This window comes from Mytilus trossulus, chromosome 12, assembly GCF_036588685.1.
Source record: "Mytilus trossulus isolate FHL-02 chromosome 12, PNRI_Mtr1.1.1.hap1, whole genome shotgun sequence".
NCBI classification, from domain to species: domain Eukaryota; kingdom Metazoa; phylum Mollusca; class Bivalvia; order Mytilida; family Mytilidae; genus Mytilus; species Mytilus trossulus.
The window spans coordinates 37,228,672-37,300,760 of NC_086384.1; the positions used below are offsets into that span (position 1 = coordinate 37,228,672).

Genomic DNA, 72,089 nt, shown 5'->3' on the forward strand with positions numbered 1-72,089 from the left:
TGAACTGTCATCAAGTTGTCAATTTCCTACAATGACAAAAGAAATTACATTGTGTTTATTCCGTCTCTATACATGTTGTCTGTTCAAAGTCCCCACCTAAAAAGAAATAAAAAGACTATCTTTTCGTTATTATAAACCCGTGTCACGTGATGTGGCGCGCGCGCTGTACCTAAAATAAAAGAAAAACTTTCCAAACTAAACATGAAACTTCTCCGGTAACAATAATATAGACCCCATACAGAAACGAACAAACAAACAAACAAACAAACAAACACCCCCCCCCCCCCCCCAAATTCAATTAATTTTAAAGGGGAAAGACCCCCTACAATTGCTTTTTTAAAGCAATTGATTTATATTGTAAAAAACCTTTTTAACCATTCTGTTCCGTTAATAAAAAAGAAAAAAAATCTCCCCGAGACCCCCTTTTGCCCCCCCCTTTTTTTTTTAACCCTCCACTTACAACTGAATGTAGGTTGTGTGCTATCTATCCTATCAACGTAAAACGAACGACAACTCCAGTTTTATCCATATTATTAGGTCTTTCCACTTTTCTGTGGAAAGCCTATTGTATTTGTTCTGATTATTATTATTATTATTATTATTATTATTTTTTTTTTTTTCTTCCGCCAAATTTTGTTCTTGCGATAAATGTTTGTTTCGCAATATGTCGCTTAGATTTTTTTCATATTGTATCGTATAGTTTATGCGCTTTTAAATTTCACCCTGCTAAGCCGAACCATTTTCTTTGTAAGAGTTATCTCCCTATTCACTGTTTATCATGTGTGTGCATCTCCTTCGTAACAAAATAAGAAAGCGACAAAATTCTTTTTACAAATTGTTCGTTACATCCTCAGGAATTTTTGGCGTATTTGGATCGAAGCGATTCGAATAAATTTTATAGGAGTTATCTATCTTTACGGAATAAATTTGTCGGTATGTTTTTTTAACTCATAAACCGTTAACCGTATAACCCTGGAATGTTTTTATTTGAGTCCCCTGATTCCTAACTTAGAAAATTAGGTCAAGGTCAAAGGTCAAGGTCACATTTTAGATTTTCACATGTCTTTGATTTCCCTATAACTCTTGAACGGTTATAGATACAAAAAAATTAAGCAGTGAAAAATGCTTGGTACTTCAAGGGGCAACTTTTTTACATTATGACTATATTGATTTTACCATCATGTAAGGGACATAACTCCCATCGATGGTTTTTAAAAAGCCATTTTTAGGCAAAACTCTTTAACAAAAGGTCCTTGACCCTTAGGGTCTTTTGCAATGACCTTGTGGAGCAATGACCTTGACGAAAGTCACAAGGTCAAAGGTCAAGGTCATCAAATTATGTGGTTTTGGCACTATTTAAGCAGTTTTATGTGTGTTTGAATTTCAACCAACCAACCAACCAACCAACCAACCAACCAACCAACCAACCAATCAATCAATCAATCAATCAATCAATCAATCAATCAATCAATCAATGTTTCCGTTTCATGTGTTTGATACGGGATTCAAGGTCTCTTTTTTTTTCGCTTGTTTGAATTGAGTCTATCAACGTTTATAACCAACATATTTAACCAATATGTTTAACCAACGTGTTTAACCAACATGTTCAACCAACGTGTTTAACAAACCAACCAACAAATCAATGCATGTTTCCGTTTCATGTGTTAAATACGGGATCCAAGATGTGTTTTTTTTCCCGCTTGTTTAAATTGAGCCTATCCGACGTGTTTAACCAGCCAACGTGTTTAACCAATATGTTTAACCAACATGTTTAACCAACCAACCAATCAATGCATGTTTCCGTTTCATGTGTTAAATACGGGATCCAAGATGTGTTTTTTTTTCGCTTGTTTAAATTGAGCCTATCCAACGTGTTTCACCACTATGTTTAACCAACGTGTTTAACCAACATGTTTAACCAACGTGTTTAACCAACCAACCAATCAATGCATGTTTCCGTTTCATGTGTTAAATACGGGATCCAAGATGGTTTTTTTTCCCTTGTTTAAATTGAGCCTATCCAACGTGTTTAACCAGCCAACGTGTTTCACCAATATGTTTAACCAACGTGTTTAACCAACATGTTTAACCAACGTGTTTAATCAACGTGTTTAACCAACCAACCAACCAATCAATCAATCAATACATGTTTCCGTTTCATGCGTTAAATACGGGATCCAATTTTGAGCCTATCCAATGTGTTTAACCAACGTGTTTAAGCAACATGTTTAAGCAACGTGTTTAACCAACCAACCAATCAATCGATCAATCAATCAATCAATCAATCAATCAATCAATCATGATCATGATCAATAAATCATGTTTCATGAAAAATCGAAATTCAATATTGTTCTTGCGTCACTTCTGAAAAAAAATCCACATGTTCTCTGAAACTACAAGTACAATCGACCTCAAAATTTGCAGTCAGCAGGGCATACATGTACTGAAAGTTTATAAAAAAACTTGGTGCAGATATCTCTCAAAGCTTTTCCTAGACAAAAGAAATGGCAATGCCCTAAAAATCGCTTGCTAGGTCCGTAAATCTCAGTAAAAACCTACAATAAAATGTCCGCTCCGAGATTGAAATACTAATCTGTGTTACAAACAGGTGCTGAAAAATGTACAATATCAGAAAATAATCAATAAATGTGTTTTAAAGTAACACCGGATCAATTAAATCCAAAACATGCACTGCCCGTGAACTGTCATCAAGTTGTCAATTTCCTACAATGACAAAAGAAATTACATTGTGTTTATTCCGTCTCTATACATGTTGTCTGTTCAAAGTCCCCACCTAAAAAGAAATAAAAAGACTATCTTTTCGTTATTATAAACCCGTGTCACGTGATGTGGCGCGCGCGCTGTACCTAAAATAAAAGAAAAACTTTCCAAACTAAACATGAAACTTCTCCGGTAACAATAATATAGACCCCATACAGAAACGAACAAACAAACAAACAAACAAACAAACACCCCCCCCCCCCCCCAAATTCAATTAATTTTAAAGGGGGAAAGACCCCCTACAATTGCTTTTTTAAAGCAATTGATTTATATTGTAAAAAACCTTTTTAACCATTCTGTTCCGTTAATAAAAAAGAAAAAAAATCTCCCCGAGACCCCCTTTTGCCCCCCCCCTTTTTTTTTTAACCCTCCACTTACAACTGAATGTAGGTTGTGTGCTATCTATCCTATCAACGTAAAACGAACGACAACTCCAGTTTTATCCATATTATTAGGTCTTTCCACTTTTCTGTGGAAAGCCTATTGTATTTGTTCTGATTATTATTATTATTATTATTATTATTATTTTTTTTTTTTTCTTCCGCCAAATTTTGTTCTTGCGATAAATGTTTGTTTCGCAATATGTCGCTTAGATTTTTTTCATATTGTATCGTATAGTTTATGCGCTTTTAAATTTCACCCTGCTAAGCCGAACCATTTTCTTTGTAAGAGTTATCTCCCTATTCACTGTTTATCATGTGTGTGCATCTCCTTCGTAACAAAATAAGAAAGCGACAAAATTCTTTTTACAAATTGTTCGTTACATCCTCAGGAATTTTTGGCGTATTTGGATCGAAGCGATTCGAATAAATTTTATAGGAGTTATCTATCTTTACGGAATAAATTTGTCGGTATGTTTTTTTAACTCATAAACCGTTAACCGTATAACCCTGGAATGTTTTTATTTGAGTCCCCTGATTCCTAACTTAGAAAATTAGGTCAAGGTCAAAGGTCAAGGTCACATTTTAGATTTTCACATGTCTTTGATTTCCCTATAACTCTTGAACGGTTATAGATACAAAAAAATTAAGCAGTGAAAAATGCTTGGTACTTCAAGGGGCAACTTTTTTACATTATGACTATATTGATTTTACCATCATGTAAGGGACATAACTCCCATCGATGGTTTTTAAAAAGCCATTTTTAGGCAAAACTCTTTAACAAAAGGTCCTTGACCCTTAGGGTCTTTTGCAATGACCTTGTGGAGCAATGACCTTGACGAAAGTCACAAGGTCAAAGGTCAAGGTCATCAAATTATGTGGTTTTGGCACTATTTAAGCAGTTTTATGTGTGTTTGAATTTCAACCAACCAACCAACCAACCAACCAACCAACCAACCAACCAACCAATCAATCAATCAATCAATCAATCAATCAATCAATCAATCAATCAATGTTTCCGTTTCATGTGTTTGATACGGGATTCAAGGTCTCTTTTTTTTTCGCTTGTTTGAATTGAGTCTATCAAACGTTTATAACCAACATATTTAACCAATATGTTTAACCAACGTGTTTAACCAACATGTTCAACCAACGTGTTTAACAAACCAACCAACAAATCAATGCATGTTTCCGTTTCATGTGTTAAATACGGGATCCAAGATGTGTTTTTTTTCCCGCTTGTTTAAATTGAGCCTATCCGACGTGTTTAACCAGCCAACGTGTTTAACCAATATGTTTAACCAACATGTTTAACCAACCAACCAATCAATGCATGTTTCCGTTTCATGTGTTAAATACGGGATCCAAGATGTGTTTTTTTTTCGCTTGTTTAAATTGAGCCTATCCAACGTGTTTCACCACTATGTTTAACCAACGTGTTTAACCAACATGTTTAACCAACGTGTTTAACCAACCAACCAATCAATGCATGTTTCCGTTTCATGTGTTAAATACGGGATCCAAGATGGTTTTTTTTCCCTTGTTTAAATTGAGCCTATCCAACGTGTTTAACCAGCCAACGTGTTTCACCAATATGTTTAACCAACGTGTTTAACCAACATGTTTAACCAACGTGTTTAATCAACGTGTTTAACCAACCAACCAACCAATCAATCAATCAATACATGTTTCCGTTTCATGCGTTAAATACGGGATCCAATTTTGAGCCTATCCAATGTGTTTAACCAACGTGTTTAAGCAACATGTTTAAGCAACGTGTTTAACCAACCAACCAATCAATCGATCAATCAATCAATCAATCAATCAATCAATCAATCATGATCATGATCAATAAATCATGTTTCATGAAAAATCGAAATTCAATATTGTTCTTGCGTCACTTCTGAAAAAAAATCCACATGTTCTCTGAAACTACAAGTACAATCGACCTCAAAATTTGCAGTCAGCAGGGCATACATGTACTGAAAGTTTATAAAAAAACTTGGTGCAGATATCTCTCAAAGCTTTTCCTAGACAAAAGAAATGGCAATGCCCTAAAAATCGCTTGCTAGGTCCGTAAATCTCAGTAAAAACCTACAATAAAATGTCCGCTCCGAGATTGAAATACTAATCTGTGTTACAAACAGGTGCTGAAAAATGTACAATATCAGAAAATAATCAATAAATGTGTTTTAAAGTAACACCGGATCAATTAAATCCAAAACATGCACTGCCCGTGAACTGTCATCAAGTTGTCAATTTCCTACAATGACAAAAGAAATTACATTGTGTTTATTCCGTCTCTATACATGTTGTCTGTTCAAAGTCCCCACCTAAAAAGAAATAAAAAGACTATCTTTTCGTTATTATAAACCCGTGTCACGTGATGTGGCGCGCGCGCTGTACCTAAAATAAAAGAAAAACTTTCCAAACTAAACATGAAACTTCTCCGGTAACAATAATATAGACCCCATACAGAAACGAACAAACAAACAAACAAACAAACAAACACCCCCCCCCCCCCAAATTCAATTAATTTTAAAGGGGGAAAGACCCCCTACAATTGCTTTTTTAAAGCAATTGATTTATATTGTAAAAAACCTTTTTAACCATTCTGTTCCGTTAATAAAAAAGAAAAAAAATCTCCCCGAGACCCCCTTTTGCCCCCCCCTTTTTTTTTTAACCCTCCACTTACAACTGAATGTAGGTTGTGTGCTATCTATCCTATCAACGTAAAACGAACGACAACTCCAGTTTTATCCATATTATTAGGTCTTTCCACTTTTCTGTGGAAAGCCTATTGTATTTGTTCTGATTATTATTATTATTATTATTATTATTATTTTTTTTTTTTTCTTCCGCCAAATTTTGTTCTTGCGATAAATGTTTGTTTCGCAATATGTCGCTTAGATTTTTTTCATATTGTATCGTATAGTTTATGCGCTTTTAAATTTCACCCTGCTAAGCCGAACCATTTTCTTTGTAAGAGTTATCTCCCTATTCACTGTTTATCATGTGTGTGCATCTCCTTCGTAACAAAATAAGAAAGCGACAAAATTCTTTTTACAAATTGTTCGTTACATCCTCAGGAATTTTTGGCGTATTTGGATCGAAGCGATTCGAATAAATTTTATAGGAGTTATCTATCTTTACGGAATAAATTTGTCGGTATGTTTTTTTAACTCATAAACCGTTAACCGTATAACCCTGGAATGTTTTTATTTGAGTCCCCTGATTCCTAACTTAGAAAATTAGGTCAAGGTCAAAGGTCAAGGTCACATTTTAGATTTTCACATGTCTTTGATTTCCCTATAACTCTTGAACGGTTATAGATACAAAAAAATTAAGCAGTGAAAAATGCTTGGTACTTCAAGGGGCAACTTTTTTACATTATGACTATATTGATTTTACCATCATGTAAGGGACATAACTCCCATCGATGGTTTTTAAAAAGCCATTTTTAGGCAAAACTCTTTAACAAAAGGTCCTTGACCCTTAGGGTCTTTTGCAATGACCTTGTGGAGCAATGACCTTGACGAAAGTCACAAGGTCAAAGGTCAAGGTCATCAAATTATGTGGTTTTGGCACTATTTAAGCAGTTTTATGTGTGTTTGAATTTCAACCAACCAACCAACCAACCAACCAACCAACCAACCAACCAACCAATCAATCAATCAATCAATCAATCAATCAATCAATCAATCAATCAATGTTTCCGTTTCATGTGTTTGATACGGGATTCAAGGTCTCTTTTTTTTTCGCTTGTTTGAATTGAGTCTATCAAACGTTTATAACCAACATATTTAACCAATATGTTTAACCAACGTGTTTAACCAACATGTTCAACCAACGTGTTTAACAAACCAACCAACAAATCAATGCATGTTTCCGTTTCATGTGTTAAATACGGGATCCAAGATGTGTTTTTTTTCCCGCTTGTTTAAATTGAGCCTATCCGACGTGTTTAACCAGCCAACGTGTTTAACCAATATGTTTAACCAACATGTTTAACCAACCAACCAATCAATGCATGTTTCCGTTTCATGTGTTAAATACGGGATCCAAGATGTGTTTTTTTTTCGCTTGTTTAAATTGAGCCTATCCAACGTGTTTCACCACTATGTTTAACCAACGTGTTTAACCAACATGTTTAACCAACGTGTTTAACCAACCAACCAATCAATGCATGTTTCCGTTTCATGTGTTAAATACGGGATCCAAGATGGTTTTTTTTCCCTTGTTTAAATTGAGCCTATCCAACGTGTTTAACCAGCCAACGTGTTTCACCAATATGTTTAACCAACGTGTTTAACCAACATGTTTAACCAACGTGTTTAATCAACGTGTTTAACCAACCAACCAACCAATCAATCAATCAATACATGTTTCCGTTTCATGCGTTAAATACGGGATCCAATTTTGAGCCTATCCAATGTGTTTAACCAACGTGTTTAAGCAACATGTTTAAGCAACGTGTTTAACCAACCAACCAATCAATCGATCAATCAATCAATCAATCAATCAATCAATCAATCATGATCATGATCAATAAATCATGTTTCATGAAAAATCGAAATTCAATATTGTTCTTGCGTCACTTCTGAAAAAAAATCCACATGTTCTCTGAAACTACAAGTACAATCGACCTCAAAATTTGCAGTCAGCAGGGCATACATGTACTGAAAGTTTATAAAAAAACTTGGTGCAGATATCTCTCAAAGCTTTTCCTAGACAAAAGAAATGGCAATGCCCTAAAAATCGCTTGCTAGGTCCGTAAATCTCAGTAAAAACCTACAATAAAATGTCCGCTCCGAGATTGAAATACTAATCTGTGTTACAAACAGGTGCTGAAAAATGTACAATATCAGAAAATAATCAATAAATGTGTTTTAAAGTAACACCGGATCAATTAAATCCAAAACATGCACTGCCCGTGAACTGTCATCAAGTTGTCAATTTCCTACAATGACAAAAGAAATTACATTGTGTTTATTCCGTCTCTATACATGTTGTCTGTTCAAAGTCCCCACCTAAAAAGAAATAAAAAGACTATCTTTTCGTTATTATAAACCCGTGTCACGTGATGTGGCGCGCGCGCTGTACCTAAAATAAAAGAAAAACTTTCCAAACTAAACATGAAACTTCTCCGGTAACAATAATATAGACCCCATACAGAAACGAACAAACAAACAAACAAACAAACAAACACCCCCCCCCCCCAAATTCAATTAATTTTAAAGGGGGAAAGACCCCCTACAATTGCTTTTTTAAAGCAATTGATTTATATTGTAAAAAACCTTTTTAACCATTCTGTTCCGTTAATAAAAAAGAAAAAAAATCTCCCCGAGACCCCCTTTTGCCCCCCCCTTTTTTTTTTAACCCTCCACTTACAACTGAATGTAGGTTGTGTGCTATCTATCCTATCAACGTAAAACGAACGACAACTCCAGTTTTATCCATATTATTAGGTCTTTCCACTTTTCTGTGGAAAGCCTATTGTATTTGTTCTGATTATTATTATTATTATTATTATTATTATTTTTTTTTTTTTCTTCCGCCAAATTTTGTTCTTGCGATAAATGTTTGTTTCGCAATATGTCGCTTAGATTTTTTTCATATTGTATCGTATAGTTTATGCGCTTTTAAATTTCACCCTGCTAAGCCGAACCATTTTCTTTGTAAGAGTTATCTCCCTATTCACTGTTTATCATGTGTGTGCATCTCCTTCGTAACAAAATAAGAAAGCGACAAAATTCTTTTTACAAATTGTTCGTTACATCCTCAGGAATTTTTGGCGTATTTGGATCGAAGCGATTCGAATAAATTTTATAGGAGTTATCTATCTTTACGGAATAAATTTGTCGGTATGTTTTTTTAACTCATAAACCGTTAACCGTATAACCCTGGAATGTTTTTATTTGAGTCCCCTGATTCCTAACTTAGAAAATTAGGTCAAGGTCAAAGGTCAAGGTCACATTTTAGATTTTCACATGTCTTTGATTTCCCTATAACTCTTGAACGGTTATAGATACAAAAAAATTAAGCAGTGAAAAATGCTTGGTACTTCAAGGGGCAACTTTTTTACATTATGACTATATTGATTTTACCATCATGTAAGGGACATAACTCCCATCGATGGTTTTTAAAAAGCCATTTTTAGGCAAAACTCTTTAACAAAAGGTCCTTGACCCTTAGGGTCTTTTGCAATGACCTTGTGGAGCAATGACCTTGACGAAAGTCACAAGGTCAAAGGTCAAGGTCATCAAATTATGTGGTTTTGGCACTATTTAAGCAGTTTTATGTGTGTTTGAATTTCAACCAACCAACCAACCAACCAACCAACCAACCAACCAACCAACCAATCAATCAATCAATCAATCAATCAATCAATCAATCAATCAATCAATGTTTCCGTTTCATGTGTTTGATACGGGATTCAAGGTCTCTTTTTTTTTCGCTTGTTTGAATTGAGTCTATCAAACGTTTATAACCAACATATTTAACCAATATGTTTAACCAACGTGTTTAACCAACATGTTCAACCAACGTGTTTAACAAACCAACCAACAAATCAATGCATGTTTCCGTTTCATGTGTTAAATACGGGATCCAAGATGTGTTTTTTTTCCCGCTTGTTTAAATTGAGCCTATCCGACGTGTTTAACCAGCCAACGTGTTTAACCAATATGTTTAACCAACATGTTTAACCAACCAACCAATCAATGCATGTTTCCGTTTCATGTGTTAAATACGGGATCCAAGATGTGTTTTTTTTTCGCTTGTTTAAATTGAGCCTATCCAACGTGTTTCACCACTATGTTTAACCAACGTGTTTAACCAACATGTTTAACCAACGTGTTTAACCAACCAACCAATCAATGCATGTTTCCGTTTCATGTGTTAAATACGGGATCCAAGATGGTTTTTTTTCCCTTGTTTAAATTGAGCCTATCCAACGTGTTTAACCAGCCAACGTGTTTCACCAATATGTTTAACCAACGTGTTTAACCAACATGTTTAACCAACGTGTTTAATCAACGTGTTTAACCAACCAACCAACCAATCAATCAATCAATACATGTTTCCGTTTCATGCGTTAAATACGGGATCCAATTTTGAGCCTATCCAATGTGTTTAACCAACGTGTTTAAGCAACATGTTTAAGCAACGTGTTTAACCAACCAACCAATCAATCGATCAATCAATCAATCAATCAATCAATCAATCAATCATGATCATGATCAATAAATCATGTTTCATGAAAAATCGAAATTCAATATTGTTCTTGCGTCACTTCTGAAAAAAAATCCACATGTTCTCTGAAACTACAAGTACAATCGACCTCAAAATTTGCAGTCAGCAGGGCATACATGTACTGAAAGTTTATAAAAAAACTTGGTGCAGATATCTCTCAAAGCTTTTCCTAGACAAAAGAAATGGCAATGCCCTAAAAATCGCTTGCTAGGTCCGTAAATCTCAGTAAAAACCTACAATAAAATGTCCGCTCCGAGATTGAAATACTAATCTGTGTTACAAACAGGTGCTGAAAAATGTACAATATCAGAAAATAATCAATAAATGTGTTTTAAAGTAACACCGGATCAATTAAATCCAAAACATGCACTGCCCGTGAACTGTCATCAAGTTGTCAATTTCCTACAATGACAAAAGAAATTACATTGTGTTTATTCCGTCTCTATACATGTTGTCTGTTCAAAGTCCCCACCTAAAAAGAAATAAAAAGACTATCTTTTCGTTATTATAAACCCGTGTCACGTGATGTGGCGCGCGCGCTGTACCTAAAATAAAAGAAAAACTTTCCAAACTAAACATGAAACTTCTCCGGTAACAATAATATAGACCCCATACAGAAACGAACAAACAAACAAACAAACAAACAAACACCCCCCCCCCCCCCAAATTCAATTAATTTTAAAGGGGGAAAGACCCCCTACAATTGCTTTTTTAAAGCAATTGATTTATATTGTAAAAAACCTTTTTAACCATTCTGTTCCGTTAATAAAAAAAAAAAAAAATCTCCCCGAGACCCCCTTTTGCCCCCCCCCCCTTTTTTTTTTAACCCTCCACTTACAACTGAATGTAGGTTGTGTGCTATCTATCCTATCAACGTAAAACGAACGACAACTCCAGTTTTATCCATATTATTAGGTCTTTCCACTTTTCTGTGGAAAGCCTATTGTATTTGTTCTGATTATTATTAGGTCTTTCCACTTTTCTGTGGAAAGACCTATTGTTTTTCTTCTGATTATTTTTTTTTTTTTTTTTTTTCTTCCGCCTAATTTTGTTCTTGCGATAAACATTTGTTTCGCAATATGTCGCTTAGATATTTTGTATATGATATCGAACAGTTTATGCGCTTTTGAAATTTACCCTGCGTAAACAAATACTTTTCTTTGTAGGAGTTATCTCCCCAAACACTGTTTTCCTTGTTAGCGCATCTCCTTCGCAACCGTAAAAGATTATGACAAATTTATTTTACAAAATTGCTCGTTATATCCTTCGCATGATTTGTCCTATTTTGACCGAAGCGATATGACCGCTCCATATGAGAGTTATTTCCCCTTATGCATCTGATATAAGTGATATGAATTTCTATCTTATAAACCATAAGTGATAGAGACCTCGGATTTTTTGATTTGAGGTCCTTGGTCCCAAAAAATGAAAATTAGGTCAAGGTCAAAGGTCAAGGTCATATTCTAATATTTGAATTTGGCTTATTTTCACTTATATCCAAAGACTGTATAAGATATCAACAAATTATTTTTACTAAATTGTTAGTTGCGACATGTCGTAAGATGTAAATTTTGATTGCAAGCGTATGTTGAATGTAAAAGGGAGTTTTCTCCCCTCACGTATCAAAAAATACGTGTTTGGTGATTTAACTCATTAACTTAATATAATTAAGACCTATGGTCTTTTGATTTGAGGTCCTTGGTTTATGACCTTGAAATTGATCTCAAGGTCATAGCTTAATTTGACGTTCTAGATTTTGACCTTTGCTTTTATACTATATGTATACATGATAAAGATATACAACTTTAAGAAAAAGGTATCAAACCATTTAATCTTGAAAAAAACAACCGGAAGTGACCTTTTGTAAACCGGAAGTAGCTATTTTTTGTACTTTATTAATATAAAAGTATATAGAACCAGATATTTTTGGAATCGGTGTCAAGTAAATATTCAAATATAATCGGAAGTAACATTTTTCAAACCGGAAGTAACAAATTATCTCCCTTATTTAAAAAAAATGTATGGAAACAATATATTTTTGGAATCAGCTTACTAGGAGCTATCATTTGACAATTAAAATGACATTTTAAACTTAGTTTCACACCTTTTCATATCAAAATACATTGTTTTGATGGAAAGACCTTCAATTGTTCTCTGAACAATTGGTTTTTAATTATTTTTATATTTTTTTTCCGCCAAATTTTGTTGTTGCGATAAATGTTTGTTTCACAATATGTCGCTTAGATATTTCTCATAATGTATCGTATAGTTTATGCGCTTTTAAATTTCACCCTGCTAAGCCGAAGCTTTATCTTTGTAAGAGTTATCTCCCTATTCACTGTTTATCATCTGTGTGCATCTCCTCCGTAACAAAAAAAGATATCGACAAATTTCTCTTTCTAACTTGTTCGTTACATCCTCAGGAATATTTGGCTAATTTGGATCGAAGCGATTCGATGAAATTTTATAGGAGTTATCTACCTTTACAAAATAAATTTGTCGGTATGTCTTTTTAACTCATAAACAATTAACCGTATAACCCTGGAATGTTTTTATTTGAGTCCCCTATGTCCTAACTTAGAAAATGAGGTCAAGGTCAAAGGTCAAGGTCAAGTTCTAAATTTTGAATTTACCTTGTTTTGAGATTTTCTCCGACACTTTCAAAGATATACTTTGAAGAACAAGTGCAAAATGTTTGCTTTATTGTAATAAAGATATGCTACATTCGGTGTTATACAATTTAATGGCATTTTATAGGAGTTAGTGCCCCTGAAATGTCTTAATATGACATTATTTGATTATAACTTCAACTAAGTACATTATAAAGGCATTTGACCTTGTACAAAAGGTTTGGTGACAAATGACCTTGAAAAATGACTACCGGAAGTGACCTTGAGTAAACCGGAAGTAGCTTTTTTTGCAATTTTTTTATATAAAAAATACAAAGAATCCATATAGTTTGTCATGTAGATACATTAACTGATTAATGAAGACTAAAAATGACTTCCAACAAACCGGAAGTGGCCAATTATCTCCCATTCTACATACAAAAGTATATATAAACTATATATTTTTGGAATCAGTGTGAAAGAAGCTAGCATATGAGACCGGAATTGACATTCATTTCACTGGAAGTAGCATTTTATCTCCCTTACATCACTCAAAAATATAATTAAACCTTTATTTGAATCATCAGTATGAAGAAACTATCTTCTTATCAAAATTTCTTTGATGTGGAAAGACTTTCAATTGTTCTCTGAACAATTGGTTTTTAATTGTTGTTATATCTGGTTGATAATGCCCCTTTAAGATCAGATCAATTATTATCTTTGTATTCCCTTTATTTCAGATACAAAACGAAACAAAAATAATTTAATTGTTTTATTCGCATAGCAATTTAGGAAATCTGTTTTACATTACGTAAAAGTAAATTATTCTGAATAAATGATAGGAAGTGTATTTATACTAACAGCTTGCAAATAAACGATAGAAATAACGAATTCAAAACGTTTATTGTTCTTAAACTATTTTATTGCAATTGTTATGCAATAGGATTAAACAGAAGTTGTTATACAATGTATTATATTATTAAAAGTTTTTTCGTTATATAACAAATTCATTTATATCATGATTGCATTACATAACCAATAAGGCATTGTTATTAGTACAAAAGAAGGGAAAACTCACAAAAAATGTGCAACTAAGAGAAAAAAAGAAAAATGAAGTTGCATTGCTGTAAAAATAGCCAACAACATATTTTTGCAGAAGTATGAAGAATAAACTATATGAATAGAAATAAATAAAGAAGAGAGAGAAATGATCTTAAAGCAATCCAGCCCATCTGCATATCAACAGGGCAATCAGTAATGATATGGTAGAGAAGACTAAACAAAATATATTTACTCAAAATAAATAAAAGAAAGAAAAACAAATCCATAATACAATACACAGACAACTATAGATTGAGCAACATCCGATGGCCGAGATTAGCCCAGACGCTCCGGAATGTTAATCAATTCCAGCATTGTTGATGAAAAACTCATGAAAGTATTTAATTCTGTTTTTAACATCGATGATAATTCAAAACTTACTCTTCGGGACAAACCTCGCAGCAGCCATTTCTATATTGATGTCAGGTGTTTCAGGAAATCGCAATGTGTAACACCTTCCTCCTACTCTGTCTGAGTATTCGTATATAGTTATTTTCTGATTTAGATTTCTTAATCTCCATCTGGAATACGTCCCAGCTATACCGGCACCTATTATTGCTACGTCATCACAACGCTTTGCTTAAAATACACAGGTAGAGAAATGATTTTAACCAGCAATATGTACTACATGTAAAGCAATTTTAAAGCAAGCATTGTGTAATCACATCATATTAGCGCATATCAATTCATCATTTTACAATATATAACTAAGAGAGACCACAATAAACATAAATTGTGCATGCAGAAGGCTTGCTTTCACTAAAATTTAACAAAATTTATTAGTTTAATGTCTTTACCTGAAATTAACGTGTTGTTCAAATTCAATCAATCTGAAATTATTCCTTGAACGTGTTATAGATCGTCATTTTTACCAGAGCCCATTTAACGAAAAAGTTAGCAACTATAAGTTACTTTAAACTCTTATTTGAAGAGCAAATATAATACAACATAGAAAGCTATACGAGAACCCGATATGACCTATGTAAAACAATACAAACGAGATATTCAACGTCAAGATTACGTTTTTCCACATAATCAGGACTTGAACAATTAAATGATATAGGTAGGTTCCAAAAGGTTGATACGAACCCTTCAATTAGCCCCTACTTTTAAAAACATCGGGCTTAGAGAATATGATAAAAATGATGAAAATTAAATCCTTTAAATATGACAGTATGAAAATTAAAATATTGGTTTTAAAATATACTCCATTTTAGATGTAATCTAATAGAAGCAAAATCAAAATTGAAAGTCCATTATTAAATGACAAAATCAAAAGCTTAAACACGTCAAACGAATGGACAACAACTGTCAAATTCCTGAATTGGTTTTACATTCAAAGCTATTTTTTTTAATATATATACCTGCTCGGTAACAATCGACTCGTTGACTTCGTCAGCAAGGGTTCGCATTACATACGAACTAAGAAATAAAATATTCGTTTAAAAATAATCTATTTTCAATTGTGAAATTTTATAATAACTATTATTATAGTATCTAAAAATTTGATTTAACTTACTCGAACGACGATAAGCCTCGGTCCTGATCACAGACAATAAAGCCATGACAGAAGCAATTTTCCGCACAAACATATTGGTGTACAGATTAATGATAACTGCCACTTCAGAAAACAGTCATCATTGATTTGTAAACTTTTTTTGTTTTAATTCCCGCATAATTTAGTTTCATCGAGATTTTAATAACCAATAAGTATGTGTTGATTTATAAAATTCGAGAAAGATCCAGAGTTGATATACATAAAATTACTTAAGTTAGATCGATTAGTTCCGTACGAACGGATTTTTCTACAAGTTCTACGATTAATTAGTAAGTACGATTGGATGTCTTACATTAAGTAGTTTTATGCATATTAACGCACACATCAATGCAGTATAGCAAGTTAAAGTAAAACTTTACAATTTGAATGATAAATGTGGCAAGCCTAGATGATGAAGTTATGGTGATATATACTTTAAACTTGAAACCCTTCAACTTCATGGCAGCGATACAGCTTCTTTCCGGTTTTCATTGTTGTTGTTTTTTTGTTGTTGTTCTGTATATTAGATTTTTCCACTTTTCTTGCGATGTACTTCTCTGAAGATTTAGTACACGATAACGTACAGTTTAAACGCTTTCGCAACTGCTTTTGTTTAAAGAAAGACTTTTAAAGGTAAGAGTCATAATTTGTCTTGCCAGCGCATTTTTTGTAACAAATAAAGTAATAGTTTTTAAATGAGCGAGTGTTATATCTTTTTCGACTCGTCTATCCGCCAGGCAGTGTGTCTCTCCGTCGATCATTTTCATTTGATTACTTATATTATATGGTTACATATAATGATAGAAAGAGATCTATGTTTGTCACCTAGTCGAATTTTAAGGTCGTCGTTGCTAAAAACTGATTTTTTTATTATAAAACATGATAACAACATGTACAATACAGGGGCGCAGGATACCAGAATGACATTCAAACACGTATATGTACATGTAGATTGAATACAAACCAAGACCAATGCTAATAATGAAACGGAAAAACAATAGAACACAAAGACTCAATATAGAAAAATAAAAACACAAACTCCATTAAAAACTGGGGGTAATCTTGGGTGCTCCGGAAAACAGCGGAATCTGCTCTACATGTGGCACCCGTCGTGTTGGTCATGTGAGTACAAATATGGAAATATTGCTAATTTGGTAGGTCACATTATTGAAAATGGATTGGGATTGTAGTTACGACATAAGGATATCATCTGTGAAACGGATATTCTATAGCGGTCAACCAACTCGTGATGGCATCCGTAAAACTTACGAGTTCAGCTTAACCATTTGAAAATCTTGGTTTACATGTTAACATTCATGGATTTACTTTCTGATGATACACAAATTATGGCGTTGAACATTCACATTTTATTATTATTTTTATCACAAACAAAATGTCGATTTGTTTAGTATTCCCTGCATGATGTGGTAGGGTATTGTCTCGTTTCATTGCACTGTTCTTTAGGTCAGTGATGATTTTCACAGGTAACATTGAACTACATTCTGCCTCGTGGTAACGTAGATTGAAAGTTCTACAATAATATACATAACACTCACAAATGTCAGTTAAAAATAACTTTGATTCCATCTTAGAGCGTAAAACCACATGAGCACGTCTGCTATCATTTTTTGACACAAGAGACGAACTCATGACGTTAGGTTAACTCATCATAGATACCAGAATTAAATTGAGTACTTATGTCAGATGCGCGTTTCGTCTTCAAAAGTATTAGCATTGACGCTTGAATCCAAAAGAGTTTATAAGGCCAAATAAACACGAAGTTTTGGACAGCAGTGCACAGGTTAGCAGTGGTTGTTGCTGGACACACAAAGTCTGTTCAGAGACAGCATCACGTCCCACACTTTGAAAGTGTATGACAAAAGTCAAAATACAAGTTTGAAACTAAGAAACGCTGCATGTTCCAATATTCAGGAGTAAACTCTGGTACGATACACATAAGTCACTACACCGATTACTTGACATAATTACATAATCGCTTAATATGGTCTCCATGTGGAATATTTTCTCTTCTTGTACGGAGTACCTTTAGTGCCATGAAAAAATCATCAGATCTGACTTTGAAACCGATGACTTTTAATGATGATGTCATCGATTCATGTGTTTGTATAATACTCGTTTGGTTATTAACGGGCCGGACCATATGAGTATTTGGACCATATTGGTATATATTTTTTTTCAAATTAAATTCATATAAACGTTTAATTGCTACAAACACTTTATATAAATAACAGTGATGGTTTAAAACATGACAATTTTTTTAATTTTATAATGGCCATTCTGATGTCTACGGTGTTAGAACCTCTAGATCTCAAATATCGAAAAATTACTGCAATACATCATATTCACAACACAACTTAAATAAAGTAAAAGTATGTTACTTTCCATTGACTTCTTTTGTAACAGTTTATTAAGAATTTTTGGAATTCATTATTTTAAGTCGACATATTGCCATTCACTCGTAATAACAAATCGGTAATGACCATCTGTAATGACCATCGGTATAAAATGTGTTTACTATAAATTTTACAATTAACTTAAATCAACTATGTGAAACTTCTTATTTTTTTTTTTAGTTCATCTTCTTATTATAATATTGTCGGTCTATAATAATAAAATTATCTATATATGATAGCGTCTTTTTAATGAACGGTCATACCATATATGTAGAAGTAGTATTAAAAGTAAACCGTTACAGAGTGTTAATTACCCCGACCATACGCGTATGGTCGGACCATATGAGTATATACCCATATGGTCATGAACATACGTGTAAAGTCCGAATACTCATATGGTCCGGAACATCTATACATATCTCAGCATGAAAAGTCAAGTGTGCGATAAATTCGTTAATGATACGGTTCGCTACTGACCATAATGGTTTTCAGTCAAATAAATTGGAAGTTTGAATAGTCTTTAAATACGACACAAAAGGTGCTCCGTTGTACTGAAGCTATTGTATCAGAAGCCAAGGCTACATAATAAACAACTTTCGAGTTCGATGCATTTCCGTCAAAAACTTCGGTTTTAGTGAACATCACTCGTGCGTTTAGGTGCGTCGTGACTTCCGTTTCAATGTTGAGCGAGTGGTTGAAAAACTATAAAGCTATATTGTACGAATCATTTGGCAAATTAAATTCTCATAATTGACAATCTGCACCGCTGTCATTAGGGAATTGTGGTAAGTACTTACTGAACAACCTTTATTTCTAGTTTACCCTGCACAATGACGATCACTAAGACGCTTGAAGAACGTTTATAGTGCAGGGATACAGACGAGACCCTCTATCTGGTAAATGACGTAACAAAGGCGCGTATTATTGAAGAGTTAATTTCCGGTGACGGATGAACTCGAAACTGGTCTATTGCTACATATAGATACTTTTGTCAAGTACATTACAACCTGCATCACCGTTAAGTACTACTAGACTGTAATTCGCTCAGGCTCAGATTGTGTAATAGTATTACGGAATAGACTGGTATCTTATTGTATTATTGTATAAAATGTAATCACATCAACATTCATACACATAATCATTATAAAGGAGGCGTTTTGAATCTAGTTATTAAAATCTAGACGAGAAGCTTACCATAAAATTTCAAATAAGCATACGACCCGGAAGTCAATTTTACATCTTTGGATTCATGTGATGCATATTGTTTTGCAGCACATGTTAAATACTTTTTAGATTTATTTCAGACCATCACGTAAGAAAATGTAATATTATATAATATAAAAGGACTTAGTGTAGCAGATTTATACGGAGGTCAATAGGGAACCTAAGAAAATAAATAGAATATCGTTATCTCAATATATAACTCGGTAATTATATCGTTATATCGTTGTATCGATATATTTATTTCATTATGTCGAAATAATTGAACCGTTATCTATATTAATATCCTTATATCGAGTTGATATATTCTTCAAAATTTTACCTACACTCGATCATTGTACCTAGCTCAACTACTTTTAAAAAAATGTAAGGTGAGCAGTTTTATATTATTGCTTTTATATTATTGTTGTGTCATGTCGGGGTCTTTCAAATCCGACTCAACGGTATGAATTTTGACTCATTCAGAAACCATACCATACGGTAAGTTGCATATATTCATGTAATTTTTTACTCCGGTGGATAGTCTTATTTTTGCAATCATACCAAATTCCCGTATTTTAACATATTTTTTCAAAGTTACTGGTTGATCAATCACGAAATAAGATAACGGTTATCGTTCTTAGTCAACTTATTTTCATAACAAAGACAGTAACATATTTGTGCAAAATAGATCTCAAGGCAAAAAACTTATAACGTAAATTCTAAAAATGATAAGACTCACGTGTCGAGAGTACCAGTCTGATTGAAATTAAACCTCTCGGCGTTCCCGTTTGCTAATATATGTCGCTTGCGCGCAGCGACATATCAGAAAACGGGAGTGATGAGAGGTTTAAATTTAATCAGACTTCGTGAGTACGCAAATCGGAACGGGTTTGATTTTTTTTTGCTTTTTAAAGGCGGAGTTCGGCTATTCAGAATCTAATGCATTCTGGGTAATATTTTAAAAGTGTACACTAAAACGTCCTGATTGGTTAAAAATGTAATATACATTGGATATTTAACTAATGATATGACGTCATTTTCGTTTTGGGGTGCGAACAATGAAATTTCTCATAATTCTTTGGATTCTGAAACGACCAATTGCTCTCAACAGAGTGATATAATGCTTTACTAGATTTGATGTTACATTGTCCGTGGGCGAGATCATCAGAGCTTTTGTACAACTGTGATATGCGATTTTTGATCTTCTGATATTTCATTGGACACGTTTTAAAACAGAGGCGAAGCCGAGGTCGGCAATACATTTTAGAGTAGTAATATACTCTATTATCATGCCAGCTGCATATTTTGTGTGTTATTTACTTTCACCATTGAATGTTCATTGGTTTTCTTTCAGTGCTCATTTTACTTCGTAAAATATATTAATATTGGATGTTCTTGATGTCAATTTTTAATATATTTATTGACAAGCTGGTTTTAGATAAACAGACTATTAAATGCATGTTTTTTGGCAATTGCGGAAAAGTGAGTGTGTGTTTGTTAATTGTTGTATATCAGATATACTTCAGAATAAGAATGAAAAATTCATTTATTTTCCCAATATTTTTTTTTCTTTTATTACAAGTTTATTCAGAACTAATGCGTTATTAATGTTATACATACACTTTTGTAACATACAATTGCATAACTATTACTACTCAATATTTGATTACAATGTTACTCATAATTTTACTAGCATTTGCAAGGACCTCCAACATTTTCTGATAATTTGGTTCTTCAAATACCGTTTCACCTCTTTCTTTTTATCATAGTCGTTGCAACAAAACAAACATGTATTAGGCCAGGTGGTGAAATTCGGACTATATAAAATATAAACATACATATGCACAAGAAATAACAATAACATTGTTTACTATCAAAAGTGTAAATGCACAAATACTTTGAACTTTATAAGAAGCGAGCTTCGTTCAAACATAAATGCAATTACAAAAAGACTCTCTAAATTAAGAAAACATGGTAAGTAAAATGTTCAATATTTGTAAAACCAAATTTAACACCACCAACATCCCCAAATCTTTCTAATCTAGTTATTCTACATTAAGCACTTAATGATATGTAAACAGTTTTAGAATGTATAAAATGAATAATGAGTAATGAGTACTTAAAATTTCATTTTGAATATAATCTATTATATTATTATTTGTCGTATCCACAACATCGTATGGCGTCGTTTTCTACACAATCTCCATTTCTTATTTTGTTTAGAGGACAAAAGTCATATCCTTTATAACAGCTACATGATGTCTCTTTAAACGCAACGGGAACATAGACTGGCGCCTGTGTAGTTGGAACATCAAAAAACCACCACATTCCTGTTGTTTTATGAATAGGGATTGGCGTTGTTCGAACCGGAAGTGGTTGAGGAGGTCTTGTTGTTTTATAACCTTCATACTCAAATTCTTCTTCCGGAGGCTTAACTGTTGTAGTAGTTGTAGTTTTTGGAGGTGGTGGTGGTCTTGTTGTAGTTTTAGGTGTTATAGGTGTTACTGCTAGTGTTGGTTGTTGTTGAAACAGTGAAGCCAACAGAGCAAAAGGGAAGAAACTTTGTACAGGCGGCTGTGTTGGCTGTGGGGGAATGTATTGTTGTACAGGTGGTTGCACATATATAGGCTGGTGAATTATTGGTGGTTGTGTTGGTGGTGGTTGCACATATATAGGCTGGTGAATTATTGGTGGTTGTGTTGGTGGTGGTTGTACATCTATAGGCTGTTGAATTATTGGTGGTTGTGTTGGTGGTGGTGGAGGTATATATATAGGCTGTTGAGGTCTCGGTGGTGGTGGTTGGGGTGCATAAATGGGCTGTTGAGGTCTTGGTGGTGGTGGTTGTGGTATATATATGGGCTGTTGATGTCTTGGTTGTGGTGGTGGTGGTTGTTGTACATATCTTGGTTGTTGTGGTGGAGGAATATATCTAGGTTGTTGTGGTGGTGGCCTATGAATTACTTGTTGTTGCTGAAGCGGTGATGGTGCTCTCCTTGGTGGAGGTGGTGCTGGTACTCGTCTTCTAGGAGGAGGTGGTCCATATGCAGGAGGTGGACGACGTGGAGGTGGTGGTGGTGGTTGTCCTCTTCGTATAGGTGGTGGGAGTCGTTGTTGTGGACGTGATGGAGGCGGGGGAGGTCTGCCTCGTCTTGGAGGATATGGATGAGCTAGAAAAAAAATGATTTAAATGGCAGCTCTTTTTTCGTTCGTTAAAAGTATACAATAATTTTGTAGACTGTTGGGTTTGGTTTTTTTTTTTGGTTTTGTGTGTTGTAAGATCATAGTTGCCATTACATTAATCAACACCGCTTTTTTCATTCAAATTTAAATAAATGACTTGTGACGAATCCGTTACGCTGATCATTGACTATGTATAGTAAAAGAACAAGGTTACATAATTTGTTTTGTTTGGTTTTAACAGGATTCACAGTTTTTTCGAAGTACATTTCTTTAAATCAATGAATTCAAATAAAAAAAATCGCACCAGCTCTATCTCTAAAAGATGTACAATTCTGCGCAAAAGAGCGTCTGTCATTCATTTAACAGTCTTCGAATTTGGATATTTTCTCTAAAATTGGCGTTTTCTGTGTACGAAAAAAGACTGTTTCAAAGACAATTTTAGGAAGTACAAAACCATACATTTATACGTCATATGTTCGACTTTGTGTTGTTTCAGAGGAGCTGCGGCTCAAAGAAAATTCCTTAGTTTAATAGTATAGATGTAAAAATATAATAATTTAATTTGAAAAATGCACGGAAAAAAAATAAAAGCTACATTGTATACACTGTCCACAGTTAGGACTGCAAAAAAGCCAAAAAAACGATAGTTTTTTTTTTGGTTTTTTTTATTTAGTTTTTGAACAATCTCCCCTTTTTTCGTGTCCGATTAACTGTCCTGTCTTCCAAAAACATATAAGAATAAACATTGATTATTATATGTCCATGAAGGTTTTAGTTTATGAATTATACACTCTTCTTCATGGTAAGTTATTTCTTCCCTGTCGTAAGTGTAATGTCACTCAGACATTGTCGATCAGCAAGTACAAACATCTTCGAGTGTAAAAAGACGGGATTTTTTATAGGCAGATTTATGACAAAAACGGGCTGGCAAAATGAAAGAGACATTCAAAGAAATTAATGAGACCGCTGCCTTTTCTACATGCATATGGAAAAGCTAATGAATTAATCCGAAATTGTTTATGTTTTATAAATTATACATATTTTATATGACTTCTTGGACATCTGCAACTTCTTCGATTTAAATTAATTATCTATACTCTCTTAAAAAAATAATAGTATTCAGTTTGGGTATTAATTTGTGAAATTCATTCTCATGCCCCATCTACAATAGTAGAGGGGCATTATGTTTTCTTGTCTGGGCGTCAGTTCGTTTGTCGTACCGTTCGTCTTTGTTTCCGTCCGTTCGTCCCGCTTCAGGTTAAAGTTTTTGCTGAAGGTAGTTTTTGATGAAGTTGAAGTCCAAGCAACTTGAAACTCAGTACACATGTATCCTATGATATGATCTTTTCAATTCTAATGCAAATTATTGTTTGACCCCAATTTCACGGTTCACTGAACATAAAAAAATGATAGTGCAAATTTCAGGTTAAAGTTTTTGGTCAAAGTAGTTTTTGATGAAGTTGAAGTTCTAAACTTGAAACTTAGTATACATCTTCCCTGTGATACGATCTTTCTAATTTAAATGCCAAATTATAGTTTTTACTCCAATTTCACCGTCCACTAAACACATAAAATAATAGTGCGAGTGGGGCATCCGTATAATATGGGCACATTCTTGTTTAATTATGAGCATATATATCGAGACATAGAAAGAGACACAATATGATGTGGATGTAAACCAAGGGATAAATATTAATCAAAGGTACCAGGCTTATAATTTAATACGCCAGACGCGCATTTCCTCTACACCAGTAACGCTCAGATCAATCAGATCAAAATAGTTATAAAACCAATCAAGAACAAAGTTTAAGAGCATATTGGTCTCAAAATTCCAAGAAGTTGTACCAAATACGACTAAGCTAAACTACTTTTGGTTAAGAAAATCTTTAGTATTTCAGAAAATTTATAAAAATTACCATGTAATTGATATTCATGAAGTGCTGACTACTTGGCTAGTGATACCCTCGGGGATATTCTCAGGGTATAAATCAACTCATCATAGATACCAGGACTTAATTTTGTAAATACGCCAGACGCGCGTTTCGTCTACAAAAGACTCATCAGTGACGCTCGAATCCAAAAAAAAATAAAAAGGCCAAATAAAGTACGAAGTTGAAGAGCATTGAGGACCAAAATTCCTAAAAGTTTTGCCAAATCCAGCTAAGGTAATCTATGCCTGAGGTAGAAAAGCCTTAGTAGTTCAAACTTTCAAAATTTTCTAAACATATAATTTATAAAAACATAACCATATCAATGATAATTCATGTCAGCACAAAAAGTACTAATAAAGTCAACTATAAAATGTCCCGACAAGACAAAATGTGATTCAATATAAACGAGAAAAGTCAATGCCACTTGTGTTGCCGATTTGTTATCATATATTGCATCTTCAACTTTAATTTATCTCATTATTGTATGCCATATAAATACCACGGAATAAGAATTGCTTAAAATTAGTTTGTTCTTGAAAATGTCTTTATTTATTATTATGTAAAATGCACTATTTCTTATACTTCATAAAAATAATACAATTGTAACCAAATTAAACATTCACGACTAAGTATAGCATATTATAGTATAGCAATATAATATTTCCCACAGAACGTAACCAAAAGTTAGCGTGCAATAAATTCTATTATTGTATAGCAATATAATATTTCCCGCAGAACGTAACTAAAACTTAGCGTGCAATAAATTCTAATATTGCACTAGTGCAATAAGTCTTCAATATTCATGACGTCATCAACGACAAAATCTTTTTTAAAACCATTTTTTACTTTCAAATATTATATTGCTATACAATAAAAGGGTTATTGCATGAATATTGGGGAATATTGTCCCTCGTAGAACATATATTGCACTCGCAAGCTCGTGCAATATAAAATTCTACTCGGGACAATATTCCCCAATATTCATGCAATAACCCTATATTATTGTATAGCAATATAATATTTCCCACAGAAAGTAACCAAAAGTTAGCGTGCAATAAATTCTATTATTGCACTAGTGCAATAAATCTTCAAAATTCATGACGTCATCAACGACAAAACGTCAGTTTATACCAATTTTAACTTTCAAATATTATATTGCTATACAATAAAAGGGTTATTGCATGAATATTGGGGAATATTGTCCCGAGTAGAATTTTATATTGCACGAGCTTGTAAGTGCAATATATGTTCTACGAGGGACAATATTCCCCAATATTCATGCAATAACCCTATATTATTACGCAACAAATCATATACTAATCTCCATTTGTTAATTTTGTTAACAATACGCAAATTTACTGTCACACAATCCTCAAAGATAAGGCTACAAGTACAATTAACAGCTAAGTTAGATTGCATCGACTTTATTCAGTTCAGAAACTTCCTTCAAATATCGTTCAAAATCAACACCTCCTGACAAATATTTATTTTATCCAAATGGATTAACTAATTTTTGGCGACGAATCATTAGAACTTCTGCTGAATAATGGAACAAACGAAACAAATAACAAACAAGACATAGAAAGCAACGTATATTCTTAAGCAATCCTCATGTACGCAATCAATTAATCGAAAAAATGGTGGAAAGGATAAGGAAAAAAGATTCAATCATAAAATATAAAACAAAAATTTATTAATCAATTCGAAATCGAACAATTTCTCAATTTAAAAAAGGGCAAAGATATCAAATGAACATTCAAACTCATAAGTCAAAAATAAACGGAATACAACACTCTAACTATAAATGAAAAGACCAACAGACAAATTACAGTACGTGACAACAACATAGAAAACTAAAGAATGAGCAATATGAACCCCACCACTGGGGATGATCATAGGTGCTCCGGAATGGTAAACAGATTCTGCTCACCATGAGGCACCCGTCGTGTGGCTAATATATGTACAAACCCTATGATAAGTCTTATTTGAATCAAGACAAATTTTGGTACAAGTGGATACATGTTTAAGATTAAAAAAAAAGGCTCTTGTTTCATTTACGTTTCCCTACATCTTTTATTTGTTTTCATGAAAACCTTTTTTTTAAAGCAACGTTTTTTTGATTCCATGAAAGCACATTAATCAGCTTACATATCTATCATAGGGTAACATAATTTAAACTGCTTTTAATTTAAGAAGATAAAAAAAAAAGAATATGAATAATATTCAGTCCTAAGTAGACAAAAACAAACATAAAAAAAGTAATTTAATTTTTTTCCCTTATTAATACTCATTCTCTGTAACCACTTAAACTTTTTCGGCACACATAGTCACCGATCTTTTTGAAAATTGGCTGATATGTAGATCCCATTAGACTAGTCAGAAAAATAATGCCAACCGATATATATATTGGTTGGTTACCATGGTAACGGCAGAGAAAGTTGAGATTTTTTAGAAAAATGCAATATTTGGTGTAGTTTTGTGAAATTATGCAGCTACATCTACTACATTGAATCACAAAAGTAATTAATTTCAGTCTTGTTTTACTCAAAAATCAAAAAAAGTTATGGGTATTCTACCTAGAAATATGCGAAATTAATTTCTAAAAAGTGATCATTGATCAATATTCCTCATAATACGAATTATCTCCCTTTGATTGGTGACGCTAGTGATCAGACTAAAACTAAAACGCTAATGACTTTTTTATTTCTCAAAGGTTGTATGTCAAATTCGAATTATTATAAATTTAGACCATTCAATCAGGAACTTTGATACTAATTTAGTATAATAGTCCCAGATTCAAAGCATAAATATAAGAAACAAATATAGAAAACTGTTTTAAACCTGAACAAATGAAAAGACTTATAACTTTTTTAATTTATTAACGGATTTATTTTAAATTTGAAATATAATAAAATATGATCATTTAATATATAAATTATAATGAAAAAGAAGAGCAAAAAATATTAAAAAAATCAGAACAATTCAGAAAACGTGACCTTTTCTAACGTTGTCAATGACCTGACCGATGAAATTTATAAATATAGGAAAAATATTTGATTTGGGGTAAAAACTTGACCTGACCAACCTTGACTGTGTCTTGGTAGTTGTACTACCAAAAGTCCATTTGTATTGGACTGCTGGTACTACTTAAAAACTTATTTATATCTTAACGGATTTGCTTAAAATCTATAAGAACATTTTTTTTATAATTCCATTTTTAAAGAGTTTAGAGTAATTTGACGAGCACCGGATTATTAAAACTTTGTATGGTATTGAGTAGTATATTGTATTTAACTGTGCTGTAACTTATGTTGTATATAACCGGTTATAATTTGACACGTTTAATCACAAATATAAACTAACACACAAAAGGTGTGATTGAAGTAGGCCAAAAAATACATGTAAGTTGTAGTCCCCGAGGGTATCACCAGCCCAGTAGCCAGTACTTGCATGAAAATACGGATTTTTTGTGTTATTAAAATTTGCTGTTACAAAATATTAGAAATTATTATAAATTAAGGAATGTATCTCCCTCATACAAAGCTCTGATTCCTATCACGGATTTGGCTATACTTTTTAGACCTTTTGGATTATAGATCTTCATCTTTTATCTAAGCTTTGGATTTCAAATATTTTGGTCACAAGCATCACTGAAGAGACATGTATTGTCGAAATGCGCATCTGGTGCAAGAAAATTGGTACCATTAATTTTATTGCATATACTTGTAGTTTTTTTTTTAATATTTTCTTACAGTAAATAACGTTTTCCACGTACATATACTGAAGGCATGGCCGAGCCTTGTGCAGGAAATCTTGGTAGTTTTGTGGACTACTTGAGTTATACCCGAGCCCTTGCATGCATGATATTTTATCAGTTTAATAAAAAAAATCATAAAATATCAGTAAACATATTCGCGGACTTTACTTGAGGGTTGACAGAAACTTGTCTTAGTTTTAAATGTTCCCGAATGTCAATACATTTATCATTTGCAAATATGCTTGTCAAGCATTTTATATTTTCTTATTTTATAAAATTAATGGTTCAATCTAAGCGTTTCCATAAATTTGATGCAAAGCTTAATACATATAAATAGGTATAAAGTCCTTTTCCCTGGTCATGATAATGATCAGTATGTAGGACAGAAAGTCACAGACAAAAAGTCGCAGACAAATTGTCACAGACAAGAAGTCGCTGACAAAAAATATCATGTATTTTATGTCATTTACATTGACTCCTGTTTCAAAGAAAATCCTTTTTTTTTTTACAATAAGACAAAAAACCTTTTTTGAGAAATATCTTTCTGTAATAGGCTTTTAGTGAAAATCAAAGTATATATACAAGTATAAAATTCTTTTCAAGTCACTCTGTGTAAAGAGTTATCAAATAGTCAATATTGTTTAATTTGCTGTTAAAAATCAATGAAGATAATTGTTTATTCTCAAATTTCAATAGTTCAATGCCTATTTCTAATGTTATTATAGTGCTACCATAGGCGGATCCAGGGAGCCACGAGGGCCTGCCCCTCCTTTCATTGGAAACATTTAGTTGATTACATATGGAATCACTAAGCATGAATGTAGCAGGCCATCTCTTAAGGCAGTCAGTGGGACCCCGTATATGAAAATTGTATAGATTGTATATATTCCTCCTGTTGCTCATTGTAAGACCCGCATGCAGTCACTCACTAACAGATTTTCCGCAGTTTCTTGTTGGAAAATGGAACTTTTTGGAAACGAAAAATTCTCTCCTACCAGAACGTCAAACAAGAAATGTGTCAGATGTACATGTGCCCATAGCCGCCCTTGCATGTTACGCCTGTTGTTTGCTAAAAAACCTTTTATTAATTCTTTTATGGGTTGGTTCTATTATTTATTGTGTTGAATTGTATCAAATTATTGACTTTAATTATTTTTTGGTCAGTCGACTATGTTTGACACTGGACATAAAGCAAACCGCAACTAATTGATCTTTTCAATTTTACAAAATCTTACTCACCCCCACCCCCAACGATATTGAATATTTCATTTGCATTTATTTCTGTGTCTCACACAAACAATTTTGAGCTTGGCCTTTCTTGAACTGTCAATTTCTGATTATATCTTCTTAATATTATGTATAAAAAGAGCTAGTAGTTATAATTCCAATCTGTTAACACCAAGTGACACTATGATCTTTAATCTTCACTACAGCATTTGAATAACAGTTGATGGAAAGACTTGTAAAATCCATCATTCTTTGACACAGCATTAAATTGAAAATTTACAGAAGAGCTTTTTTGAATGAAAATTTAGTATTTTTAAGCATTTTATCATATGAATGGAAGTTCATTAAACGAATTTGTAAATATTAGCACTGATCAGTATTTTTGCAAATGGACAGCTTGTTTCAATGGCACTACATTCAATGGAAAATATTGCAGAATTGAACATATAATTTTTTGAATAATTTTCTTTTTTCTTTCTAGTTTTTGTATATTTTTCATGATCCTTTTATCCAGATTAGCAAAATTGTATTTGTTTCCTTCAAGTGTTAACACCATTATTGATATGCTATACTAGCAAAATTATGTATATATACACATGTGTGTATACAGTGAAACTTAATAAGTGTTTTAGTTTTCCTACTTTTGTGCAAATTTAAGAAACTAACTGAAACTTTTTCCAAATTGTTTTAAACTTGTGTATCATTATAAAATTGTTTCCATAGCAACACAGTTAAAACTATAATACCATTATATATGATTATGTTTAAAATTTAAATGATAACAATAATTTGTACACATTTTTCATATATTTATTTTTTCTGAATGCAGAAAAAGGTGTTAAAACATTTTTTTTCAAAAAATTAAAAAAAAAGAATTTCTGAAAAAAATGAAAACTAGGCATTTTGTATCCATGATAACAAAAAAATGAGACATACTTCCCCATGACTTTTTCGCATCATTGATAAGATAAGACTATGATTTTTATGAATTCATGGTTGATTTTTACTCAGGTGTCCGCAAAAATTATTATCAGCATTCAAAAATGACCCCAAAGGGGTATTTTTTACCTAATGCAAACCACATAAAAAGGGGGGTGTATGTGATTATAATTGAAAATGAATTTGAAAATATCAGTTATTAAATTACATTTAATAAAATGTATATATCTAATAAAATCATAAACAAAAATCTTTCTCTTAGTCATTTATTATGAAAAATTATGTTGAAAATAGCCTTTTTAAGCTTAAATTCATAGATATCCAGAATAGGTAAAACTGGGTATCGGTTGCTATGGCAACCGATGTGGTTAGCAACCAAAATTTAGCATTTTTTTGTTTGTTTCACCAAGACTAGTAAATGTGTGAAGTTTAAAGAAAATCAATGACCATGCGTGCCACACTCCCTATGTAAGAGTTTAAATAGTTACAGAGAACCAGTATTAATTGTATGGGCATGCGTCAAACGATATGGTAGGGTAAACGAACAGTCCTAGAAAATGGGATATAATTGATGGATAACGAATTTTTTAATCATAAAATTGCTAAAATTTGAATACTAGACTATTTAAGTTAATAAGAAATTGAAAGTATTTGGACAAAATTTGCAGTAGACTTTGAATTCCAAGTGAGATTAGCTCAGTCTAGATTCGTAATGAGTGAAAACAATATGGCTTCCCCTATGAAAGTAAACAATGACTCTCAAGGTGAAATCCAAAATGACACTTTAGTTACTTGCTCTCAACCAGCTTCCACAATCACTCCACAGCAATCTATTAGCAACAAGCGATCACTCCCAGATAGTCCCGATAACCTCCCAGCGACACTTAAACAGAAAACAAGACAACTAAGGAGGCGAGGTAACTCGATGGGTGACCTTACCGAGATAGACAATCCAAAAAAAGCTTCTTCAATACGCAAGTCTGTAGCTGACAGAGTCCTTGAAGCCCTCAGCAGCCCAGAGGTACTAAATACTATCATACCCATTTTGTCAAAACAAATTAGCGATACATTAGAGCCAATTATAGAAGCTGAAGTTAAAAAATGTGTTGCCGAAGAAATCCAACCACTATTACAGAAACTAGATTGTCAGTCTAGTATAGTTGAAACACAAAAGCAACAGTTAATTAAACAATTCATACAACTCTCGTCATTGCAACGCACCACCCAAGACCAAATCACATCAAACAATGAACGTGAAAAAGAAATCAACTTTCTCTTTGATAGGGTCGCTCTACTGGAAAACAGGCTTGAAATTCAGGAACAGTACTCTAGAAGGACAAGCCTGCGTTTCAATAATGTTGCTATTCCCGCAGACAGAATTCAAGGAGCAAAAATCGTCCATCCAGTCGATACTGATAGCATCATCCTAGATATATGTAACAACAAACTCGGACTCGACATTGGTATTCGAGACATTGGACGATCCCATGTCATCGGCAAGCTCAAACAAGGAAGGTCTCAAGTAATTGTCCGATTTATTTCATACAGAACTAGACAACTGGTATACTCCAACAAAAAAGCTCTGAAAGGTGATCCTAATGGTACATTTATTACAGAAAACCTAACACAATTCAGGACAAACCTCGTTAAACAGTTAGCAACGCTAAAGTACAACAACAAAATCAATGCCTGCTGGACCACAGACGGTCGGATCTTTGTCAAAGTGAATGCTAACAGTCAAAAGCGCATTATTAACAACCTCGATGATATTAGTGATCTCGAGTCAGATATCCAACAACTTGAAGAACGCACGAACACAACTAACTCTGATTGAATGTAGAATACTAGGTTTCACCATATTTCATATTGATATATATATATAATAAAGACTTAATATCTTTAATTCTACTACAATTGAATAACTTTTTGAGAGTGTGTCATATGTGCTGAACAGTTAATAACAAAATATTATGTTTACAGATTGTTTCTTTCCCAAATATGAAACTGTATGAAAACCCCGCATCCTACCAAAAGCAATCAAAGTCAGTGATCCTATTAAAAAAAATCTATGTTCATCCATTAAATGCATTAACACAATTTATAGAGAGTAAATTAAAGTCTCGGGTTTTTTGGTTTTTTTTAAAGGTTCATTCATTCTTATTCTTAAACTTGAAAAACACTGAAGTAAAGATTCATTTGAAAGAAAAACCAATTTAAAAAACAAAAAACAGTAGCTAGTACTGTTAGTTAAATAATACACATTCCAACTTAATATGTGTGTATATTCTCGATATATAGTTGTCGGAATCCGTAAAACTTGTTCCAATCTGTTGTTTTTTTTAATTTTTATTTGTTTTTGATTTGTTTTTCTTTGGTCAGAAAGGAACAAAAACTAAATCCAAAAGTGTCCCTAAAATCATAGCCTTTTTGTAACCTTATATTACACTTATTTTGACCTTCACCACTGTATTTATTATTTACAATTGCATGTTGTGTTTGTGTGTATGTATATATTATGTTTATTAGGTGCATCTAAAAATTGAACAATTTTGTTAATTTTATTGCAGGCACTAACTTGACAGAGACCTAATGAGAATCTTTTTTTAAAAATAAATAATTATAGCCCATTTCATTAAAAGTTTTTAAAAATACATCGATTGAACATTTCCGTTTGCCGTAAATTTTATGTTTATCTATGAGTACATACTCTAACCAGTCTACTGACCACAGGTGTCAACAATAGATAATTGTGGTTAAGCTCGAGTAATTTACCATTTCGAAACCGTTATACATTGCCTTGAGATTCACGAATTAATTGTAGTTCACCCACAAACAAAATCTAACCGAACTACATACAGATGACCGCTTTAAACTAACATAATACCCTATTAAAAAATATTAACTATTTGATAAGAATAAGAAAAAAGTTAAACATGTCGAGAAATGGGGAAATCGAATATTTCACTTATTAAGTTTTTCAAGCATTACAATTCATTGTTCAATAGTTAGATAAGCCTTTTGAAACAACTATAAATTGAACGGGATTTTTGCTTGTCTGCAAATTGTATGTTGACGTTCTAACCTATTGTGTATCATATCATAATTTGTAATCTAATGTTTATAGCCTGTCTATATAAGTTTTAACTCTATTAAGCTAACAGCATTTCTGGAAGTTTGTGATAATAGTCATAACACAAAAACATTTGTTTTGTCTAGCCAGGATACAAACAAACAAAAACAAAAATACCTAAAGCTACAAACCTACTTACAGCCATGTCTATTGATCGCTGGCTAATAGTTGTCAATCGGCAATCATACTTTAGTTGCTTTGGTAACTATCAAATACAGTCCCATATACCTTTTTCTTTCTTTATTTATTTACAATTTTTTTTTTTTATTTATAAATACATCACATATAACTTCTTCAGTATTACAATATCCCATTTTCATTCTCCTTTTTTTTTTATGACTTCCATATTTGCGAGGCTTATTTATTGGCCTTTAACATTTTTCAACTTTTCTTGCTCTTACTTTTTTGTATTTTTCTGTGATGATGAAGGTGATGATGATGATGATGATGATGATGTGTGTGTCAGTTTTGTAATGCTCTCCTACAGCAGTCCTCTCCTAATTCATGTAACAGTTTATTCATGTAATGGATAACTGCGTCCAGGATTACAGGGCTGCTATAGGTATATTTAATATCAGAAAAAAACAATGTGGACCTTCATCCAATTTACACATAGCTTCCTATCGAGACATATTTATAATCAACTTACGTTGCAGTCTCCTCATCTTCAATCTCTCTGTTTTACAAACAATTAATCCAAGATTAAACATTATTTTTCTGTTGTACGTACTTCATTTTCTCCTTATTATTGGAAATGTAGAAACAAATCCTGGTCCAAGTTTTCGTAATGAATCGAACGCACCGTCGATGAATGAAACACTGCCACAAGAAAATTTTATATCCATTTGTAGTCTCAACATAAGATCCGTGAGAAATAAAATAAAATTTCTAAATAATTTTTGTGATGAATTTGATATTATTACGCTATCGGAAACACACTTAGATCCCAACATTGCTGACGCCGATATAAAACTTGATTCCTTCTCTTCAAATATAGTCCGAAAAGATAGAAATAGCTTTGGTGGTGGTTTACTCATTTATGTCAAAGATGGTATCGGACTTAGTCGAATAAATGCACTCGAAACGAAAGAAGACGAATCCCTTTTTGTCAATATTCATGCTAAAGGTCAAAGCTTCCTATTGTGTCACACTTATCGATCGCCTAATTCAGATAATAACTACTGGACACGATTAAATCATGCAATTGGGATGGGTTTGGAGGTCAATGAGAGGATGGTAATAACGGGCGATTTGAACTCTGACTTACTTACTACGCATAATAACAAACTGATTGACACATTAAATTTGTTCAATTTAACCAATGTTATTGAATTACCTACTAGAGTAACGGACCATAGTAGCACTCTGCTGGATCCGATTATTATTAGTGACTCTATGTCATGTTCCTTTTCAAATGTTCTAAAAACTCCATCTACAATTAGTGATCATGACGCACCTGTTGCATTTCTCGAATGTCCAATGTCCGATTTTAAATCTTTTAAAAGAGAAGTATGGCTATACGATCGGGCTGATAAAGCCAAATTTGCTAAGAAATTAGACGAAATAGACTGGAATACTATGCTTCCCGAAAGTAAAACCACTAATGAGATGTGTGAATGTTTTACAATAGAATTTTTGAAAATAGCTAAAAAATGCATTCCTACTAAAATAGTAACAGTACGACATAATGACAAACACTGGTTCAATAATGACATAAGACGTGAAATTCGAATCCGAGACAGATTAAGGAAAAAAGCGATTAAATATAATTGTGAAAATAATATTATGAAGTACAAAAAACAACGAAATAAGGTAAATAATATGAAAAAAATCGCCAAAGAAAATTTTGAAACAAATTTGGACTGTCTAATATCAAAACAACCCTCAAACTCAAAAACGTATTGGAAATTAATGAAAACGTTAATTAAATCCAAAAAAGGTTCAGAAACCATACCCCCTCTCCAAAATATTATAAATGATAATGAACTGAATGATACTGTATATGAAGATGAGGAGAAATGTAATTTGTTGAACAAATATTTTAGTATGATTTCAAAACTAGATGAAGATCATGTTGATTTGCCCGAATTTGATACAAAAACTAATAGTAAGTTTTCAGATATTCAAGTAAATATAAAAGAAATAATAGATATTATTCAGATATTAGATCCAAACAAAGCATCTGGTCCTGATGTGATCAGTCATAAGATGCTAAAGCTGTGTCCAGAAAAGGTAGCAGTTCCACTCCATATTATATTTAATAAATCCTTAAGAGAGGGAATATACCCAACTAGCTGGAAGATAGCAAATCTGATACCCATTTTCAAAAAGGGAGATTCATCTTTGCCATCAAATTATAGACCGATATCCTTAATAAGTTGTGTAGGAAAAGTTATGGAAAGAGTTGTGTTTAAGCACTTATACAATCATTTAAAAGCTAATAAATTAATTTATGAGTATCAATCAGGATTCCTCCCTAAAAACTCAACTGTTCATCAACTCTTAGAAATATATAATTGCATATTAAACTCCTTGGAAAAAAAAGATATAAATTGTTTTGTATTCTGTGACTTCTCTAAAGCTTTCGACAAAGTTTGGCATAGGGGTCTTATACATAAAATGAAAGCTTATGGTGTTGACGGAAACGTATTGAATTGGTTTCAGGATTATCTACACGACAGAAAACAGAGAGTAGTATTAAATAACTCGTCTTCTTCCTTCTGTAATGTCTCAGCTGGTGTCCCCCAGGGATCAGTTCTGGGCCCTCTTCTCTTTGTCTTATATATTAATGATATTGCTGATAAGCTTACTTCACTGTGTCGGCTATTTGCTGACGACACATCATTCAACTATTCTGGTAACGATGGAGAACAGATTAGATCTGTTATTGATCGCGACTTGAAAGAGCTGGATGTTTGGTCTTCTAAATGGCTTATGTCATTTAACCCAGATAAAACCGAAATTATGATTTTTTCAAATATTGAGACTCCAGACCTCAGCTTTTCCTTAAATGGTAAAAATATACCTTTAAGTACATCTCATAAGCACTTGGGAGTTAATTTCAGTAGTGACGCAAAATGGAACAATCATATTGAAAGTATAATTACAAGTGTAAAGAAACACTTAAATGTATTACGTAAACTTAAATATCGATTATCTCGAAATAATTTAGAAAAACTATACTTAGTTTTTATAAGACCCATTTTCGAATATGCCACGGAAGTGTGGGATAATTGTGGAATAGGCTACTCAAATAAATTAGAAAATTTACAATTAGAGGCCGCAAGAATAGTAACAGGTCTACCAATATTTACAAAAACTGAAACTTTATATTCTGAGGTTGGCTGGGAATCTCTTTTTGAAAGAAGAAGGAGAAGAAAATTACAGATGTTTTATAACATGAACCAAAAGCATGCACCAGAATATCTTTGTAATCTTGTACCTCCTTGTGTACAAAGTACAACCAACTACCCGTTGCGAAATGGTCATGATATTATTGTTCCATTTTGTAGACTTTCCCTTACTACTGAATCGTTTATTCCCTCTACTATACGTGAATGGAATAAACTTGATCCAAAAATTCGCAGTGTCGACTCTATTTCTAAATTTAAGAAAGAATTAAAAAACGATAGTCTAGTATGTAAAATTGAAACGTTTTATTTGTACGGCCCAAGGAAATTAAATATTATCTTAACGCAATTGCGATGTTCCGCTTCACCATTGAACAATGACCTATTTAGAGCTAACATTACAAATGATCCTTCTTGTCATTGTGGGTCCGATATTGAGGATGTCTACCATTACTTCTTCGTTTGCCCAAAATACACATTATGTAGGAAAAACTTATTCGATAACCTTAACTGGCTATCTGAAAACTTTGTTTTAGATACAAAACTATTAACTTGCGGACACTTGGAACTTTCGAACGAACAAAATATTCAAATTTTCAAACAAGTTCAGAATTACATAAAAAGGTCAAACAGATTTCTTATGCCTTGATAGAGCGTTATTATTATTGCTGTCACAGGACGTCATCGTTGTCATCAATCCACAAGTCATCGTCACAGAAGTATGCGATTTTTCAAACTTTCTTTTTCCTTTTTTACTTTGTTTCCTCTTTGTTCACCTATGAAAGCTAGTATTATATTGTATAAACTGTTTGTTTTATATGCATGTCCATTATATTATACTGTTATTGTAACTTTATATTGTATTATGGAAAAGACTTCATAAGTATGATTTACTTGTGTCTAATCCATTTTGCTTTAATTCAGCAAATAAAATATGTTTAAACTAAATTAATTGTAGACCTACTTTTTTATTTGGCATTTTGAACTTGTTGCTCTGACTTAAACTCGAGAAGAACAAAGAAAGCATAACTAATAATATTACTATAGGGCGGAAAATAATCAGTGTCCGTAAAAACTAACAACCATAAAATAGTCTTTTTTATTCAGATTGATTAAAAGCCACACAAAGTATTTTGACATTAACAAGAAATTAATAAAAAAAAGAAAAATGGCACTTTCCTTAAATATCTAAGTAAGTGTCATAAAATATTTTTCTAATGATAAATGGTATTACTGATGTTATCTCTTGTAATATGTGTCGAAAGAAAAAACAATTACATGTACGAGGGCACTCAGTAACAATTTCCTATCAGTCGTCTGAGCTTCGAAGGTTAATACCATCAAAAGTTGACTAGGTTAAAATATGGAGCCATTCAGCTCTAGTTTTCATCCACTTGCAGTTAAACTCTTGCCAAAAGTGGGGGAACTGTTTTGGCTTTGTGGATCGAGAGTACAAATTCGCAATAGAGCATGCAGATAAAGGGGGCATTTTTCTCTACTTACGTGGAGAACCGTTGAAAGAAATCTTTAAGAGGCATTACATGTAGGTGGACTGTTCATTCCTGAATGTGAAGTAATGAACAACCAATTAATCGAAAAAATGATGTGCAAAACAAGGGGAAAAGATGCGATCATATAAAAATGAAAAACAAAACTTCATTAATCAATTCGAAATTGCGTAATTTTTTCAATTGGAAAATGGGGAAAAAACCAAAAAAACACTCAAAATCATAAGTCGAAAATAAACTGAAAAAGACATGACTATAAAAGTGAAGACAACCACATCAGAACACGAAAAACACCATAGACAACTAAAAAATAAACAATAGTTACCCTACCACTGGGGGTGTTCTAAGGTGCTCCGGATCTAGAAATGTAAACAGATCATGATCAACATGAGGCACCCATTGTGTTGCTCATATAAGTACAAACCTCGCAAGAAATGAATATATATACAGATAAATATAATTTATACAGTGGTCAATTGTTTTGAATTAGTTGAGGTAGTAAACGAAATAACTGTTTTTAATTGTGTTGTTTACCATGTATCGTGTAAAAGCTATGTGCATCAAAATGATTACAGGTAATAAACTTTACATTGATACCAGGATTGAACTTTTGTATTTTGCGCCAGACGCACGTTTCGTCAACAACATTACTTACGCTCGAATAAAAATAAGATGAAAAACGCTCGAATAAAAAAACATTCCTTACATTTTGCAAAATAAAGGTTTCCATATATAATTTAAGGAAAACAAAGACATGTTGATCTATTGTAAATATACACAAAAAATGATAGATTAATTGATTTTATCAAAGTCTAGTAGCAAATATTTCAGCCTTAGTGAGTCTAGTAAATTAGATCTGTAAAATATGTCAATAGAATGAAGAGCGTACAATTTAAAACTATCAATGAAAAGGGTGTGCATTTTGGAAAAGGGGTCAAAATTTGCAAAGGTGAACATTTTGGTTATGGTTTAAAATATCCTTCTTCAACTTTTTTAAGAATATCATATTATTGTCACATCTGTCAAAACTGCAGTTTCTGACCAATTTTATGCATCATACTTGCTTGAAGATACACTTTATTATTTTTTAAACCAACTGTATAGTATATTCTTGAACTTCCAGTTTCTGGTACGGCTCGTGTTGCTTCTTATTCTGTATTTATAACTGTTGATGTACATGTCTGTTGGTTTTCTAGTTCATGGTTTACTGCTTGGTTTTGATTGTTATTGTCTTTGCTCCATTTTTCATTAACTATTTAGTCTTTTGTGAATAACTTTTTTTTTAACCGATTTTCCTTGATTTTTGTCCCACCCCCTTCCTCTGATAATAGATTCTGCAGTTCTTATACATGGATATAACCACTTATTAATAAATGCCACATCAAAATATATGCAATTAACTTCAAGGTTTAAAATAATCATCTAAATATGTGTGATGTATTAAGACAAATTGTCTTGCTTATATGTGAGATAATTTTCTTAACTACACGAACATAATATCCATTTGATTTGTATTAATATAGTTTACTATAGTTACTATTTATCAAATTTTACAGCAACTTTGTTTTCCCGAAACAATTGAAATGCACGTATGCAAAATAAGTGTTTTTGAATTTAATCTTGTAAAAAGGACACTTTTAAATTTGGTATAGTTACTTTTCATTGTTGTTAAACTAAACATTTTAAAACAGCGCATTTGCAAGTCGAACAATCAACAACTAATCTATTGCAGCATACTTATACCAGCATCTCCTGATCAAAAAATTTATACAAAAATATGTTATTTATTTTCGCCCGTTACAACGGAGTCCGGTGAACACAACCAGTCCTCAATTTAATAAAAAAAAATATGATTAAGCTATTGCACAACATTTCTTTTTTTTTGTGTGTAATTATTGTACATTTAAATCAATTATATTCCTTTGATAAATACGAAAATTTTAAACTAAATGTAAAATTATCTTCAAGGCTTTGAACTATATTAGCAGTTTTATTTGTATAAACTTAATATAATGAGAGGTTAAGTGTAGGCCACCAAAAACATAATTAATTAGGAACATAGAAAAAACGATATATGTCACAAAAAAAAGTGAATGTATTGACATGGTATTGATATGATAATCATTTGTTTATTTGTATGTACCTATGTACCTTATACATTGACTTCATTTACGCTATGAGCTTATGATAATATTATATTTTCGTACGTTGCCGGGTCTCAAAGATTAATATTTGTGTAGTAGTTTTCGTGTTAGCAAACATAACGAGATGCGTTTCATAGTACTACTGTAGCTGACCAAGTTATTTTCGCTGGCGATTTATTTTTGCGACTTCTGCGAGTAGAAAACTTATACGCGAATATAGCTCTGTGTAAACATGTAAAACTTTGATCTTTCCTAATTTAACAACATGAAGTTAATTTGAAAGTCGTGAAATTAAATCGCCTCGAAATGGACTGAAAGGATTTTAGTATCCGCCAAAATAAGTTGGTTTACAGTATTAAATTGAGAATGGGAATGGGGAATGTGTCAAAGAGACAACAATCCGACCATATAAAAAAACAACAGCAGAAGATCTGTATTCAATATGTAAGGCACCGATCATTCATCTTTCAGGAGGAATATTCTTTTTCTTAGGAGGAACAATGGTGAGCGATTTTGATATATAAAAACATTTCAAAACCCTGCAGTCATTTCGGTTTGAAAAACAAATATTACAGACATGAACGAAGAACACACATTTAATTTCAGGCTTCTGAATTGGGACAGGCACATACAGAATATGGTGGGATCAAACAGTTTTGAAGGCGCAAATACTGACAGCTGGTTAAAAGACAATACCAACTAATTAAAAAAAAATTGGATATGTCAATCACAATAAAATTAAGTATGGTTTGAATTTACTGATAACAAAAATCAATATTTATTCTAATAAGATCTAATTATAGACACTGTCGTCAACTTGACTTTACCCCTTAGTGTCATAAAAATATTTTCATAATCATGACAAATTGTACTACTGATGTTTTCTCTAGTAATATGCCTATATCTTCTCTTTTTTATATAGTTTATGACACCGTGATAGGAAGACATCGAGAAAATTACCCTGGTGTATAATAAATTCAGGGGGAATAAATATGTTCAAGTAATTGCAGTACAAAAAACATATGAATAACCACTTAAATGCTTCATCAAAATACATGCACTTAAAAGAGGGACGAAAGATACCATAGGGACAGTCAAACTCATAAATCTAAAATAAACTGACAACGCCATGGACAAAAAAGAAAAAGACAAACAGAAAAACAATAGTACACATGACACAACATAGAAAACTAAAGAATAAACAACACGAACCCCACCAAAAACTAGGGGTGATCTCAGGTGCTCCGGAAGGGTGAGCAGATCTGCTCCACATGCTGCACCCGTCGTGTTGCTTATGTGATTACAAATCCGGTAAATAGTATAATTCGGTAGGTCAAATTCATGAAAGGCAAGGGGATTGTAGTTACGACGTAAGGAACATATCCGATATCATTTGTGAAACGGTTATTCCATAACAGTCAACCAACTCGTGATGGCGTCCGTAAAATTTACGAAGGGATGATTTCAACTTCACCATTTGGAACTCTTGGTCTAATAGCTTTCTTATGAGCAGTAACCCTCTATCAAGAAAATCATGATAGGAAATGCAAGCACTGGAATATCGTATCAATTGGGAGATATATACCCCGTATGCAGGTGCTGGTGGAATGTTGCTAATTAGACATGGAAAGTTCACAATTGGAAAGCTGAAATCATCTCTTTTGTCGTAAAGTTTTGTCTTCAACCGACCCTCATTGTCAATTTCTAGATGTTAATCAAGATATGAAGCCGACTTAACTGTATCTGTAGTATCCTTTATCTCCAATTCGATGGGATAGATGCGTTCCACATAGTCACCAAATTTTGAATTGTTTAGTGAAAGAACGACATCTATATAGCGGAAAGTAGAGTTAAAGGATATTGCTAACTTATTATCTTTCTTCCTAAAAAGTTCCTGTGTGAAGTCAGCCTCATAATAATAAAGAAACAAGTCAGCATGTAGAGGGACACAGTGTGTTCCCATTGGGATGCCGACAGTCTGTTGAAAAACACGTCCTCCGAAGGTGAAATTGAATCCAAAGGAAAAAAAATGTGCGTGCTGTATTCAGACCAAATTATGACTTAGTAGTAAGTGATCATTTACTAAGCTACACGAATATAAAATTTATTAGATATGTATCATATATTTTACTATAGTTAATAATTATAAAATATTACAGCAGCAACTCTTTTTTCCCGAAACAATTAAAATGCACGTATGCAAAACAATTGTTCTCGAATTTGCACGCGGTAAAAAAACCATTTCAAATTTGGTACAATTTTGCTCGTTATTAACCATTCATGTCCAACAATGTTTTATTTACTTTCGCCTGTTACAGAGGACTTTGGGAAACATAACCATTCAGGGATTTTTATAATAATAGCACAACATCCTTTTTTGTCATTATTGCATATTTGTTGAGGGTCCAGCTGAAGGACGCTTCGGGATGTGGGAGTTTCTCCCTGCGCTGAAGACATATTGGCGACCTACTGCTGTTGTCTGTTCTATGGTCGCGTTGTTGTCTATTTGACACGTTCCCCATTTCCATTTCAATTTTATTAAATAAAATATTCGTTAGAAAAATATACAAGTCAGTTAAAATTAGCAACTTTTGCATGCACTAAGATAAAATACAATGTGAGGTAAAGTGTAGGCCACCAAAAAGTAATTAATTAAGAACATAGAAAAAACGACATATGTCACAAAAAAGTGAACATATTGACATGGTATGGATATGATAATTATTTCTTTATTTGTATGTGCCTAATACATTGACTTCATTTACATTGTGAGCTTATGATAATAATATTCTCGTACGGTTTCCGGGTCTCGAAGATTGTCATTTTTGTAATAGTCTTCGTGTTAACATAACAGGAGGCTCTTTTGAGTACTGATCTACATGTACACTGGTTATTTTAAGGCCCTTTATAGCTTGCTGTTCGGTGTGTACCAAGGCTCCGTGTTGAAGGCCACACCTTGATCTACATGGTTTACTTTTATAAATTGTTACTTGGATGGAGAGTTGTCTCATTGGCACTCATACCACATCTTCCTTTGTTTATTTGAGACAACGATCATTCATCTGTTAAAATGGGTGTTCTTATTTCATGGAACAAATAATTATGTTCGACTTAAATATATATAAAAAAAAAACTCAGCAATTGTAGTATTAATGTACAAAAAACAAATATGACAGACATGAACGAACGACAATTACTAAATAAAAGGCTTCTGACTTGGGACAGGCACATACAGAATGTAGTGGGATAAAACCTGTTTGAAGTCGCCACCCACAACCCCTACCCTTTCAATCTGGTCGATAATGTAACGACGCAACATAATACCAAATTATAAAAATTAGGTGACAAGGGCTTAATTCATCAGAATGTTACAAAGCAGAACATCTTGTTCAAATACAATAACAACTAATTAAAAATATCGTGCATCTGAGACTTCAATATCAAACATTCAACATCAAATGAATTTAGTATATAGACGTCATTAACAGTCAAAGAAAAACAATACTCTAGATAATGTCTCATGCCAAAATATAGTTATAGACAGATTGTAGATATATATATATATATATAACTTTGAAAGTGAATAACAATTATAAAATTTGGTTTTAATTTACTGATAACAAAATCAATATTTATACCAATAAAATCAAATAAAAGTGTTGAATTGTAACCTTTAAGGATATGTGTATTGGAATGATTGATAAAATTACCCGGATTGTATCTTAATTTCCGGGCTCGGGAAACAATATCACCATAAAAATCAGGATGTGCTATTCCGTTTGAAATCAGGTTTTCTCGAAGAATAGACAAACTTCCATGCAAACCAAGTGTTTGTATCTATGGAAAAAATGTGTATAGGTTTTAAGTTATTTGAGGTAATGAAATCTCTGATTTAAGCCCAGCCACGTTTGTTTATGTTTTAAGAAATAAAATTTAAACTAAAATCAGATAAAAAAACTGATAAATATCATCGCTTATTTCGATAGAAATCGACGTTTTGCGATAAAATATAAATGTATCATTGTAACACGATATTTTTTATATTAAGATGATTTACCAAAACAATTTAGAAATATGCAAAAGTGCAACGAATATAGGTTTATCTTAGTTTTATGTAAAACAAAACACTTATCGCAAGTAACAATTACAAAGAATAGCTATTTACTTTCATACATTTATCCTTAAAATTAAAAACAAATTGTGGCCAAAATTTAGAAAGAAATATAATTTTGCTCGTTGGTATTCAATTAAAACTAACTGTATCACTATCATTTTTTAATTTCAGAAATGATATTTAAATGACTTTTTATCAAAGGAATTCAAACGTTTAAATAAATCTATACATTATTTTTCATTTATTTGTCATCATAAAAAAATAATGGTTATTTAAAATGTGTTTTCAACTTCACCGTTATAAAACTGAAACTGATGTTATGACTATTTTTTTTATATCATACAATTCATTTCATATAGATACTAGGTATGTTTTTGTAATTAATCAATAAGCTCATTATTAAACCACTTACATGCGTACACAGTGCAAGCCACAAAAAGTATTAATCCAAGGGACCAAATCTTGTCCATACTTAATCTTGGCTTAATAGACGTGTTACTTTATGCTGTATATATCTTATACAACCTTTTATAGTCCAGCGACCCTGTCATAAACCCCTTTGTGTATCATCGATGTATTATTCTTATGATTAGGTCATGGTAGGTTGAATTTATGGACAAAGAGTGAAATATTAATAATTATTCTAATAAAATAACCAAACTACAACGTACAAATTGTTCGTTTAGAATTAAACTATGTGAAATACAATTAATATTCAGCAGGAACACATTTCAATTGAAAAGATTTACGTGGAAACTATGCAAGTTATTTAACTTAAAAGTATGAAGATGTAAAAAATAAGGAAATCATGTTTTTCACATCTGTTAGACAAGGATGTCCATTATCACCAATCATTAAAAATATATTAAGAAGAAGATGTGGTATGATTGCCAATGAGACAACTCTCCAGAAGAGACCAACATGATACAAAATTAGATTTACTAAAATAGGTCACCGTACGACCTTCAACAATGAGCAAAGCCCATACCGCGCAGTATACTGAAAATGAAAAATTTAAAGAATTCAAACGTGAATACTAACGGCATAATACATGTGCAAATGATGAACGAATAGCACACATATGTTATACAGCAACACACGACAATCACTGAATTACAGGTTCCTGACGCATATCAGTACAGGGTGTAGTGGGGTTAACCTCGTTTGAAGGAGACAACCCTCCCCTTAATCTAGGAAAGTTTTGTAACAGTTCAACAGAAGAAAAACCATGTTAAGTTATCAGAAATAGTACACACATGAGAGTATTTGCATTAACTGACAGCAAACACACAACCAATAACAACTAATTAATAAAAAATCATGCACCGAAATTATCAATCAGTTCCCATCCAACATTCAATGAATTTTGTAGAAGACGTCATAAACAGTCGGAGAAATACATGCCCGTTTACCATACAAAGAAACCGGAATCGACAGATTGCAGAGACACGAACGTGCAAATGTATGTACAAATATTATATTGTTTCATTTTAATTTACTCAATAGCATTAACTGCGAGTAAATTTCACCCGCGCAATAATTTGTGTTAATATCAAATGCACTATTTTTGTTCGAATCGTTACGTTGCACCCACGCAAAAACAATACTCGTTGATATCGCGTTATTGACAATCATCGAAATTGTTATCAAAGGTACTAGGACTCGAAAGTGTCAATATTTGCAGTATATACATGTTTATTAAGAAAACAGGTGAAATTGATAGTAGACGAGGCAATTACAAGAAAAACAGAAAAAATACATGAGGAACCCAGTACTGAAGGTTTTATGTAAGGAAATACCCCTGGTTGACTGCATTCGGCGACATTTTCTTGTAGCAGGTAGTGTCGCTCCAATAAAGTAACAGACGATTTCTGTATTAAGTGTACGGTGTCCTTACTGTATTTGCGATACATTTCATAAAATTATTATAAACGCGTTTTCCAAATCTCTCGTTTCAAAATCTATACCGTCTCTATTTAACGTCGAATCTTTTCCTTTTGCACAACTAGCAATACGTTAATGAACTTTTTCTTACTCACGATTTAGGGAATAGGACTAATAGATATCGTCATGGCCCAGTTTCAGAAAGCTGGCCTTATGACATATCTTAGTCCTAAGTAGGTTTCCCAACGTGGTCCTAAATTATGACATATGCCATCAAATTAGGACTACACCAGAGGTGTCTTATGATGGTCTTACGTTAATCATTTTGCAATTTATCTTGATATTATATAACTCTCTACTTGCATTTTCCTTTTCCTGCTTATAACTTAATATTTATAGATAGACGGATTTTCATGGCTTCTCAACAATAAAAATGAAATATATTGATATCAAGAATGCACGATTTTAGCCTTTAACCATTTATAACCGATACAGTGGAAAAGGAATTCAACTCACTTGTACAAAAAAAATGTCATAATTCTAATTTTTTTTTCTCGATTTGGTAGTAAAGATATATATATATATTGGTGAATTACTTATAATAGTTATTTCTTATATAAAATTATCTAGTTATATGAATTAATACAATAACTGTAATAACAGTAGTTTATGCATGGTAAAGATATTCCATATTTACATGATTTTTCCGTAAATTCCTGGGTTTTTTTTGAAAATTTAAAAAACTTGCGACAGGTTGAGAATATCTTTGCTAAGATCATCGTAAGACAGCTTCGAGACGAGGTCTTGGATATGTCCTAGGATAGTTGTAAGAGGATCATACTGTCCTAAGATATATCTTATGACAGGGGTTAGGATAGCTTAGTGAAATCGGCCCCATATTATTAAATCAACGGTTAGCAAAACCGTTTCGTAAAATAAGGATTTTCTGACACATGAATTTATCACGATTGGTGTATTTAGCAAATCGTTTTTGAATTTTGGGTCCTCGGTGTTTTAAATGCTTTAAAAACTTATTATTTGATTTGACCTTTTAACTTTTTTCATTCGAGCGACATTGATTATCCTTTTGTAGATGGAACGTGAGTCTTTCGTACAAAAAAATAAGCATGCAGGTATCTTTGATAACTGTTTTTATATGTAAAACCTATAAATTGTTAATTCACGAAAGTACAAATTTTATGAAAACTGTGCACTAAAATGGGTATGTTACCAATCACAAAACTGCTTGTCGAAAAGATCTGAAATTGTCAATTGACACAGCTGACGGACCAAAATAAACAGGGAATCAATGGGTTCAAGCTTGTTTCTAGTTTATGACTGTAACAAAATCCCGTATTTGATAACAAGACCATACAGTATGTTGTGAATGTCTTCAAGACATACATAAAAAATATCTTTATCTGATGAATACGGTTGGTTTTGAGTTTTTTTCATGACATCTTCACATTGAAAAACTTTATAGTCTATGATTTTGATGTACATAAAAAAGAAAAAAAAGAATGTTTGTCTCTAATATTTAATTAACTGTGCATTTGTATTCAGATATCGCAGATCAAATTTATTCGTTCATTGTTTAATCATACGTTTATTTGATTGAGTTAAGTCTGCCAATTGATATTTTATCGTATGTTTTTCTATGTTGTGATGTTATGCTATTGTTTCAGAAAAAGGGAGAAGGTTTGGGCCCATTAAAACGTTTAATCCCGCTTCAAATGTTTGCACCTGTCCTAAGTCAGAAATCTGATGTACAGTAGTTGTCGTTTGTTTATGTAATATATACGTGTTTCTCGTTTTGTTTATATAGATTAGACCGTTGGTTTTCCCGTTTGAATGGTTTTACACTCGTAATTTTGGGGTCCTTTATAGCTTGTTGTTCGGTGCGAGCCAAGGCTCCGTGTTGAAGGCCGTACTTTAACCTATAATGGTTTAATTTTTAAATTGTTATTTGGATGGAGAGTTGTCTCATTGGCACTCACACCACATCTTCCTATATCTATGTAAAATTATTTTGAAATATTATCACTTTGTGATTGCATTCATGTATGAGACAGGATTTAAGATATGACCAATGTAAGCAATGCAAGTACAAAACAAAGTATGTTTACCTACATTTATATATTGTCTTTTTTGTTATAAGTAATATGTTTTGGGAGAAAAATTGTTATTAAAGTGAGAGGGTTAGCGCTATAGAACCAGGTTTAATCCACCATTTTCTACATTTGAAAATGCCTGTACCAAGTCAGGAATATGACAGTTCTTGTCCATTCGTTTTTGATGCGTTTTGTTTTTTGATTTTGCCATGTGATTATGGACTTTCCAAATTGATTTTCCTCTGAGTTCAGTATTTTTGTGATTTTACTTTTTGGGACAGAATTGTCTTTTAAAGACTGCAATTTTGCAATTTAACCTATACAACAGTTGTTTGCTTTAAATATGCCAAATTTCATATTAACACTATAATAAAATATCAACTAAGAATCGAAAAAGTTGATAATAAGAGCTTGTTTTGTCTTCATTCTGTGGCTTTTAGGAATAAGTTTCGATATGTTACATTTTACTTTTCCCTCAATTAATTGGAATTAACTTGTGTTTTAATAGTTATCCCACAAGGACGCGGTGTGTCAGCGTAAGATCACCCCGATGACCGGATGCCAGAGGGTGATCTTACACTGACACACTAAGTCCGAGTGGGATAACTATTTTAAATCCCAGCTGTTTAAGATTAGACGAAAAACATTTACAATTTATAAAATCTAGTTTAGAACGCCACACAACCATTACAAAATACTTTATATATTACTTTATGATGTTTACCCTTTATGACCCCCAAACACGATGAGTAGATATCAAACAATATCAACTCGTCCCACTTGCCAATCGGTCCACACTGTTTCGCCACTTTAAAACAAAATCGCCCACTCTTGTTTACCGACTCGTCCCACTTTTGAAAAAGTGTAAAATCAAATTAAACAATCAGTATAAAAACTCAATTATTAACGAAAAACTTTAAAAACCCACGGAATAAAGGTATGAAAACTCGCCCCACTTATAAAAAGATCTTGCTTCCTTTAAGTGTGTCAAATAACTACCAGTTGGTATCCAGTGATCCTGGTGTAGTGGTATGTGTTGTTGCTTGATATGCTAAAGGTATTGAGTTCGAATCCCAGCATTTTTTCTACGTGAATTTTGATAGATAGTCGTTTCCGTAGACTTAGATATAAGTTTTATAGTGGATTTGACATTCCTACCAAAATGTCAAAGAACAAAGAAACTAAAACCGGGGTGATCTGGTAGGGGCTCAGATAACCCCTGTTAAAACGAAGGAGCTGGGATGTAGTGTTCGTGATTAAAGACATATGCGCATGGGCAATCTTTCTACAGTATGTTAATTGTTAGATGAAAAGTGATCACATATAAAGTATTAACATGAAAGGCTTATTAAACCTCAATTTTTGTATTTGTAGCCTTTAATTTTTAAAGAATTTTAAATAAAAAAGAATAACTTCTGTTTACAAATTCACGGAATTCAATCAGGGAATCTGTTAATAAAATCTTAATTATTTCAGTGATTTTGTAAACTCCCTAGTCAAGATCAGTGATTTTATAAAATAACTAATCAGTTCAGAGATTATACAAAATCCCTGATTTTACATTTTCACTGTAACATGTACATATGGAGTTGTAACTTATTGCATATGTACCGCTGATTGCCTATCATTGATTATAAAATAGTATTTTACAATTGGTCTAGTTCTTTGCTTAAATCTGCAAATGTTGAAACAGATTGGCAATGAATTGGTAAGACTGTTTTTTTTTATTATTTAAATAATGGAAAATAGGTGATTTAAGGTATTAATTTTATTATTTTGAAATGTGGGTTTTAAATATAAAATATATCAAATTTTTAATTTAGCCATCTGAGGGGATATATCTCATATAGTAAAGGAAGGAATCTTAAAGATTATTTTTTTGTAACAAAAAACTAGTTTGATGACACAATTTTTTATTTAAATTTTTTTAAGGATATTATAAAACCTGTCTTCTCATTTTTTTTTCAATTAAAGATACTATCCATCTCAAAGATTTCTTTGTATCCACAAAATGTCTCTTTGAATGTATAATCTATGCAAAATTTACCAATTGTGCGTGAGGTCATTTTTTGCGTAACTGACGTGTAGGTTGAAAACAATAACGGTGCCTTTTGGTATTTTTTTTTAAGCATGGAAAAATCTTCATTTTGGCAAGTTGAAGGAACTTCTAACTTAGGAAAACTATACACCAATGATCCATCTAAAGGTGTCATTGATACCTGTATACGCAGAGACTTATCAGCAATCTTCGTTCAGTGAATTAGAATGTTATGCAAACTATTTTTGAAACAGCCATTTGTAGAAAAAAATATTTGACTAATGGATTTTGTTCATTTTCTGTAAAAAAAAAAAAGGCATTTCATTTGTCTAAAAGATGAAACATAAAAAGTGGTGTTCTTATAATTAGGTACCGAGACTACTTTCTTCATCATTTAAGTGTAACTGTATACTAATTGATTGTTATGTACTAAACACTCACTGTCACATATTTCACGCATATCCAAGACTAGCTCAAAGGAAATACTTTATATATCTGGTGAATTGGCCATATCAGATTAAAGAATTTGTTTTTTTTACTGCAACTTGATAAAAAAAATGGTATGTTGCGACGAAACAGAAATAAGTCATTCAATAAGTCACCTACGGCCTCCTGGAAGGGTTATTGAATAAATTTCTTTTACAATGTACTTGCAGAAAGCATCACAATTTTTTTCTCATTTTGTCAACGCTACTTATCAAAAAAACATTTTTACATCATAAGATATACGCTTGGAGAAATCTGGATAAATATTTTTGTTAACTTGATAATTTTGGACTGGATTTTCGATTATTTGATTATCTTGTTAAGAAAATTAATAAATGATGATGTGATTATATTTGTAAAACATTTGTGATCATATGATTATCTAGACACCCTATAAGGGTCCTCAATAATCTAAAAAAAATATGGCGCACACTTAAAAAATTTTGGGAAAGTGGTTAAATATTTTTATGTCTTCTGTTACATATCTGACAGTCTTATACATTCAACTGTCACTACATCTGTGTCCAACTTCCATGAAAATACAATTTGACCACAACATGATATAACTTGTTTATTTTGATGGGTTCAAAATGTCATGTTTATTTTTGTTCATTTCATACTTGTAATTATGTCCAATGATGAAATTTTACAAAGAAATTCGAGACTTGCCACTACATTTTTTGTCAATTAAATAATGTAACACTTTTAATATAAAGTGTCTGAAACAATTCAGTAGTACGATAGTCTTTTCTTTATTTATTTGTTGATATTATACTGAAATGTTTATAAATCTAAAACAATTTCATTCAAAATTCAGGGTCTTTTTTTTGGTTGTTTTTTTTTTCAAAAATGGAAATGAAACTTCTTTGTATATGCAAAGAAGAGACACAAATCACCAAAATTTTAAAAAACTTTTATTTTGTGAATTGATGCTTAGTTAACACATAAAATCCGTATGTTAGCTCTTGTATGATGAATTTTTGTAAAAGACTTTATGACTGGAGGATTTCAGGGCAGGATAATATCATGTTTACCCTTTCCTTCTTTTTTCAAAATCCTTTTTTTTCTATTAATTTCAATTATTGTAAGTATAGGAATGTTCATAATACACAGCGGACAGGTCTATGAAAATAATGTGCTATTTTAAAGTTTTTAACAGTCTTAATTAAAGGGAAGTCTTGCCTATGATTTAAAGGTCCGACCGATGATAGAAACTATATCCGGACACCTTTATTTTCATTTTCCTTTAAAAAATAACCCAAACGGAATAATCATTAGCGAGAATGACAAAGACGACTATTCTTGGTATCTATTTGGACACACATGCATGATGATTCATTCTTGTTGTGGAATAAAAGGAAGCGACGAGAAAAATTAGATCTTCTCATTCAATACTTTAGATTTATGTTTACATATTTAAGGTTGCATTTTTTTATTATCAGACATGCAATTTTGAATAGGAACTCATTTTACGGCTAAAACTGTACCACTTAATTATGAAATTTAGAAAACAAAATATATCCAAGAATGCACAACATTTTTTTCAAAGGTCAAAATATAGGGCTCTGCGGCATATTTTTACATTTATATGCCACGAAGTTCTAAGAGTGTCAACCAACATTTAAATCTTGTACTAGCACATGGCCTAGCTTGACTTAAGGATTTCCACAGGTTTCAATTTAATCGCTATGAATATGTATATTTATTGGTAACATTCCCAAGATTTGTATCTACGAGATGAACCATAGAGATCATATATGGGAACCAGTATGTAAACAAAATCGATAATCTATTTATTTTATATATTTCTCACAGGAGATGTGGTTTGAGAAACAGCTGCATTTTCAAAGTGCAGCCTCAAACACCCTATATCATCTGTTCCTTATTTTTATTGTCAATTTTTCTATACTCGTCTTTTTTTCCATTATTCTCTATTCTCTCCAACTCATCCCGTTCCTCAATAATCGGTCAAGCATACGCTACATTCGTTAAAGCTCAAAACAACTGTTTCATTACTTTCGTTCCTAATATATAAGTCGGCTTTTAATGTCAACTTATTTAACAATTTTCTGGTATTGGTTGACTTTTCCAATTTTAACAAATCTGTCAACTCCTCTATTGATAAAAACTATCCGAGAGACGAGTTTAACTTTTCTAAAAAGGTACGAAATGCATTACACCAGCTAAGTAGTCAGTACTTCTGTGTTGATATGAAGTATCATTGATATGGTCAAAGTTATAAATAAACTGTTTACAAAACTTTGAAGTTTTGAAATACTCAGACTTTTCCTCAATTGAATTTTCAAAACATTTAGGATTTTTTGGTCCTCAGTGCTCATTAACTTTGACCTTGATTTGGCATTTTAACTCTTTGTCTCTATTTCAGCGTCACTAGTGAGTCTTTTGTAAACGAAACGCGCATCTGACGCAAATACAAAATTGTATTCCTGCTATCTACGATAAAGTGCTTAGCAGTATTATGTCACATGAGCCATTAGTCATTTCTCAGGTTTTGATATTTATATAGTCCGTATCTTCCGTAATTAACAGACAGCTTATTTCCGAAGAATGTTCCTGTTCGATATCTCATTCTAGCTAGATAACCTCATCATAGATACCAGGATTAAAATTTACATTAGACGCGTGTTTCGTCTATAAAAGACTCATCAGTGACGCTCAAATCCTAAAAAGTTAAAAAGGCCAAATAAAGTACGTAATTGAAGAGCCTTGAGGACCAAAATTCCTAAAAGTTTTGGCAAATACAGCTAAGGTAATCTATTCCTGAGGTATAAAAGCCTAAGTATTTCAAAAATTCAAAAGTTTTGTAAACATTTTAATTATAAATATGACCATATCAATGATAATAATTGTCAGCACAGAAGTGCTGGCTACTTGGCTGGTGACTGAAATTTAAACCGACCAGCAGTGGCATCGACCCAGTGGTTGTAAATAAACTCATCATAGATACCAGCAATAAAGTTTAGTTTACGCAAGACGCGTTTAAATTTTAGACACGTCTTAAGGCAACCGATCAGTACCGATTTTTGTAATGATATATTTCCATGATCGCGTGAATGTCATATTATGCAAAGCATTAACTAAATTCCGCCTAACTGTTTCTGTTCCTGTCGCAACAACTTTGTTGTGTATTTTTATCACTCAATTTCAGAAGCCTTCAAAAGATTACAAATTATGAAAAACGCTTGCTATCATTTTTTAGGCTAGAATGATAACGATATAAATGTAAACGATTCCAGAATGCCAGAAAAGAGTTTATTTGTTAGTTTGATGTTTGTCAAAAGTTAAATTACTAGATTAATTATAAATATACTTGCCACATACTAACCAAAATATATTTAATTCATATTCAGTGTCACTTCATCACAAGAACTTAGATGATTGCCTTTGTTTACCAAGTTTTAATTACATTACTGACAGTTTATTTATTTGTTTTATTAGATTCTATTTCAATACCATGATTGAACTTGTGTAAATAAAATGTTGTTTGTTTTCTTTTCGTCTTATAAATGCATTAATAATTATATGTTGAGTGTTTTACTGGTTTCGTTTTAAATAAAAACCAAAATAACCTAACATAGTATAAGCTTTTTTAAATGAACCATTATTAACACAGTAAGGAGACAACATCATCAGGCACAGTTGACTTCTTGTTGGATCTCTTGTGATCATATAACGCCTATCGTTTTACGTATTTATACATCCTTGGCTTTTCAATATTAAGGTCTAAGCGGTCCTGCGTGAAGGAGGTAAATCAAGAAAAGCCCCTTAGACACATGAGACACAGTGTTATTTCTTTACAGGTTCATTAATTTCTTAACTCAGTGATTTGTTTTAACTTCATGTGGAATAGTTATACCATGCAAGAGTTTCACAGCCATTTGAACTATTTTGGGAGCGTTGTCAAATAATCTTTATAGATATTAGATTTCCAATGGTAATAAAGTTGCCTAAAAGAAACAATAACTACATTGTAGCTATGCAGTGATTCCAATTAAAATGACCTCAATTCAATTTTTGACCATATTTGTTGACGCCCTCAGACGCTTGAATTAACCTTCGCGACCTTGGATGTAACACAGAAGCTAGCAATGACATATTATATTATTCAGTTCAATCCTGTATGAGTAGATAGTTCAGTTAAAGTCTTTGTATGAGCGATAAAGTTCAGTTTATGTTTAAATAATAAATGTGTTTTGTTTATTTTTAAATTTACATGCCATCGTTATGATTTCCAACAGTTGATATAAAATACAAAAAATATATAACTTCAAACGGCAAGGTTCACGAATTAATCATTTTATCAAGTTAAAATTATATAAAATTATTCAATTAAGTACATTATAAAATGTTATCAGCATATCAAATATATTGTATCCAATTTCAGACCACCTAGTTCAACGTGCTTTACTCTGTTGGGCTTGAAATCCATGAACACAACATGATCCATGAGACATTACGTTAATCACCTTAAATCACTGTTATAATACCTACAACTCATTTGTATGCGGTATATTAAATTCAGAAATAAGAAATAATTAAATATGTATTTGTTCATATATCATGATTTGCAATGCATACAGAATACAATATAACTAAATTATCCTCTATCGAAAACATTAATCAAAGTAAATAAATGTAGAAAAGAAAGTATCAAGATGTACTTTCTATAAGCTAGGTTAATACAAAATTACATGCACCTAAAATCAATGATTTGACAAATAGAGAATGCAAAGTCGAAATCGCATTTTTTACTTCGCTTTTTCGCCCTATTGAATGTGAATGCGAAAATTTGAAATGTCCTTAACCGGTAATCATAACATAAAGGTGCTTCGAAGTGTATATTGTTAACAAATATTTGGCCTATTTCATTGTTTACCTTTTTTAATATTTTGCCAATTCTTACAATTCGAAATCATTTCGAATTGAAAGAAAGGAGAGTGTTTAAACTTGGTGTAATTCAGTTCATGATAACTCTTATTCTAATTAAACACAAAATATGTGCTACCAGAAGACATGCAAGCATTCAGAAATCAATTAACAAACACACAAACAATAAGAAATCTTTTCTTTTCAGGACAAATTAAAGATTGATCAAATGACATATTTATATATACCGGGGCCTGCTTCTGCTATTTTCATTGCCAAACATTGAACGGACTTAATAAAAAGTAAAATCACTAAAATAATAAACGATAATAAATCATCTGTTTGACATCACCCTACCATTGCACTACTGTCATTCTTCTGTTTGTACTTTTTTTCAATGTACTAATAACATAATATCAAATCTTAAGGTCCAGATTTTGACTTGATTAAAGAGCGCAAAAACTCTTTAAAGAGATATAATAAATGTTAATTCGCGCGAGCATTAATCCAGAACATATTAAAGGTCACGTCATAAGGTCTTAACAGGATAACATGTATAAAGTGGACAGCAGTTGACATGTTGCACGCTTATCAAGCCATTTGTCTTAAGAGGTAAAATAAAACGAGTTAAATATGAGAGTATGAATATGGAAGAAGGGATGTTTCGTTTTAGTACTGTAAAATCCAATACTTTGAATTTTCGTATCCATTCCTTTTTTTGTACATATATAAACACTCTCTATTATCTTTTCATTCTTTTTAATGTTTTTTTTTCTCTACTCTTTATTTATTTGGTTTATTATTCTATATTCTCTCAAACTTCCGCTCCTCAATAACGGGTCAAACGTACGCTATAAATTATAGTATAGGATAAAATAAGCCATTTCTTTACTTTCGTCGCTCACGTAAACTTTTGATTGTCAATTTAATAAACAATATCCTGATATTGATTATGTTCTTACTTTTTTGCAATTTTAACATTATCGTTTACTCCTTCAGTGATGAAAATATAGAGTTTTTCTTTTCTTAAAAGTTGCGAGGTTCTATGCACTATTTAATAAAATGACGTCAACCGACGAGGTTTTTTTTAACGTCAGTATGAGGCAATAATCATTCGTCACAATTCGGCCGATTCCGTACCTCAGAAGGAGAGTAACGGAGTCACCCGAAGATTACCGATCGAGGCAATTATCTCTTATCAGGTCTTGAATCTAAACATTATCTGTACAAGGAATAATAAGCAACCGATATTTGTATCATTATATTTCCTGGATTTTGTGAATGTCGAATCAAACTAATGGCCTCTCACCGTATTGCGAAGCATTAACTGAATTTACAATAACCATTGGAAGAACTCTTCGAGAAGTATTTTGCATTTCAATATTTTTGTCATTTACTTGCATACACTCATTTCCCTGTGCAGCAGTAAAAATTTACAATCCTGGACATACCCAGGTGCGGAGCCAAATATCAGATTTATTCTAAATCGGTTTTATTTCAAAATATGAATCAATTGTTGCCACTGGACATTTAATATGTAACACTAAATCAATCAATCAAGTCAGAGAAAATAATTTCTGCATATGACTTAAAATATATTAGCAATGTCCGACTTAGGTAATATCAAAAAAAAGTCCGAAGTAGTTGTGCAACTGAATGACGTTCAACTACGTCTTTCTATATGAGCAACAGCAATAAATGCCGATGATTCCTTGATAGATGATTATTTCTCATGTTTGCTTTAGTTGCATTTTCATCATTGTTATACTTCTTCGTTTTGTTACAAACAAAAGAAAAATGTTTACTTCTGTTGTGGGCTGTGAACGCTTTAAATATCCAAAACTCACTTATACACGCAAGTATTCGCTTTTCATCATTATGAGTACTCCAATAAAATCAATATGTTTTCGGGCATATAATCAACTACATCACGAAAATCTTTCATATTTGATACTTGATAATGTGTGCTTATTCTTCTCATCCTGTGCGGGGCATGATTGATACATAATTTATTTGTTTGTTTGTTGTTTGTTCAGAGTTCAATTTCCCCCTCAATTAAATATATATTAAACATATTTGTCCAAGACCAAAATACCTTTAATTCATGGTCAGTGTCACTTTCATCACAAAAACTACGATGATTGCCTTTGTTTACCTAAGGTTCCGTGACAGTGATGACAGTTTATTACTTTCCATTTTAGCAACCATTGTTGAACTTTTGTTAATAAAAAGTTGTTTGTTTTCTTTTCTTTTTTCGCATTTATAGTTATTTGTAAGTATTTAAATGATTTCATTTTTAATGGACAGAGACTTAAATAGAAAATGCTTTTCTGAATTAGATAAAAATAAGAATGGACATGGGTAATATGTCACTGAAAAGACAACAACCCGTCTAAAAAACTGAAGACCCTTCAAAGGGTCTTCATAACAGCGAGAAACTCCCGCCAACTGGATGCATTCTTCAGCTGACCCCTAAACAAAATTGTAAACTAGTGATAATGGAAATCATAATTAACTCGATAAAATATTCACTAAAGACACCAGATGGACAGTCAAAAGGCCGGAGGCTTCTGACTGGGGACAGGCGCAAACATGTGACGGGATTGAACATATTTTGTGAGATCTTAAGTACTAGTACATATCACCAGTCCAGAAGTCCGCATTTCTGCGCCGACATGAATTATCATTGATATGGTCATATTTTTGAATTAACTGTTCAAGCGTTACTGACGAGTCTTTTGTAGACAAAACGCGCATCTGGGAAAAATACAAAATTCAATCCTGGTATCTATGATGAGTTTATTTATGTAATGTCAAACATTTCTCCACTTTTAAACCACCATCTTATAAAATTAATAAAATTAATTCATTATACAGATGATAGAAAGCCAACAAAATAAAAAAATACTCGCTGCCAGGTTCTGACAAAAACTAGACACAACAAAAAGTTATTGTATTACAGTATTCCTCGGGGAACAGGTCTGTCAAAACTAGTGTAAGGACATGAAATAAGTCGTCTCAAATTTTAACTCTAAAGACAGTTTTAAATATAATGTTGAAAATCTTAAAATTTTATGCTCGAAAAATATTTGGATCGTAAGAAAATCGGATTTGTCACAAAGCTCAATATTAAAGAGTAAATAGGTCATCCGTGTTACAGTAGAGCAAGACAGATAATGGTCACAAAACCGTTCTAAATATGAAGCTTTGTGTTAAATATACTCATGGAAGTATTATATTCGTTTAACTTCCATGATATATTGATAGGCAACAGTAGTATACTGCTGTGCTGTTCAAAATCATAAATCGATTGAGAGAAAACATATCCGGATTACAAACTAAAACCGAGGGGTTTCAAACATCAAACATGATAGAAACGAACTATCAGTTAACAACTGCAATAATACTGAATTGGCACAGGACATTAAAGAAAAAATGATGGGTTGAACCTAATTTTGTGGCTAGCCAAACCTCGCGCTTTATTGAAATGATAAATATAATGATTAAATAGCCTGATTCCTTTATTAAATAAAAGCTCGAAGCTTGTTAAAAACTAAATATTATAATTATGTAGTTATGGTTATGTTTCAATTAAAAACAAATTTGAGTTTTCGGTACTATTGAAATTTCGTTGAAAGTCAAAAGAAGTAAACAAAAAAAGTCCAAGTCGAGAACATGGTAAAAGTCTCTTTACCACACGATTTATATCCTTACTCTTAGTGGGCTTTTTAAAAAAGTATTTAGTAATTTACGAGGGAAATAGAAAATAAATAAGTTTTTTATGTGTACTTTTAATTTATAATTTTTAATCACGTTTATTTTTTTTTATTAGTGGACATAAACAATGGAATGCTTATTAATAACCAAACAGTACTTTAAATATGAATAGAGATTAATATATGAACTCATATTCATGACATATTTAGTATTACAAAAATTGCTTTCTTTTTTGTCCACGAAATAATTGCTTTTTGACTAGATCCATTTTTCTTTCTTCATTTTTTTATTTTCATGTTGAAAGGTTTTGTCGTAATGATTATAAAAACCTAATAAAACAATTACTTTATTTCCCTGGTTTTGATCATAAAACCAAAATTGGGAACAATGTCCGTTGAAATATTTTTATGAGCTAGCAGTTGAAATAGATGACAATTAATGTACTTTGTAAACAAAACTAACTCATTCGTCTGAACTCGACTGATGGCGGAGAGAAGCGGAGAGAAGCGGAGTTACCCGAGGTTTGTCGATTGAAAAATATCTTAAAACCGATGTTAAAATTTTGCATCTGATGTATCCGAAATCGAAAAATAAACTCATTTTTTATGGTTGCCAGTTATCATTTACTCCCACGGATATTACTTCTGTAAGCATGCATTACTAATTCGTTATCAGAACAAAAATGCAACAACCATTTGTCTTCAGATCTTTGGGGGAAATGTGGTCATGACATGAAATATGGTTTTTTTTAAACGAAGTGTTTGGTTGTAAAATCCTTGAAATAACAAAATATTTTTTTAGAAAGGAGGTAAAAATATTTTAATTCCCATTGAATAATTGGAGGGAAATGAATACGACATTTATTTTTAAATCGTTTTGCTTGTTCCTTAAACATATTTTTGTTATTTTCAAATACATTGTACGTCGAAAAATATTGTTTATATTGAATAAATGGTTGGTGCTTTAGCAGATTTTGGAAAATCACAAAATGTGAGAATTTTTTTATTACAGCCATGTCTGTAATATAAGGAATTTAACAATTCGCGAATATGGCATATAACTTTATCAGCAAACCAAGTCAGCAGGTAAAATTTTCTAGTAGCCAATTTTTTTAGACATATAATAACCAAAAACAAAGATGCCTGCATCAAAGCTGCTGTATAAATATAGATTATGCGATTTTTTAAATCGCAACGTGTCGTATATGACGCAACACGACTGGTGCCACATATTAACCATGGTTTGCTTACCCTTCCGAAGCACCTGAAATCACCACCAGTTATGGTGGGTTTTGTGTTGCTTAGTCTTAACTGTTCTGTGTTTTGTCTTGTGTACTATTGTTTTTCCGTTTATCTTTTTTTTTTAGCCATGACGTTGTCAGTTTATGTTTTATCAACGAGTTTGAATGTCCTTATGGTATCGTTCGCTCCTCTTTTGTATGAATGTTCATTTAGAATTCCTCTTAAGATTAAAATACAAGCCATGATCGTAATAACATTTTATTATAAGGCGAATTTTGTTTTTAACAAAGACATTGATATCAATTTTTATCTTGTGCTTATTATTTCTCTGATTTATGAGTTTGCAATATAATTTTTCTTTAATGTATGCATCCTAAAGTAATTATACATTTTATATTATTATGGTTATTGATATCAATTGAAATGACACTTTTATACTTGACGATGACATTCATTTTCCACTTGGACATATGATAATAACCATGCAATCATGAAAAAGTCGTTTAAGTCAAAAGTACATCCAATATTGATATAAATGACTATTTGCAAAACGTTTGTTGTATGAGGCGGGAAAATATAAATCTGTTTCTTCCTTAGCTCCCTACCGATTCTAAATTTCCATCCCATGATAATAACCCTACAATCATTAAAAATTCGCTTAAGTCAAAAGTACACCCAATATTGATATAAATGACGGTTTGCAAAACGTTTGCTGTATGAGGCGGAAAATATAAATCTCTTTCCTCCCTTCCTTAGCTCCCTACCGATGACAAAAGTCCATCCTATGATAATAACCATACAATCATTAAAAATTCATTTAGGTCAAAAGTACATCCAAAATTGATATAAATGACGGTTTGCAAAACGTTTGTGATATGAGGCGGACAATATAAATGTGTGTCCTTTCTCTCTTTATTTGCATGTGAAAAGCCGAAACAAAAAGAGCCAAGAACGCCTATCAAATAAAGATAGAACTTAAACTTTAAAGGTAAAAATCTTGGTTACAATTTTTAATACATGGTAGTTGAAATTTTTGTGAAGGTATAAAAAAAAATCCTGTGTTAAGTAATGATTTTCCGTGGACACATATATGTTCACCTAACCTGCGATCGTAGCCTCGTAGGCAATGATTTTCCTTGGACACAGATATGTTCACATAACCTTCGTTCGTACGACTGAAAAGACAGAACTGAAAAGGGAAATATGTTTTCGTAGGAGATGAGGGGTGTGATGGTACTCTAAATCAGAGCACATCGTAAAGTTACATTTTTTCAAACCAAGCTCCACAAACGCGCAAGTTTTGTTTTGTGAGATGTAAAAATAGACTGCCAAATACAACATTTCGAAATGGGGACGTTAAATGTGATGTAGACATACAAATGCAGTACCTTACCCATAGCATGTTACAGGAAAATTGCAACAATACTTTGCATTTGTATTTGCAAAAAAAAATATTCAGCAACGCTGATTTGTTCCTAATTATTATTAGAAGATGTGGTATGAGAGCCAATCACAATGTATAAAAAGTTAACATTTATAAGTTGAAGTACAGCCTTCAACATTTAGCTTCAGCTCAAACCAAATAGCAAGCTATAAAGGGTCCTCAAAGACTAATGTAAAACAATTAAGACAGGGCAAACCACGAGACACGAGAAATACTTACAGTTCGCTTCCATTGTTGAACTTCGGCACTTCGGGTTGATATCAAAGGTTACTATACACCTATTCATATGGTTTTTGTGTACTTTTATATTAAATTAGTGAAAAACAATGCAACTTGCAGATTGCACAATGTTACTTGCGATTGACCTTTTACAAGTTCATAAGTCTACCAACTTAATTCATAAGACACTATAATGATTTAATCTTGTACCAATATGACAGTTATAGTAAAGGTTAAAATCTATAAAATTAAACTGACCTTTGACCTTAACCTCAATTTCAATGTCACAAAGCAATGTCCGAAAAGCAACACCTCGATCTTTATTGTGATTTGTACTTTTATTTGTGTGCTTGTCTTTTTATTTATTAGCCATGGCGATGTCAGTTTGTTTTCGATCACTGAGTACGACTGTCCCTCTGGTATTTTTAGCCCCTCTTTGATGAGATGTATTACTAAAATGCTTGTTTTAAATATGACAGGAGAGAAAACTATGAAATGATACCAGATCCATTGTTTTAAATATGACAGGAGAGAAAACTATGAAATGATACCAGATCCATTCAATCGAAACAATATTTTGCGGAAAAAATAAATACGGAATGAGTTCCGTTTAGCAGTGAATTTTCAAAAGCGGTTGATATCATGTACCAAATATCTAAACGACATCTTGTGAAACAAAATAAAACAGCACCCAAAAATAAATTGACGGAAGTTTTTTTTTTAATTAGAACACGTTTCGGTTGAAAGGTCTTTCTATCGAAACATTAGAAAGATTTAATTAGGCTGGAACTGATTTGGAACAGCTCATTAGGGAAAATGGTACTATGTATACTGTCATAGGCGACAATACTGACATTCTCTAAATTTACCACTTTTTATAATAAAAACCTGAATAAAACAGTTATGTGTGGTTTGAGTACTATATTACTCTATTTAAAATAAATTAAGCTAAATAGTATCATGACCAATTTCTAACGGAGCTTGTTTATGTCATCAATGCCTACCGTCATTTTACACAAAATTTATGAAATTTTGGAACCTTTTCGAATAATTATCCAGAAAATATTTCAATATGTTTTAAAATGTATATTGTAAATTTACACACTACAGTTATTCATAGATAAATAAAAAATATATATTATACCCTTACTTCTAATCCCAGCGCTCCTTATTTGACTTCCTTCACCTGCCTTGGGTACACAAAAGACCAACCTAATGCTGGGAAAATGTAATACTAACTTTTTCCCATTAGAATAATGCTTGTAATTATGAGATCGTGTATAAATCTGTTAAATTCGGGTGTTGTTTGCAGTGCTTATCTAAGTACGCAGAGGTCAGCATAATGTTTCTGACACAGAACTTTTAGGGCATGAACAGTTGTAACACCGAACTGACATATATAACAAAGTTGATAGTTTTGTTTACTTGAAATGGTACATAAAAGTCAGTAAATATTCATTTTGGCGGTGTATTTCAAAGATTTACTGCTTGTGAAACTACACTTTTACTGTCTTTTTATATTTATTTCAAAGAAATAACTGCTTGTAAAATATCTCTTTCCTTTGTTTTTATTTTTAGTTAAGAAGCTTCCATATATATATATAGTTAACATGTTAATAGGTCAAAAAGAGTTGGCTTATACGTATTATTTTGATTCTGTGAGGTTCTAAATATTTCAATTTACAAAGGAGTAACAATGACACCTGTGTTATCCGACACACAAGGGGGGGGGGGGCAGGAAAGGATGTCGAACTGATCGAGCAGCATGTCGGAATACGCAGACGGATTTTGGGACCAGGAAAATGTGTCGGTTTGAGCAGGATGATGGAATACTCTGGTGCCGGATTAGGCAGGTTACACTGTATAAACCTTATGTGATGGTATAATCTGAATGCTGACTAGTTCTGTCTATTTCAGTACGAGTTTGATTCTATGAGCATGCCAATATGCAAAATAGCTATGATATAAAAGACATTGATATCAATTTTCATCTTGTTCTTATTTTTTTTCTGATTTATGAGTTTGCAGTATAATTTCTTTAATGTATACATCCTAAAGTAATTATACATTTTATATTATTATGGTCATTGATATCAATTGTAATGACACTTTTATACTTGATGATGACATTTATTTTTCTTCTGGACATGTGATAATAACCATACAATCATGAAAAAGTCGCTTAAGTCAAAACGTTTGTTGTATGAGGCGGAAATATAAATCTGTTTCTTCCTTAGCTCCCTACCGATTCTAAATTTCCATCCCATGATAATAACCCAACAATCATTAAAAATTCGCTTAAGTCAAAAGTACATCCAATATTGATATAAATGACGGTTTGCAAAACGTTTTTTGTATGAGGCGGAAAATATTAATCTGTTCCCTTCCTTCCTTAGCTACATACCGATTCCAAATTATCATCCCATGATAATTTCCCTTCAATCATTAAAATGTCGTTTAGGTCAAAAGAACATTCAAAACTGATATGAATGACGGTTTGCAAAAGGTTTGTGATATGAGGCGGACAATATAAATATGTTTCCTTTCTCACGTTATTTGTATGTACAAAGCCGAATCAAAAGGGCCGAGAACGCCTCTCAAATCAAGACAGCACTTAAACTTTAAAGATAAAAATCTTGGTTACAATTTTTAATACATCGTAGTTGAAATTTCTGTGAAGGTATAAAAAAAAATCCTGTGTCAAGTAATGATTTTCCGTGGACACAGATATGTTCACCTAACCTTCGATCGTAGGCAATGATTTTCCTTGGACACAGATATGTTCACATAACCTTTGATCGTACGACTGAAAAGACAAAACAGAAAGGGGAAAGATGCGTTGGTTGGAGATGAGGTGTGTGGCGGTAATTAAAATCAGAGCACATCATCAAGTTACATTTTTTCAAACCAAGCTCCACAAACGCGCATGTTTTGTTTTTTGAGATGTATAAATACACAGCCAAATACAAAAATTTCAAAATGGGGGCGTTAATATGATGTAGACATACAAATGCAGTACCTTCTTCATAGCATGATACAGGAAATTTGCAACAATATTTTGCATTTGTATTTGCAAAAAAAATATTCAGCAACGCTGATTTGTACCTAATTATTATTAGAAGATGTGGTAAGAGAGACAAGTCCCAATGTATAAAAAGTTAACATTTATAAGTCGCAGTACAGCCTTCAACATTTGGCTTTAGCTCAAATTAAATAGCAAGCTATAACGGGTCTTAAAAGACTATTGTAAAACCATTAAGACAGGGAAAAAACACGAGAAACGAGAAATACTTACAGTTTGCTTCCATTGTTGAACCGCGGCACTTCGGGTTTGATATCAAAGGTTACCCATTGATATGGTTTTTGTGTACTTTTATATTAAATTAGTGAAAAACAATGCAACTTGCAGATTGACCTTTTACAAGTTCATAAGTCTACCAACTTAATTCAGAAGATTTAATCTTCTACCAATATGACAGTTATAGTAAAGGTTAAAATCTATAAAATTAAACTGACCTGTGACCTTACCCTCAAATTCAATGTCCCAAAGCAATGTCCGAAAAGCAACACCTAGATCTTTATTCTGAATTGTATTTTTATTTGTCTGCATGTCTTTTTATTTATTACTCCCCAAGGGTGACTGGGGTATAGAAATATGGTCACTTGGTCTTCTCCCGACCGGCAGTTAAACGCTTGCCGAAGTGGGGCGTCCGTTTGGCTGTGCGGGATGTATCAAGTTCGCAGTCACGTCCGGTCAGAAAGGGGACGTTAAATCCGATGCCTCGTGTAAAGAGAGTGCCACGCTCTTTGCACTTTAAGAACCCTTGCAACAACTCTCTGAGGGGTCCGTAGGTTGCCTGTTGCTAGGCAAAATTACTGTCCCTATCCAATATACCCTCTTTTTCCGATGGCAGTCCAAATTTCTCCGACCATCATCCCAGGTGGCCTCTATTGTATCAACCTACCTATTGTATTTATTGTGAACTTGTTCTCGTCCTGAATATGCATGAAATATTTGCCACTGGACGTTAAGCAATCAATCAATCCAATCTAATTTTATTTATTAGCCATGGTGATGTCAGTTTATTTTCGATCACTGAGTTTGACTGTCCCTCTGGTATCTTTAGTCCCTCTTTTATGAGATATGTCACTAAAATGCTTGTTTCAAATATGCCAGGAGAGAAAACTATGAAATGATACCAAGCCCATTCAATCGAAATAAAATTTTGCGGAAAACATAAATACGGAATGAGTTCCGTGTAGCAATGAATTTTCAAAAGCGGAATAACTGGTTAATATCATGTACCGAATATCTAAACATCATCTTGTGGAACAAAATAAAACAGCACCCAAAAATAAATTGACGGAAGTTTGGTTTTTTTATAAGAAAACGTTGAAATGTCTTTTTTTTTACCCATTAGAAAGATTTGATTAGGCTGGAACTGATTTGGGACAGCTTTGTAATGATGAGATCGTGTATAAATCTGTTAAATTCGGGTGTTGTTTGCAGTGTTTATCTAAGTACGCAGAGGTCAGCATAATGTTTCTGACGCAGTACTTTTAGGTCATGAACAGTTTTAACACCGAACTGACATATATAACAAAGTTGATAGTTTTGTTTACTTGAAATGGTACATAAAAGTCAGTAAATATTCATTTTGGCGGTGTATTTCAAAGATGTACTGCCTGTGAAACAACAATTTTACTATCTTTTTATATTTATTTCAAAAAAATAACTGCTTGTAAAATTTCTCTTTCCTTTGTTTTTATTTTTAGTAAAGAAGCTTCCATATAGGTATAGTTAACATGTTAATAGGTCAAAAAGAGTTGGCTTATACGTATTATTTTGGGTCTGTCCTAAAAGCGGTTCTAAATATTTCAATTTACAAAGGAGTTACAATGAAACGCGTGTTATCCGACACACTGGGGGGACCAGGAAAAAATGTCTGACTGATCGAACAGCATGTCGGAATACGCAGTTTTTTTCTGCAAAGATAGGCAGGTTTTGGGACCAGGAAAATGTGTCGGTTTGAGCAGGGTGATGGAATACTCAGGTGTCGGATTAGGCAGGTTACACTGTATTACCCTTATGTGATGGTATACTCTGAATGCTAACTAGTTCGGTCTATTTCAGCACGAGTTTGATTCTATGCGCATGCCAATATGCGAAATAGCTATGATATGAGCTTGACATGTTTTTACTCCGGCCTTGAAGTGATACGAAGAAACATAATTGGTGAAATAGTTTTACTTTTTGATGTTCCAAAATACGATTTTACAAATTGTGTATCTATATGTTACATATTTCCGACTTTGCAAGAGTAATCAGTCATACAAGCAGTTTAACTTTACCTGTCTTTATTTTACGAATTCCATCAGATGATCAGCATGCCTTGCCATGATTCATATAAGTTTTGATTTTATATACACATGTACTAGTTTTCAACATACGTCAGCATTGTAAACCCCATGTTTCTTTTTTGTCTTTTTTTCTTTTCCAGATCCGGAGTTATAGAGGTGTGTCCGTTTGAATGATGTGCAGGATGTTTAAGAGCATACGATACAGTTACAGGGGAGATAATCATAAAGACTTTGCTAACGTAAAACGGTACGGACGCCGATAAGGGCCATTCAAAAAAAATAATTTTATGTCGTTATTACGGCATAGCATGTCGTAATTTCGACATAACATGTCGTTATTACGACATGTACTAGTTTTCAACATACGTCAGCATTGTAAACCCCATGTTTCTTTTTTGTCTTTTTTTCTTTTCCAGATCCGGAGTTATAGAGGTGTGTCCGTTTGAATGATGTGCAGGATGTTTAAGAGCATACGATACAGTTACAGGGGAGATAATCATAAAGACTTTGCTAACGTAAAATGGTACGGACGCCGATAAGGGCCATTCCAAAAAAATAATTTTATGTCGTTATTACGGCATAGCATGTCGTAATTTCGACATAACATGTCGTTATTACGACATCGCTATGTCGTAATTTCGACATAACATGTCGTTATAACGACATCGCTATGTCGTATTATCGACATAGCTATGTCGTATTATCGACATAGCTATGTCGTAATAACGACATCACTATGTCGTTTTAACGACATAGCTATGTCGTAATAACGACATCGCATTATTTGATTGATTATTAAACTTTACAATATAAATAAATATCTTTAACCAATGAATTCAAATAGCAAAATGCTTTTTTTAATGGCCCTTATCGGCTTCCGTAGTACGGTGACCAGACACAATATTTTTTAGATTTAATCGTCAAACTACGGAAGGGCCATTCAAAAAAAATATTTTATGTCGTAATTACGACAAAGCATGTCGTAATTTCGACATAACATGTCGTTATTACGACATCGCTATGTCGTAATTTCGACATAACGTAACGACATCGCTATATATAAAAGAATATGTATTATGATTGCCAAGAGACTAAATGAAACAGAAATTAACAACTATACGTCATCATAATGCCCCCAATAATTTGAAAAGCCCCCGCATAGTCAGCTATAAAAGAGGGAGGAAAGGTACCAGAGGGAGAGTCGCCAAATTTCTGTGTGGCAGACAGTGTTATCATTTAATTATTAGCTCCCTTGGTAAAACTCCAAATTTCATATTCAATGCATTTTATTGTTAAATAAATTACATGAAGCTTAATAAATATATATTTGTTAATTGCATAGCTTTTGCTATATGAATTCATTGGTTAAAGATATTTATTTATATTGTAAAGTTTAATATTTGCATCGTCGCAAAATCTTTGGATACCTTCTTTGGAAACCTTCAGTGAGAGAATTATATATTTTATAATAAATATTTGAGATTGATAAATTAACGTTTAAGTATAGTTCTTCCTAAGAACCATGCAGTCGTATAACAAAGGGTGGTTAAGTAAAAATTTCCAAAGTTCTTAATTTTGGGAATTGACTTCCTTATTAATTTTAGAAATACAAAAAAAAAAAATTCGTAAAAATAAGGTTTGTGAAAATTTTTGGTCTAAATTTCCCATTACTGTCCATTTCAGAGTACTATACATGCATAGTAATGTTACCCACTTTGTTCATTTCCAATTTTTTTTTGCAACTGTTAATAAGAAAGTTATAATCTGTATATATAAGAAAAACAGTACTTTTTTAAGTTTAAAGAAAAAAAAGTAATGACAATGATCGTGAAATATGAAATATAAGACCTCAGAATATTGAATTAATCATCAGTGGAATTATCCCAATTACCTCCCTTAGAAGAATGTTTACATAGAGGGCGATGTTTCAATGGCTGCCAATGTTGACAAAAAGACGACACATTGTCCATTGCAGAAGTTTACTGGGGGGAAGTGTGGGTTTTCTGCTACATTTGCCAGAGAAAAAGAATATGTGAAACTTTCTGAATGTACCAAAAACATTTCAAATCATTTAAAGTCTATAAAAATACTGGATGTACAGACAGTTGAGATAGATAATACTATGTGAATATGAGAGAGTAAATATCCAGCTAAGCATGCCATTTTTTTTTAAATAAGCGCCTACTACATGGATTCTTTTTAAATAAGAGTGAATGAAATTATCAATTGCTCTAATGTTACTTTCAAACGTTGGGCCCGATGTTCCGACAACACGTTATACTTAGAATGCGGCGTCGAAGAGGGGTTTTGATTTCGATTAATTTTTGCAAGTTTTATTCGGTTTTTTATATTGTTGGTTGATTCTGGTTCTGTTCGTTTTTTGATGTCATTTTATCTAAAATTACCTCGAGTTGTGGAAATCGATATAATAATGTTTACCCTTTAAGTTATTTCAACTAAAAATGCAGTACTGTCGCAAGTAATGTAGGAAGAAAAGATGGGACGGAAATACATGTATACGGTTTTCATATTTTTTTTATCATAGGATGTTTGACTTTCAAGTTGCATATCATCTGTCATTGTAAAATGTCTATATCTTAATTCATCCCCAATACAAATATATCTGACACTCTGCAAGTAAATCGAACATTTTTACCCTTGGTTAAATTTGAATAGAATTGTATTTTCCCTGTCACATAAGTTGTCGAAATACACCCCTTCAATTACTTGAACCTTGGCTTGAGAATTATTTCCCAAGTCATCTTCAGATATATACTTTTTAAAATATAGTAATCTACTCCTGGATCGTCCGCGAAAACGGCAAATAAAAATATAATCCCGTTTTTTTCTAATTCGATGAAACGGTTTTTGTCGCTGTTTGGGATTCGTCTTTCAATTACCTCCATTTCATGCACAAGTTGATATTGACGGAAAGTTCCGGCTTCGCTAGTACAAAAATTACTTTCATCATGACAGTTATAACATGAATAGCAGGACAAGTCGCGAAGAAAAACATTCCGTGAACTGGTATTTAGTCTTTTGATATTGGTGATTGCACCTAACTGAAGTGACGACTTTAAATTATTTCGGAGTACTTCCGTTACATATATTTCAATTTATTTTATATAATGGGATTTTCCCCCCATTTCCATTTTTTTTTTAAATAAATCGTTAAAAGCTAAACAATTAATAAAAATTGCAAAATTTAACCTGTGTCGAACCTATGTCCCTGGGCGGAGTCTATAGCAACATGCACTATTCTTTTTTTCGGCAGCAATCATCAACATCTTTTTTCCAAATTTCATAACACGATTTGTTTTAATTATCATAATCATTAATTGAAACTTTAGCACATTTAACGTCAGAAATTAGCGTCTTTAGGATTTTAGACGTTTTCAGACGTTTGGAAAAATTGGCTACCGTTTTGTAATGTATGGACGCATTTTATTCCTTTAAGACCCAAATATGTAGTTAATAAGAAAAGAATCTTGGCATTTTTTACTCTGCGTATATCTAACTTTTGTTTTGATCAATTATAAAAAATACGCGTTAACCGCTTTGAAAAATGAAATATCAACTTGGACAAAATGACTACCGTTTGAAAAACGACCGTGTAGAGAAAATTTTATTGAATCAGCAATATTTGAACTCACATGAGGCAAATATTTGTAATTTTGTTAGATATTATTATTGTCTTACTATTTTTATTCATTTTCGGCTATAATATGCAGTCGAGTCAAATGAAATTTGGTAAAATAACAGCTTTAACGCCACAAAGAACCGACACATGTCGTTGTTCCTGTCAAGAATCAAGAAGATCAGAGAATAAGAAATAAGATCACTATACATTATAAGAGTTAAACAGTTTTTCATAAATGTAACGTTGGACGGAACATCCGTTTTTTCCACATATCTTTCTTATTTTAATCCTCAAATATACTAGATATTACTTAGGAGATGATCAAGAGCTGTAAATACATAATTAAAAACATTTATTGAATTTGTTTTAATATTGATTCGTGTTTTCTAACATTTTTATTTTGTTTTGCGAATGAAATTTCGAAGATTCTGTTTTAAATCCATGGGGTTGTAGGAACATCGCGCGTGCCCAACGTTTGAAACTAGAAATAGAGCAATCAATA

At 32.4% G+C, this 72,089-nt stretch overlaps 2 protein-coding genes across 2 annotated transcripts; one reads left to right on the forward strand and one right to left on the reverse strand.

Annotated features, from left to right (window-relative positions):
- Nucleotides 1-21,381: 21,381 nt before the first annotated feature.
- On the reverse strand, nucleotides 21,382-45,046 carry LOC134693285 (uncharacterized). The gene is made up of 2 exons (XM_063554031.1): nucleotides 44,972-45,046; nucleotides 21,382-22,446 (listed from the first exon to the last, which is right to left on the reverse strand). The coding sequence occupies exons 1-2, from the start codon at nucleotides 45,027-45,029 to the stop codon at nucleotides 21,434-21,436; spliced, it is 1,071 nt and encodes a 356-aa protein (XP_063410101.1). The 5' UTR covers nucleotides 45,030-45,046; the 3' UTR covers nucleotides 21,382-21,433.
- On the forward strand, nucleotides 30,882-33,564 carry LOC134693284 (uncharacterized). Its single transcript, XM_063554030.1, has one exon. The coding sequence runs from the start codon at nucleotides 31,026-31,028 to the stop codon at nucleotides 32,145-32,147; it is 1,122 nt and encodes a 373-aa protein (XP_063410100.1). The 5' UTR covers nucleotides 30,882-31,025; the 3' UTR covers nucleotides 32,148-33,564.
- Nucleotides 45,047-72,089: the final 27,043 nt, after the last annotated feature.

Coding starts and splice junctions, on each gene's coding strand:
- LOC134693285 (XM_063554031.1), bottom strand. CDS start 45,029: ATGGACAAGATTTGGTCCCTTGGATTAATACTTTTTGTGGCTTGCACT. Junction 22,447..44,971: donor GGCTTGCACTGTGTACGCAT/GTAAGTGGTTTA, acceptor TTTTTTTTCTAG/CTCATCCATATCCTCCAAGA.
- LOC134693284 (XM_063554030.1), top strand. CDS start 31,026: ATGAGTGAAAACAATATGGCTTCCCCTATGAAAGTAAACAATGACTCT.